This window comes from Oryzias latipes, chromosome 18, assembly GCF_002234675.1.
Source record: "Oryzias latipes chromosome 18, ASM223467v1".
Classification (NCBI taxonomy): domain Eukaryota; kingdom Metazoa; phylum Chordata; class Actinopteri; order Beloniformes; family Adrianichthyidae; genus Oryzias; species Oryzias latipes.
This window is the reverse complement of record NC_019876.2, coordinates 19,472,986-19,545,074: the sequence shown is the minus strand read 5'-3', so window position 1 is coordinate 19,545,074 and position 72,089 is coordinate 19,472,986. Positions and strand designations below refer to the sequence as shown.

General features: G+C 40.3%; 2 protein-coding genes and 2 long non-coding RNA genes across 4 annotated transcripts in view; 3 read left to right on the top strand and 1 right to left on the bottom strand.

Annotated features, from left to right (window-relative positions):
* The window catches only part of LOC101155642 (calpain-1 catalytic subunit), a 78,983-nt gene extending 54,800 nt beyond the window's left edge, over positions 1 to 24,183 (bottom strand). The window contains exons 1-2 of the mRNA XM_023949080.1: positions 24,061 to 24,183; positions 647 to 1,094 (exon numbers count right to left, since the gene is read on the bottom strand). Coding sequence (XP_023804848.1) covers positions 647 to 901 — 255 coding nt within the window. The 5' untranslated portion in view covers positions 902 to 1,094; positions 24,061 to 24,183. The remainder of the gene's footprint in view (positions 1 to 646; positions 1,095 to 24,060) is intronic.
* A 3,636-nt stretch (positions 24,184 to 27,819) lies between these two features.
* On the top strand, positions 27,820 to 34,698 carry LOC111946327. Its single transcript, XR_002872006.1, has 2 exons — positions 27,820 to 27,966; positions 34,604 to 34,698. It is a non-coding gene; the product is annotated as an uncharacterized LOC111946327 (long non-coding RNA).
* Positions 34,699 to 38,186: 3,488 nt separating this feature from the next.
* sf3b2 (splicing factor 3b subunit 2) lies at positions 38,187 to 51,237 on the top strand. The gene is made up of 21 exons (XM_004079869.2): positions 38,187 to 38,390; positions 38,828 to 38,874; positions 39,475 to 39,705; positions 39,964 to 39,999; positions 40,121 to 40,193; positions 40,373 to 40,473; positions 40,651 to 40,759; positions 41,092 to 41,177; positions 41,313 to 41,525; positions 41,603 to 41,728; positions 41,809 to 41,889; positions 41,968 to 42,195; positions 42,292 to 42,441; positions 42,539 to 42,628; positions 44,218 to 44,325; positions 44,455 to 44,562; positions 47,300 to 47,442; positions 47,843 to 47,944; positions 49,848 to 49,947; positions 50,383 to 50,574; positions 50,891 to 51,237. The coding sequence occupies exons 1-21, from the start codon at positions 38,267 to 38,269 to the stop codon at positions 50,960 to 50,962; spliced, it is 2,520 nt and encodes an 839-aa protein (XP_004079917.1). The 5' UTR covers positions 38,187 to 38,266; the 3' UTR covers positions 50,963 to 51,237.
* A 5,627-nt stretch (positions 51,238 to 56,864) lies between these two features.
* LOC111949321 lies at positions 56,865 to 57,252 on the top strand. Its single transcript, XR_002875334.1, has 2 exons — positions 56,865 to 56,913; positions 56,999 to 57,252. It is a non-coding gene; the product is annotated as an uncharacterized LOC111949321 (long non-coding RNA).
* Positions 57,253 to 72,089: the final 14,837 nt, after the last annotated feature.

The following is a 72,089-nucleotide window of genomic DNA, read 5'->3' as shown; positions in this document are numbered from 1 at the left end:
TGGGGCTCATTGTTGTGCCGTACATCCAACAACATCACCTCATGTTGCAGCACGATAATGCACGGCCCCATGTTGCAAGGATCTGTATATAATTCTTGGAACCTGAAAACATCCCTGGTTGTCTGAGTCCCCTGACCCCCTCAATAAAACAAAACTGAAGATTTCAGAGTGGCCTTTTCTTGTGGCCAGTCTAAGGCACACCTGTGCAATAATCATGCTGTCCAATCAGCATATTAATATGGCACACCTGTGAGGTGGGATGTATTGTCTTGGCAAAGGAGAAGTGCTCACTATCACAGATTTAGACAGATTTGTGAACAATTTTTCAGAGAACTGATTATTTTGTGTGTGTGGAAAATGTTTCACATCTTTGAGTTCATACCATACAAAATGGGAGCAATAACAAAAGTGTTGCGTTTATATTTTTGGTCAGTGTAGTTTACTCTAAAAGGCTTAAAATAACCCAAAACAACATTTTCAACAGAGTGGGTCTTTAAACAAGAGAAATCCAAGGGATTTATTAAGACTAACGGGATCAAAGTTTTTTTTCTGCGGCTTGAATTAAGTTTAAATAAAAGTGAGAAGAGCTACTCTCATAGAATATTCTAAATGTATGAGTTTTTCAAGTTCACTGCGCTTTTCTCACCGTGGGTCTCATCCAACGGACGCCGTAGGTCTTGGATGATCTTGGACCAAGCTCATTAAATCCCAGAGATGATGCAGCACATGGGAACAGGTTGTCCTCAAAAAGCTTCCCACTACGTAGACACTGGGCTTTCAGGGACTCATAATCCTGTCCCAGGAATTTGACTGCATTGTGGTTCTGTCCTAGACCATCTTCGCGATCCCACTGGCTCCTCAGCTTGGCAGCCATCCCAGAGGCATAGATGCTTGGCTCCATTTCTGTGATCTTGCGCAACAAGAGCTTTAAAAACTAATTCCTGCAAAACTTGATCAAATTATGGATGTTTCCCTGCAAAGAAAGATGTCGTCCTCAAAAAAAAAAAAAAGGTAGATAAAGATAAATGAAGATTTTTTCTCAGATCCCCAAATTGAAGGTTGTTAGGTTTCCTTAGCCCAGTAGCTGGAAAATCCTGAAAGAAAAAGATAAAAAAAAAATAAACAAATCTGCAGAAATACGAATCCAAGATGAGTTCTTCCACTATGTTCGCATCCCAGTCAAATGTAATTGTCCAATAATACAAATGGCTTGGATTTTTCAGTGCTTTTCCAGCTGCTCAAAGCATTATTCATTCATTCCTCATTCATGCTTGGTGATGGTGGGCTGCTTTTGTGGCCACGGCAGCCGGTGCGCGCCTATGGCCATGTGGCCTTCCTGTGTTCTTTTCAGGTACATGCATGCATTCTTAAGTTGAATATCAGTTTCCCCTGTGCAACAAACAGTGTGGCTAAATGTTCAAAAAATTTGTTTGAGCGGGTTTCTCTCATGACAATTCTGAATTGCGTGCAGTGGATGGGTTGCACACATAGACAGATTTTGCATTTTAGAATGAATCAAAATGCCCAATGAAGGCAGCACGTCTGCAGGAACAAGCAAAAGCTTTCCGACTCTTTAATTAGGCAAAGCTGTGGAGGCCCAAGTGTAAACTGTCACATATTACCAAATCTTTTGATAGAACCAGAGCCACGAAGAGAGTTCACCTCAGATTATCAGTTTTTGCCGTTTTTACCTAAACCTTTCCTATTGCTTTAACTCTGCTGAGCACACGCTCATGTTTAACAATCCCCCCTTTTACCCTCTTCCACTTCCTCTGTTGTCCAACATCTAAACTCCTCCTGATTAAAGACTTAAGGCCCTTACACATCGGGACGAATCTCGCGCGCGATATTCGCCGACGTTTAACGCCTCGTGACTAAACAAAGGGCATCAATGTTAGTGCGCACACAGACGCGAAAAACGCCACGCGTAAAAGCGTCATTTTTTAAAAAACGCCTCGGGTTCGTTTTTTTGGTTTGACGCGCTGCGTCAAAAACTATACGACCAATGAGAACACGTGTCTGGAGCTTCTGAAGTTGCAGTAAAACACAACTTGGGGGCGCTCAAACACAAAACTGTCTTGCTGAGCACACATACCAGCGAAGAAGATAGACGCCAAGTAGCGTCTACACTGCCGCGAAGAAATAAGACGAAGAAGATGCACTCACTGACGGACATTCTAAAATATCCCCGAAGACGCTCATGATACATTTTCAGCTGTTGTACCAGTCGATAAACTCCCCATGTTCTTCTCTTCTCGTAACTATGGGATGTACCCAAAATCGACGTCTTTTCCGGCGTCTTTCATCATTCAACAGAACAATAATTTCTTCATCGCTGGAACTGGAGCTGGAGCTACTGGTGCTGGAAATATTCATGTTTTCTTTGTTTGATTCTGACAAGCGTGTAAATACTTGCTCTCTTCTGAGTGAAAAGCGACTTCAAGAAGCGTAAAGTTGCGCAGCACCACCTTGTGTACAGGAGTATTTCTGTTTTACATTAAGCGCCATCTAATGTCAGGGAATGAAATTGCATGTTTGCTCGGCTCATCGTCAGCAAAAATCGCCTGGGTGTGAACACAAAAAACGTATTGAAAAACGCTGGCGAATAACGGCTGGCGAATATTCGTCCCGGTGTGTACGGGCCTTTAGTGTGGTGCAAAAGTTTCCATTGCCTACTGAGAGTAGCAGCCATTAAGAACAACCCATGTGTTTCTGGGAGTTTTTTTCTGCTCCAGCAGGTTTGAGGGTGTGGTTTCATTAAGTATTAAAACTTGTTTAGAAATGACTTGGATTTAAAGAACAGATTAATAACGTCGATTTAGAAAATGCAATAGACATTATATATATATATACATATATATACATATACATATATATATGTGTATATATGTATATGTGTGTATATATATATATATATATATATATATATATATATATATATATATATAAGACAAGACGGAAATGGACTAGATGTGAGAACAAGGTTCTGTTAGGATGCTACTACTCAAGTAATCCCACCCAGAGGGGTTACATGCAGAGAATGTGGAATGAATGGATGCTTCGAAACCCACAATCAGGGCTAACTGCCAAACAACTGGTAGCCCAGTGTTCTAACATCCACAAACGGCAACTCCTATCACAACTTGAGATTGAAGCAATACAATACAATGCCACGGGAGAGCCAGAACAACAGGTCAGAGAGGAGGTTATACCACACTCCCACCCTGAGATTGGGTACACAGCCCCAACAACCACAATTACCCTGAGCGAAGCAGCAACTGACCTGAAAGACAAGATCATGTCTACAATGAACACTAGGCAACCCCGACACCAGCTACAACGGTTAAGTGATGTACCGCCTGAAAGTCTACTGGAAACTGTGAATGAAGCATTGAGGGAAATTCCTACCACAACCATCACAGAAACCAATGAACTGCTTTACACTTCAGTAGCAGTGATCCTTGAGATGCTTGGCTATAAGAGCAACCATGGAAGAAAACAGTACCCACCATGGAAGCAACGGTTAGAGGCCAAAATCAAGGCAACTCGGAAGGATGTGAGTAAGCTGACAGAGGCTCAAAGAGGTACAATGAGAAAGCAAGTACCTAAGAGATACAGCCAGATGTCCATACCTGAAGCACTGGAAACTGCCAAACAAAGGATCCTAGCCTTGAGCAGCCGCCTAAAGAGGTACACAAGAGACAATGAAGCCAGACGAATAAACAGGCTCTTCGCAACTCAACCTGCAATAGTGTACGCTCAGTGGCAGGGTCAAAACAGCCGAGCAGACCCACCAAGGCTAGAAACTGAACAGTACTGGAAAAGTATATGGGAGAAAGAGACAGCACATAACAGCAATGCCCAGTGGCTGGTCTCTCTGAGAAAAGAACATAGCAACCTCCCTGAACAGAATCCAGTAACCATCACAGTGGCAGACATCCAAGAAAGAGTCTCAGGTATGAAGAACTGGACAGCACCGGGCCCTGACATGATACATGCCTACTGGCTAAAGAAGCTTACCGCACTCCACGAGCGCCTGGCAGCACAAATGAACCAGCTGCTAAGAGATGGGACTCACCCCGAATGGCTAACGGAAGGGCGAATGATCCTGATCCAGAAGGATCCCTCAAAGGGTGCAATCCCATCCAACTACCAGCCAATAACCTGTCTGTCCACAACATGGAAGCTCATGTCAGGCATCATTGCAACCAAGATAAACAGGCACATGGATCAATTCATGAGTAACACACAGAAGGGCATTGGTAGAGACTCCAGAGGAGCCAAACACCAACTCCTGGTCAACAGAACAGTCGCCCAACACTGCAATTCACAACACACCAACCTGTGCACAGCCTGGATTGATTACAAGAAGGCCTATGACTCAATGCCACACACATGGATCACTGAATGCTTTGAGCTGTACAACATCAACAGGACTCTAAGAGCCTTCATAGGAAACTCAATGAAGCTGTGGAAAACCACCCTTGAAGCCAATGGGAAGCCACTTGCACAAGTGTCCATCAAATGTGGGATATACCAAGGTGATGCTCTGTCCCCACTGCTGTTCTGCATAGGTCTGAACCCCCTCAGCCAAATAATCAACAATACTGGCTATGGATACCGACTCAGAAATGGGGCCAACATCAGTCACCTCCTCTACATGGATGACATCAAGCTATATGCTAAGAGCGAGCGTGACATTGACTCCCTGATCCACACCACCAGGATCTACAGCACTGACATTGGGATGTCATTCGGGCTCGAGAAATGCAGCCGGATGGTGACAAAGAGAGGCAAGGTAGTCCACACAGGAGGGGTCTCACTCCCAGAAGGAACAATAGCAGACATCGAAGACAGTTACAAGTACCTTGGAATTCCACAGGCAAATGGCAACCTGGAGCAGGCAACAAGGAAAGCTGCAACAGCTAAATACCTCCAACGAGTAAGGCAAGTCCTGAGAAGCCAGCTCAATGGCAAAAATAAGACCCGGGCAATAGACAACTACGCACTGCCAGTTATCAGATACCCTGCAGGAATAATAAGATGGCCAAAGGAAGAGATACAGACCACGGATGTTAAAACACGAAAGCTCCTCACCATGCATGGAGGGTTCCATCCCAAATCCAGCACCCTGAGACTGTATGCTACCCGCAAGGAAGGAGGCCGAGGACTAGTGAGCGTAGAAGCCACTATCCAGGATGAAACATCCAAGATGCATGAGTACATCAAACTTAAGGCCCCAAATGACAGTGTGCTCAGTGAATGTCTCAGGCAATGGAGAGCAGAGGATACAGTGCTGGAGGACAGATCCTCATGGGAGGACAAACCCCTGCTTGGGATGTACCACCGGACCATAACTGAAGTGGCTGATATCAAGAAGTCCTACCAATGGCTAGAAAGGGCTGGCCTACAGGACAGCACTGAAGCGCTCATCCTTGCAGCTCAGGAACAAGCCCTGAGCACCAGAGCAATAGAGGCTCAGATCTACCACACCAGAAAAGACCCATGGTGTAGGCTGTGCAAAGAGGCCCCTGAAACAATCCAGCACATAACTGCAGGATGTAAGATGCTGGCAGGTAAAGCATACATGGAGCGCCACAATCAAGTGGCTGGAATAATATACAGGAACATGTGTGCAGAATATGAACTGGAAACCCCAAGGTCAAAATGGGAAACACCTCCGAAGGTGGTAGAGAATGAGAGGGCAAGGATCCTGTGGGACTTCCAGATCCAGACTGATAGGATGGTAATGGCGAACCAACCAGACATTGTAGTGGTGGATAAAGAACAGAGGAAAGCCGTTGTGGTGGATGTGGCAGTACCAAGCGATGGGAACATCAGGAAGAAGGAACATGAGAAACTGGAGAAATACCAGGGACTCAGAGAAGAACTGGAGAAAGCATGGAAAGTGAAGGTGACAGTGGTGCCTGTGGTAATTGGAGCACTCGGGGCAGTAACCCTCAAGCTGGAGGAGTGGCTACAACAGATACCTGGAAAGACCTCAGACCTCTCAGTCCAGAAAAGCGCAGTGCTAGGAACAGCTAAGATACTGCGCAGGACCCTCAAGCTCCCAGGCCTCTGGTAGAGGACCCGAGCTTGGAGGAGAAAACCACCCGCGGAGGGTGAGAGGGGCTTTTTTTTTTTTTTTATAATATATATATATATATTAGGCCTGCACAATATACCGCAAATTTATCGTTATCGCAATATCCAGCTCTGCAATAGGTATATCGCAAAAGACTGCGAATATCGCAATAAATCGTAAACCCAAAATGTGTTAAAACAATCTTATGGCAGCTTGAAGCTTTTAATGAATCAAATAAATCCCTTCATGCTTTGACCAATCAGATGGACGCCTTCCCATTGTTTACCAATCAGATGGAGGCCTATTATGTTAGATGTTTTTCACCTATGTCAATGAGGGTCATTTCGAGTGTAATTTTAAACTGTTTCTAATGAAATGGGAATGATGTTTTTGGCATTTTTCTATTTTTTATATACCGCAAATTATATCGTTATCGCAATATTAATCTCTAATATAGCATATCGCAAGTTTTCCTCATATCGTGCAGCCCTAATATATATATATATATATATATATATATATATATAAGATCAAGGCAAAGGAATAAAACATTCAGGAGAAACAAGAATACACAGCTTTTGTTGATTTTTTTCTCCTACTGGACTTATTTAGCACCCGAGCCGGTGATTTTTCAAAATAAAAGATTTCTCAAAATAAAAGATAGTTCAGACTAATAATAAAATGATTACAGTATTGAATATTTCTTCAGCGGACCGGCTTTCCATTCATTTTCTCAACCCGCTATATCCTCGCTATAACCTGCGTGCCGCTCTTTTATCCGGAGCGCCCCGACTATCGTGTTAAACTGCTGCTATGATGACCATATTTTGCGCTCCCTGTGTAGAACACACTGTAGGAGCGCGGGGGAAAACAACTAACAGCTGCAGGGGATATGAAAAGGTAGAGAGGCGGGGGAGGGGCTTTGTCTTCAAACTCTGTCAGAGAGATGGAAACATGGGTATGAGGGGCCGTGTAAGACATTATTCAGAATTAGCATTCATAAACACATATGAAATCTCTCACACACACTAGTGAAATGCTTGTATACATACAACTGACAATATATTCATTCACATACACGTGTGAAATCTCTCACATACACATGTGAAAATGCTCACACACACATGTGAAAATGCTCTCACATACACTACTGAAAATGCTCTCACACACACATGTGAAAATGCTCTCACATACACTACTGAAAATGCTCTCACACACACATGTGAAAATGCTCTCACATACACTATCGAAAATGCTCTTACACACAGTACTGAAAATGCTCTCACATACACTGCTGAAAATGCTCTCACATATACATGTGAAAATGCTCTCACACACACATGTGAAAATGCTCTCACACACACATGTGAAAATGCTCTCACACACACTACTGAAAATGCTCTCACACATACTACCAAAATACTCACACACATACTACTGAAATTTTCAATAGAAACGACGGAAGGCATTTCAGTAGAGACAGTTTTTTTTTAACTTTATTGTTAGAAACGAAGTTGGTCGACGGAAGGCATTTCAGTGGAAACGAACCTGTGTCCGAATTCCCGCCCTAATCCCTAACTACAAAAACCCTAGATAGTGCAGCACTATATAGTTCTCTATATAGTTCTCTGAATTTTAAAAGCAATTTGGACACCCATGATCACTCCTTTTTTCTTTCGGGTGTTGTTCATAAGGTGCTTGACACGAAAACAAATTGGCGCATTACCGCTTCCACCTGGTCTGGAGGCGAACTACTCCTATTTAACGCAGAGAATGACACCTATTTGTCAGAGTGAAAACACAATAAATATGGACATTTTACAAAGACTGCTGTGTTCTGATCATGGAAAACGTGGATGATTTTTAAATAATTAAAATACAAACACTTTGGTGTTGATTTAATGTATTTGTTCATAAATAAACCCCCAAGTTATTTGTTCATGCCAATATTTATTTTTTGTTTTTGTGCCGCTGAACGATTAACCGGCTCTTGCGAGGAGGCATTTTTTTCTGTAGTTTTCTTACACCTTACTAAAAATGGCTTTGAATATAAATCTGTCCGTGTTCATGGCAATAATTCAACCGTTTTTCGTGAGATCATTTTGTATCGTCCCCCGCCCCGCAGGAAATAAAACAGGTATTGGTATTGATATTATTAAAGAGATTCATGTCCCTCCTCCAGCCTCATCTTTTCATGCATTCCTCCTTTGTGTAATGTGCAACTTAATTATTAAATATATTTTCACAAATCCTGTTCGGTTAAAAGTGTGCGTGTGTGCGCGTGCAGACAGACGGCCTGAAGCGCGCTAAACCAGCTGGTAAAGATGCAGGTCAAAGTAAAAAAAACCTTGTAATGGTTCAACAGAGCTGAAAATCTATGAATTAATTTTTTCCTGATGGAAAAATACTTTTTTTTTTAGCTTCAGCCATTTCCCGTTTTTGCTGTTTTGAGCCTCAGTTGGGCATCGGCACGCAGATCTGAACACCATGCGTGTCTCACGATGAAGCTCGTTTGAGGTCCTTTTCTGCTTTATCAATTGACATCATGTCCCTGCCAGGAAACCTGCACCTTCCTTCCTCATCCAGCGCAGTGTTGCCAGATAGAGTCACAGCTCTTTCATTCTTCTGCTGCCCCAACTATCGTGCGTGCTCTCTGTAGAATACACTGGGAGCGCGGGGAAAAACAGCTCTCAGCTGCAGAGGATATGAACAGGTGAACAGGTAGAGAGGAGAAGCTGGTAAAGAGGCGGGGGAGGGGCTTTGGCTTCAAACTCTGTCAGAGAGATGAAAACGCGGGCGGGAGTTGAAGCAGAGACTTTCCCTGGGATGATTTTATGAACTCAAACATGGAAACATGATTACGAAGTAGAACTCTTCAAAATAATAAATTGCACACATCGCTCCATGCAGCGATCAGACCATAACCTCTAGCTGGTAGCTCCGCCCACACGTGACCGCGGTATCAGGCTATAAAGAACACAATTTCTAAGAGGGGGGCGGGGTCAACTGCTGGACTGCGGACCCGGCGGGACCCAATCCCAATGCAGCCCTCTCCATAGATCCACTCTGGTTTTTCGTAGAGACTTCTGGGAAATTTCTAGTGCAGGCTGCCGATACACATCACCATAGCAACGCTTTTGAATGCCGTTAAATTTCGCGATAATCAGCCAACTTCCGTTTCTACTGAAATGTTTCTATCGAAATTTTCAGTAGTATGTGTGAGAGGATTTTGGTAGTGTGTGTGAAAGCATTTTCACATGTGTATGTGAGAGCATTTTCACATGTGTATGTGAGAGCATTTTCACATGTGTGTGTGAGAGCATTTTCAGTAGTGTGTGTGAGAGCATTTTCACATGTGTATGTGAGAGCATTTTCAGTACTGTGTGTGAGAGCATTTTCACATGTATATGTGAGAGCATTTTCAGCAGTGTATGTGAGAGCATTTTCAGTAGTGTATGTGAGAGCATTTTCAGTACTGTTTGTAAGAGCATTTTCGATAGTGTATGTGAGAGCATTTTCACATGTGTGTGTGAGAGCATTTTCAGTAGTGTATGTGAGAGCATTTTCAGTAGTGTGTGTGAGAGCATTTTCAGTAGTGTGTGTGAGAGCATTTTCGATAGTGTGTGTGAGAGCATTTTCACATGTGTATGTGAGAGATTTCACATGTGTATGTGAATGAATATATTTTCAGTTGTATGTATACAAGCATTTCACTAGTGTGTGTGAGAGATTTCATATGTGTTTATGAATGCTAATTCTGAATAATGTCCTACACGGCACCTCATACATGGGCGTCAGATTAAGACGCAGCTTTCAAAGCTGCTTTTGAAGCAGAGACTCTCTCTGGGATGATTTTATTAACTCAAACATGGAAACATGATTACCATGCAGAACTCTTCAAAATAATAAACCTGTTCCCTATAGCTTTACACTACGTTCTGTGTCATTATGGGAGTTTGAAAAGGGAATTGTGTTCATGCCTGTATTTATATTCACACATGTATATTTATTTTGGTTTAGATGCTTAATCAGGAAAATAGGTTCCAACATTTTTATTCCAGGCTTTGGTTGTATCTTTATGCGTGCCTTATTATATCCACTTAAATTTTTTATTTATTTGGGTGGAATTTTTTTGTTCTGCTCCGCTTAGCAGATGAGCTGGTACACCCTGAGCACTTTAGTGCAAACTTTGCATGTAGTGGGAATGTGGATGTGAGCTCCACTACTTTGTTCTGTTTGTTCTGGGGAGATTGGCACTCATTTGGGGATTTTACATTATTGTCTTTTCGGGTTGTGCCGATGGACGATGGTGGGTGACTGACATCACGATGGGGAGCCACCATCGTGATGCCACGCCCCCGCCACGCTGCGAGTCGACACCATAAGCCGCGGTTACATGTGCAAAATAACTTGATCGGATCAATGGTCAGATTTGAATCCAACCGTGTAGATGGGCCCAGAAAAAAGTTTTCAGTTTATAAAAAAAACGTTCACATGGGTCACACTTTCGGTCGGAATAAATCATTCGCACATGCGCAGTAGTATACCGGTAAAGAACATTAGTTACGCCCAGCGGCTACATACATAGATACGTCACCTTGGTAATATACGAGATTATCTCCTAAATGTGCTTTTATTAATGTTACGGTTATTATGAAGCCCCTGTTCGCTCATCCTTTTAATTTTAATCCGTGTGGTCAGTGGTTTTTCTGTTGAAGAACGGAGCCGGAAAGTATCCTGTGTTAACTTATTAGCAGTATTCTAACACGGGCTAACAACATTAGCTTGGGTGAACATAAATCCATGCGGGATAGGCTGCATCTTGGCTGCACGTAAATATGTGGGAACAACATCAGCCTTTATTTTCTCGGGACACGACAAAACAACACAAAAATCCAGGTGATTGTTTGAATGGTTTCTAAGGACTGAGCGACATTTCTGCCACCCTCCGCCCTAAAGCCGCTGTATGACCTGACGGTCCGACCGAGCTTTGCCCGGGACACACACTTTTACCGGGACACCCGGTTTGAGTTCGGTAGCTCGTTCACGTAGAGCTGTGAGACGGATCACAGTCCTTAGTCTCCCACACATAACAAAGCATCTTCCCCTCAAACTCAAAGTTATGAGTCCGTCTGCTCAGCTCAGACGCGGTCGCTCTCTCCACCGGTCCACCTGACTGACTAATTAAGCGCAGGAGCAGAGTACTTCTTTTCTATTATGTTTGTTTTTGTTTTGTTAAAGTCACTTCCCTCAGTTTATACTGGATCATCGCAGATGATTCATTAGTTGGGAAATAAAATAAATAAAGTAAAATAACGAATAATAATTGTATAATAACGATAAATTACACGCCCTCCCCCCCGTCAATACCATCATCCATCCCGATGGTTGACTGCAAACATCGTCAACTGCCAATTTAGGGGACATCACCCAACCCCATTGTCTTTTACTTTACACTTTTATTGCTTCTTTTTTTCATTTTTTTTCTTACTTTGTACTCCATGACAGAGACACATCTATCTCCTTGTTTATTGCTTTATGAGAAGACCTAAACTGGGTTTCCCAGATCCAACTCGTTTTATTAGCTGGAATGTAAAGGGTTTACAGCATCCTATAAAATGCAGTAGAGTTTTTTTCTCACCTGAAAACTTTCAAACCAGATATCATATTTCTGCAGGAAACCCATTTACACTTAAACGAACATTCAAAATTGAAACAAGACTGGATAGGTCAAACCTACCATTCTAACTATGAAAATCGCTCTAGAGGTACAGTCATACTAATCAGAAAAGTTGTGCCATTTACGCAGACAAAAACTGTATCTGACACCAAAGGTAGATATGTCATAGTTGAGGGGAAATTGTTTGGGATGGAGGTGATCCTAGCTTACGTTTATGGCCCAAACTGGGATGATCCACAGTTTTCTATAATTTTTTTTCACTAACCTCCCTGTGTCAACCACACACCATTTAATACTGGGTGGAGATTTTAATTTTGTTTTGAAGCCAGATGTTGACAGATCAAGTCCAAAGTTCCCATCTAAATTATCCAAATCTGCAAACTCAATTATATCTTTTATGGATTTCTACAAACTATTTCATCCCTGGAGACAAACCAATAAAACTACCCGACAATATTCATTCTTTTCGCCTGTCCACCAGTCATATTCTAGAATAGACTTCTTTCTAATTGATCAAAGGTTCCTTTCTTTAATAACTAATTGTCAATATCATAGTATATAGTGATCTCTGATCAGTCCCTTGTTCAGTCTGACCTAATCTTCCCAGAAAACATGGCAGTTCGACGCACATGGCGTTTGGATCCAATGTTATTGTCTAATAAACCCCTTCCAAAGATATATATCAGACCAAATTGATTTTTTCCTTCAGAATAATACCACACCTGGCATTTCGGTTACTACTATCTGGGAGGCACTTAAAGCTTATCTCAGGGGACAAATTATCTCTTTTGCGGCTCATGAGAAAAAAAAAAAAGCATTGTCGTCGCCTTGCAGAATCTAGCCACAGGGGTTGCAAGCCAGTAACTTCTGTGCCGGTCCCAAGCCCGGATAAATAGAGAGGGTTGCGTCAGGAAGGGCATCCGGCGTAAAAATTGCCAAAATAACCATGCGAATCATCCACAACACTTTAGACATACCGGATCGGTCGAGGCCCGGGTTAACAACGACCGCCACCGATGCTGTTAACCTACAGGGTGTCGGTGGAAATTTGACTACTGTTGGTCGAAGAAAGAGGGGAGGCAGAAGGGTCCGTGGCCAGAGAGAGAAGGGAAAGGGCAGGAACATAGGTTTGAGAATAGGGACTCTTAACGTTGGCACAATGACAGGGAAAGGCAGAGAGCTGGCAGACATGATGGAGAGAAGGAAGGTAGATGTACTGTGTGTGCAGGAGACAAGGTGGAAGGGCAGCAAGGCACGTAGTATTGGAGGAGGATACAAACTGTTCTATCATGGTGTTGATAGGAAGAGAAACGGGGTAGGAGTGATTCTGAAGGGGGAGTTTGTAAACAGTGTTCTAGAGGTGAAAAGAGTCTCAGACAGGATGATGAGCCTAAAGTTAGAAATTGAAGGGGTGATGGTGAATGTAGTCAGTGGGTATGCGCCACAGGTTGGCTGTGAGTTAGAAGTGAAGGAGAGATTCTGGAGTGAGTTGGATGAGGTCATAGAGAGTATCCCCAGAGGAGAGAGAGTTGTTATTGGAGCAGACTTTAATGGACATGTTGGTGAGGGCAACAGAGGTGATGAGGAGGTGATGGGCAGGTTTGGTGTGAAGGAAAGGAATCTGGAGGGACAGATGGTGGTGGACTTTGCGAAGAGGATGGAAATGGCGGTAGTCAACACTTACTTCCAGAAGAGAGAGGAACATAGAGTGACATACAGAAGTGGAGGTAGGAGTACTCAGGTGGACTACATCCTATGCAGACGAGGTCATTTGAGAGAGGTTAATGACTGCAAAGTGGTGGTAGGAGAGAGTGTAGCCAGACAGCACCGCATGGTGGTGTGTAAGATGACTCTGGAGGTCAGGAAGAAGAAGAGAGGGAAAACAGAAAAGAAGACCAAGTGGTGGAAGCTACAGAATGAAGAAACTTGTGAGGAATTTAGGCAGAAGTTGAGGCAGGTCCTGGGTGGTCAGGATGAGCTTCCAGATGACTGGGAAACTACAGCAGAAATTATCAGGGAAACGGGTAGGAAGGTGCTAGGTGTGTCATCTGGAAAGAGGAAAGACGGTAAAGACACTTGGTGGTGGAATGAGGAAGTACAGGACTGCGTCCAGAGGAAGAGGTTGGCTAAAAGGAAGTGGGATGTAGAAAGGACTGAGGAAGGTAGACAGGAGTACAAGGAAGCGCAGCGTAAAGTGAAGAGAGAGGTGGCAAAGGCCAAACAGAAAGCTTACGATGAGCTATATGACAGGTTAGACACAAAGGAAGGAGAAAAGGACTTGTACAGGCTAGCCAGACAGAGAGACAGAGATGGGAAGGACGTGCAACAGATAAGGGTGATTAAGGACAGAGATGGAAAGGTGCTAACAACTCAGGAGAGTGTACAAAAAAGATGGAAGGAGTATTTTGAGGAGCTGATGAACGTGGAAAATGACAGGGAAAGAAGGGAGGAAGATGTGGTTGTTGTGGAGCAGGAAGTAGCAGAGATTGGAAAGGATGAGGTTAGGAAGGCTCTGAAAAGGATGAAGAGCGGAAAGGCTGTTGGTCCTGATGACCTACCTGTGGAGGTATGGAAGTGCTTAGGAGAGACAGCAGTGGAATTTCTAACGAGGTTGTTCAATAGGATTTTAGAGAGTGAGAAGATGCCTGAGGAATGGAGGAGAAGCGTTCTGGTTCCGATCTTTAAGAACAAGGGTGACACGCAGAACTGCAGCAACTATAGAGGAATAAAGTTGATGAGCCACACAATGAAGCTGTGGGAAAGAGTAGTGGAAGCCAGGCTTAGGAAAGAGGTGGAGATTTGTGAGCAGCAGTACGGTTTCATGCCCCGTAAGAGCACCACTGATGCCATTTTTGCTTTGAGAATGTTGATGGAAAAGTACAGAGAAGGTCAGAAGGAGCTGCATTGTGTGTTCGTAGATTTAGAGAAGGCGTATGACAGGGTGCCGAGGGAGGAGCTGTGGTACTGTATGAGGTCGTCTGGAGTGGCAGAGAAGTATGTCAGAGTAGTTCAGGACATGTATGAGAGAAGTATGACGGTGGTGAGATGTGCTGTGGGTCAGACAGAGGAGTTCAAGGTGGAGGTGGGACTACACCAAGGATCAGCTTTGAGTCCTTTTTTGTTTGCTATGCTGATGGACAGGCTGACAGACGAGGTAAGACAGGAATCTCCCTGGACAATGATGTTTGCGGATGACATTGTAATTTGCAGTGAGAGTAGAGATCAGGTGGAGGAACAGCTAGAGAGGTGGAGGTTTGCTCTGGAAAGAAGAGGCATGAAGGTCAGTCGTAGTAAGACAGAATACATGTGTCTGAACGAGAGGGATCAAGGTAGAAGCGTTAGGTTACAAGGGGCTGAGGTGAAGAAGGTGCAGGAGTTTAAGTACTTGGGGTCAACAGTTCAGTGTGATGGGGAGTGTGGAAAAGAGGTGAAGAGGCGAGTGCAGGCAGGTTGGAGCGGGTGGAGGAAAGTGTCAGGAGTGTTGTGTGACAGAAGAGTGTCAGCAAGACTCAAAGGAAAGGTGTATAAGACAGTGGTGAGACCAGCTCTGCTCTATGGGTTAGAGACGGAAGAAGTGAGACAGAGACAAGAGGCTGAGATGGAGGTAGCGGAGATGAAGATGTTGAGGTTCTCCTTAGGAGTGACCAGGTTAGACAGGATAAGGAACGAGTACATCAGAGGGACGGCTCATGTTGCCTGTGTTAGCGACAAAGTCAGAGAAGCCAGACTGAGATGGTTTGGACATGTTCAGAGGAGGGATAGTGGATATATTGGTAGAAGGATGTTGGAGGTGGAGCTGCCTGGCAGGAGGGCAAGAGGACGGCCAAAGAGGAGATACATGGATGTCTTAACAGAGGACATGAAGTTGGCTAATGTTAGGGTAGAAGATGTCCATGATAGAGTGAGGTGGAAAAGGATGATTCGCTGTGGCGACCCCTGATGGGAAAAGCCGAAAGAGAAAAAAAGAAGATTGTCGTCGCCTTGCAGACTTGTCCCAACAAATTAAAGTAATAAACCAGAAGTATGCCAATTCCCCAAGCCCCCGTTTATATAAATATAGACTACTACTACAGTCAGAGTTTAATAATATTTCTGTTGAACAAACTGAGAGGTTACTACTTAAAACAAAACAAACCTATTATGAGCACAGTGAGAAGGTTGGTCAACTGCTATCCCATCAACTTAGACCAGGGGTATTCAATTAAAATTCAAAAAGGTCCAGTTACTAAAATTTTCTCCTAGCAAAGGTCTGGATCTTATGTTGTCACTTAACATAATGTACCCTCATGTTAATAAAATCAATAACGCACATACATTTCTATATAATTTATTGTTACATTTCAAGTGTTTTCAAAGTAAAATGCTTTTAACATACCGAAAAGTCTGAACTTGTATGGCACTTGAATGGAAAACAATACTGTAGTTGTCTTTACTACATGTCAAGTAACAGACACTGAAATTATTCTGAATAAAATAAATAAAAAGTGCAAACACAGGTTTGAGCAGCCTGAACTTAGGGGCCTATTTCAAGTAATGTAAAACATTCAAAATCTTTTGAATAAAATAAAAGTGCTTTTAATCTTCAAGAAAAAAAATAAACAAAAGACATTTGAGCTGCCACCTTTTTAAAACATGAACTACATTTTAAATAAAATAACACAGGAAACTTTTCAAGTAAAATAGAACAGGGCAGAATTTACTGAATAAAAAAAGTCCAGAACTTTGAGCAGCTCCCTTTTTCATCTCTCCTTTCAACTTTTCCTTACTCCCTTTCAATCTTTCTTTCCTTGTGAGAGAAATGGGCATGTAACTGTCCTGCCAGCAGTTTCAATCTTGGCTTAAATGGGGTTAGTGCAAGTCTCATGCTCATGTGAAGATGCTCATTGGTGAGCCTAGAATGGTACTTTGTTTTATTAATGTTCATTGACGAGAAAGCTGTCTCTCAGCTGTAAGTTGATCCAAACATGGTTAAGGTGTGTAGTGCTACTTTGGTTAGACCAGGGAACATCGTTTCTGGCACAATCTATACCCAGAAAGTAGCAGAGTCAGTTGTTTCAAAATGCTTTCTTAGAGCAACATCTGCTTGCAAATCAGTGAGCTCTAACTGCAAAGATCCAGGATGTGCCCACTTGAAGGTCCGTGTCACCTCCTTTGAAAATCCTCTGATTTCTCTGATAAGGAATGGATTCTCAATTAGCAGGAGGAGCTGGTGTCCAAGGTTGAAGCAGTCAAATCGTTGACAGAATTTTCCAATCAGCTTGCCTATGAAGCCGACATAAGGGGAAATGTCTCTCTCACCCTGAATTTGTTTGTGGGAAATGCTCACAATCTGCTTGGAGATCTTCTTTGAAAATGTCCAGCTTAATCTGGAATGAGTGGACAGTTTTCATCAAATCGCAGATAGAATCTTTCTGACCCTGCAGCTTTAAATTGAGCTCATTAAGGTGTCCTGTGATGTCCACCAAAAAAGCCACCACATCCATCTTGTGCTTTTCTTGCAAAAAGTTTGCAAACTGTGTTGCTTTTTGACTCTTGAGCTGCTGTAAGAAAGCAGCCATTTCCTTTCGGATGGACCAGAAGCCTTCCAGTGCATTGCCTTTACTCAGCCATCTCACGTTGTTGTGGAGTAGTAGGTCATTCGCATCTGCATCCATTTCCTTAAAAATTCTCTCAGCACTCGATGCTGATGGGATGAGGATGCCCTAAGTAAGTTTATAAGTTTCATCATGGTATTCATTACTTCAGCAATTCTTCAGACAGAATGGCACAGAGAACAGTCTGATGTATGATACAGTGGTAGGCTATGAGATCAGGGTTGTCTTGTTTCATCCGTGCAACAGCCCCCTTCTCTCTCCCAACCATGGCAGGTGCACCATCTGTGGTGACTGACACTACTTGCTTCAGATTACTCTTTTCTTTTTGTGAGCATCTCCTTTATCCCCTCATATATATCCTCTCCTCTTGTGTGTGTCTCAAGTGGTGTTGAACCTAACATGTCCTCACACATCTCTTTCTTCTCTTTGTGAGGAAATCTCACATACACCAAAAGCTGGGCATTATCGGTTACATCTGTGGACTCATCAATGGCTAAGAATATGCATACTGCGTTCTGAACAGCTGCATCAAGCTGTGCCAGTACATCTTCTGCTAATAGTTCAGTTTTTCTAGTTGTTGTAGCTGACAATGGGATTGTTTTTTTTTTTTTACACGTCATCTTTTAGTTTACTGTCAAGTAAAGTTTCTGCAGCCGCATTTAAGCACTCCTTTACAACTGTCACATCGCTGAATGCTTTCTTGTGTTGTGCCAAAATCCACGCGATCTTTAACGAACACTCATTTGCACGTTGCTGCCCGGTAAATGCATGCGTGATGACACGAGTAGACCTGTCATACTGTGTTTTCAATTCGATGATTTTACTTGCCCTCACTGCGGACTTCTGCGGGTACATTTCCTCAAACGACCCGTGTTTGGTCTCATAGTGACGCTTAACGTTGCCACTTTTGATTAACGCCACATTTTCACAGCATATGAGATACAAAGGTTTAGAACTGGCTGCAGGCAGAATAAACATGTATTTGTCCGTCCATTCATCTTTAAAAGTTCGGTTTTCAGCATCTACTTTTATCATTTTTGAGCAAGCCATTTTCTCTCATCTCCTCTCTATCTCTCTCTCACACTCGCTGTTGGTGAAAGGTAAACAATCGATTTGATTGGCTTGGCTATTGATGACGCTCCTGTCATAATTACTAGATTATCTGCGCATGAACAAATGATTTATATTTTTATTAATATCAAAGATTTTAACGGGTCCGGGCAGACTCGTCACTCGGTCCGGACTCGGACCGCAGTCCGCCATTTGACGATGCCCGACTTAGACGATCCTCTGCAAGCCGCACTATAAGTGAGATCTGTACGGGACAGGGACAAAGGTTCAATCCGCTCATGACCATAAATAACTAGTTTTAAAAATTCTACTCGAGCCTTTATACTTCCCAAGTTTCTTCTAGCCCCTACGAGATCCAGACTTTTTTTGACCCTCTTACAATCCCACAGATAAGCCCTGAGGACAGAGCCAGATTGGACTCTAAATTTTCAAGTGAAGAGATTGCACAAGCAATACAATCTATGCAAAATGGTAAAACACCAGGCCCAGATGGGCTACCAGCAGAGTTTTACAAAACATTTTCCTTTAAATTGTCCCCTTTATGTAAACTTTTTGAGGAAATCCACACGGTTAAAACATTTCCGCAAACTATGAACCAGGCAAGGATCACCGTTCTTCCCAAAAAAGGAAAAGATCCATGCGAGTGTAGCTCATATCGGGCCATCAGTCTACTATGCTGCGATTATAAAATTTTTACTACAGTATTAGCTCGTCGCTTTGAATCGGTAATCCCTAAAATAATAAATCCAGATCAATCAGGCTTTATACCCGGTAGGCAATCATTCTATAACATGCGCTGCCCGGTAAATGTGCTGCACACTTCCCATTCCGTGCACCAGCCAGAAGTTGTCATCTCTCTAGATGCGGATAAAGCATTTGATCGAGTAGAATGGGAATTTTTATTCATCACTCTAGAGAAGTTTGGATTTGGTCATAATGTAATTTCCTGGATAAAAACAATTTATTCTACACCCATGGCTTCAGTAGGTACTAATGCTACATCGTCTGACCATTTCCAGCTGTATCGTGGAACTAGATAGGGCTGCTGTTTATCCCCATTTCTTTCAAATTTGGTGATAGAACCTCTGGCCATTGCCCTACGAATGGATGACAGGATCAGTGGAGTCCTCAGACATAATGAAATTCATAAAGTCTCCTTGTACCCAAATGATCTTTTAGTATATTTAACCAATCCCACGCAATCCATCCCAGCATTCTTTAACACACTAAACTTGTATAGTAAAATATCGGGTTACACAATAAATGTTTCCAAAAGGAATCTCTTTCCAATCAACGAATCGGCAGCAGCAATAGATTATACCCCCTTTCCTTTTAAAAGAGTTGAAGAATTTACTTATCTTGGTGTTAAAACACACAATTATAAAGATCTCTACCATTTCAACTTAAAGATTTTGTCAGAAGAAATAAAGGAAAATCTGACGAATTGGTCTTTATTACCAATCTCTTTAGCCGTGAGAGTTAATATAGTTAAAATGTCTGTCCTCCCCCGTTTTTTATATTTTTTCCAAATGATCCCTTTCTTTTTACCAAAGACAATGTTTAGAGAAATAGATAATATGATCTCATCTTTCATATGGTGCAGAAAAGTTCCAAGACTGAAAAACATGTTTCTCGAAATACCAAGACCAGCCGGAGGTCTAGGCTTACCTAATTTTATATCTTCTACTGGGCGGCAAACATTAGTAAGCTACCATATTGGATTTTGGGTAGTAGGGCTAAGCGCGTCAGCAGTTCGTCTGGTTTCAATTGTGAGTTCTCCAATCCCTATAATTTCACATCCCCAGATTCTTAATCCAGTTTTAAAATATTACCTAAAAATATGGTTTCAGTTTAGAAAGCACTTTGGCTTTACTTGTCTTTCCCGTTTTTCTCCCTTAGTTAATAATCCCCTTTTCCCACCATCTCATATCGATGTTCATTCCAGATGTGGCACAAAAATGGGCTGGTATTTTTGAAGGACCTTTTTCCAAAAGAAATCTAATGTCCTTTGAATCACTACATGAAAAATACAATATTCCCAGATCCCACTTTTTCAGATTCCTCCAACTCAGAAGTTTTGTTAATAAATATTTTGATCACTCAGAAGCTTGCCACATTGACACCATTGAAGAGTTACTTGCTTTAAACCCTCATACAAAGGGCAACATATCTAAAATTTACAACAGGATCCAGGGTATTAAACCACTTTCATGGACCAAGGCTGGCATGGGAAAAAGATCTTGAGGTTACATTTTCAGAAAAATCCTGGCAACTCTGCTTGGAACGGATTCACACCTGTTCCATTTGTATGAGACACTGTCTTATTCAATTTAGAGTGTTACACCGCCTTCACTATTCGAATGAAAAACTTTCTAGGATCTACCCTAATGTTAGTCCTTCATGTCTAAAGGCCCGTACACACCGGGACGAATATTCGCCAGGCGTTATTCGCCAGCGTTTTTCGCCACGTCTTTTGTGTTCACACCCAGGCGATTTTCGCTGACGATGAGCCGAGCGAACATGCAATTTCATTCCCTGACATTAGATGGCGCTTAATGTAAACAGAAATACTCCTGTACACAAGGTGGCGCTGCGCAACTTTACGCTTCTTAAAGTCGCTTTTCACTCAGAAGAAGAGAGCAAGTATTTACGCGCTTGTCAGAATCATACAAAGAAAACATGAATATTTCAAGCATCAGTAGCTCCAACTGGTACTTGGTAAGGGGATATTTAAGAATGTCCGTCATTATTTCTTCGCGGCAGTGTAGACGCTACTTGGCGTCTATCTTCTTCTCTGGTATGTGTGCTCAGCAAGGCAGTTTTGTGTTTGAGCGCCCCCAAGTTGTGTTTTACTGTAACTTCAGAAGCTCCAGACACGTGTGCAAAAGCGCAATTCTCATTGGTCGAATAGATTTCGACGCGACGCGTCGAAAAAAAAAAAACAAACCCGAGGCGTTTTTTTTTTTTTGACGCTTTGGCGCGTGGCGTTTTTTCGCGTCGGTGTGCACACTCACATTGGTGCCCTTTGTTTAGTCACGAGGCGTTAAACGTCGGCGAAAATCGTAGGCGAAATTTGTCCCGGTGTGAACAGGCCTTAAGGTGCAAACAAAGTCCAGCCTCTCTAGGACATATGTTCTGAAACTGTATCTCACTAAGGAGTTTCTGGACAAATATTTTTGAGGTCCTCTCGCTGATTTGTGAGACGAAGGTTCCACCCTCCCCACTCACTTCTGTTTTTGGGGTTGCTCCCTGAGGTCAATGTCTGTAAATTCAAAGGGAGGGCAGTTGCCTTTGCAACAACAAAAGTCCGTAGGACTATCCTCCTGCAGTGGAAATCAGATAAACCTCCTTCATTTAATGGCTGGATTAGAGAAATGCTCTCTGTGTTGCAACTGGAAAAACTGAGATACCGCAGGGAGAACAGCTGTGAAAAGTTTCTAGAAATTTGGACACCCTTTACTGTACAAATTATGTTAAAAATGTGAGTCTAAAATGAAGCCTCTTTGCTGTTTTAGCAAAATAACCTAAATATGAATATGTAGATGTATGCGTACATAAGTGTGTGTATCTGGATGTGTCCATAAGTGTTTCATGTGTCTATAAGTGTTTGCACGTGTACTTGTGTTTCTACAGATAGGAGAAATAGAGAAAAACATTTGAAAACTTCTGTCATGGATGTACATTTTTCTTTCCATTTTTCCTTTATTAATTATTATTTATTTTCTTTTAAATTTATTCATTATTATTATTATGTGTTGGGGTGGGAGGGTTACTGTGAAGGTTCATGTGTTTAAGTTTGTATTATAAAATTTCTGAAAATAAAGTTAAAAAAATGTTATAATAATAAACCTGTAGCAATCAGACGATGACTTTAGCTGGTAGCTGCTCCCACACGCGGCCGCAGTGTCAAGCTTTAAAGAACACAATTTCTAAGAGGCGGGGCGGCACACCCCCAACAACAGGTTAGGTGACAGAGCCCGCTCCATTAAGCGTCTCTGCCTGGTGCATTCACGGAGCTTTAGTACGTAGAACTCCAACAGCCACACAGCCTAACGTAGTCCACTATTATATATTCATGGGGGGGGGGGGTGCAGAACCGACCCCAAAACCGCCCAGAAAACCGTCCAATCTGGCAACACTGGTGAGGAAACTGAAGAGGAGCCATCAACTTCAAAGAAACAAAGCTGCCATTTACAGAAAATTCAAAGTTTTCCTCAAAATCCAGATTTATCTAGAACAGAGGTGGGCACTGAGGGCCGCATTCCTGTATGTTTTCCAGCATACCCTGCTCTGGCATGTTTCAATTGGCTGGACACACCTGAACCAGGTAATCAGCCTTGAGTAGGGCAAGATTATTGGCTGGACACACTTAACCAGGTAATCAGCCATGAGTAGGGCAAGACTATCTGGAAATCATGCAGACACACCGGCCCTCGAGGCCTGGAATTGCCCACCCCTGATCTAGAAGGTTGTTCCAACATACCAGAAGCTGCTTGCTCTGCCTAAAATGACTTGAATGTTTCACACACGCAAATAAATATATATTACAAAATATACATATACAAATATATATACAAATATTTGTATATACAAATGTATATACAAATATATATACAAATATATACAAAATATTTATTTTGCTTTATTTATCAATTACACCTAAAAAGGTGGACTAAAGTTAGCATCCATATGGTAGCATCCACTTTGACGTTAAAGGGAAAATCTTCATCACAAAGTTTAAGTTTAAACCAATCGCAAACATTTTACAGAGAATAAAGATTCAATCAAATAAAATTGCTGATTTATAGAAACTTGTAAAAGGGAGGTTTATGAATTTTCCTTCATCAAAGTTTAAAGAGGCGGGCATCTGTTAAGAAACGTTAGCACAGAAAATGCTTTTCTGTGTTAAAAAAAATACACAATGAATCAGGATTTATGTAAAAACAAAATGGGATAAATCCATTTGCCTTGAAAGATGATCTGAACTGAGTTGAGTTCTCAGTGTTATAATGGTATTCTATAAAATAAAATAAAAACTAACGTCGCTTTTATTGAATGTTTACAAATCAGAAACAACTTTTACACAAATCAACAATTTTCCTTCACCGAATCATTTCCTCATCATCTGCAAAATTATGAAAAAAAAATCTATTAAATGCTTTCACACTTTATTTAAACTACATTTCTTGAAGTAACGATGCAAACGGGATAACTAAACAGATTGTACGCACAAACTTTGCTTTCCGTCAATTATCTCCCAATTCATTCCGCAGGCCAAACGTTAATCGGACTTGTGTTTCACACAGATAACAGCCAGTCCATAGAAGGTGTGGCTCCCCCAATGTGCCAATGTCACACTAAAACTTCCTCAAGATGATCCGAGCCAACAGCTGGACTAGCGTTACGCTTTAACCAGAAATCTCCAAAGACACAAAAGATGTAAATACGTCTAAAGGACAACACGGAAACTACAAAAGTTTGGAAGCGAAAGTCTGCGCAAGTTTCAGAATCAAAAAGTACGCAAACTAAGCAGGAACAGCCAGGGTGTCGGGTATTTTCGGATTTAGACCCTATTTTTTTTTACCCAAAACACAAACTGTACTTTTAAATCAAATTAAATGCATACTTGCCTTTTGTTTCGTAATGCAATGATTGACAGTCAGTTGGCGTCTAAAGCTCCTGTTGTCCTTTGCGTGCTTTTTTGCCGTTCGCTGCTGCTCACTGATTTAGAAACACCCTGCTACCTCTGAGCAACTGGCTCTGCGCATGTGCACCACCACCCTGGTAACAGAAACGGAGGAGGGCCTTAACTCTGCACCAGTCAATAAAGGAATGTAGGAACAAGGCTGTAGACTGATATTTTGGAAGTCTGGGTTGAAAAATTGTTACTGTCCACTTCTTTTCTTCAACTTTTTCTCTATTTTACAAATTTCTATCTTTAATAAACTCAAGAACCTTTATGCTTCAAACTAAAAACTTTAAATTTAAAGCACAATTTCTATTTCAAGTTTGGAGTAGACAGCCAGAATAGCATATGTTATCTGACTTATTAATACTAACCTGGCCATTTTCAAGTTAGTCAATTTATTTTTAACTGGTAACACTTTTGTAAAACTCATTAGATCAATTAGGGATCTAATGTTAAAGATGAAAAACAAAAATGTTCAGCTGAAATTCAATACAAATTCATGAATAATTATTGTAATTTTTACCCTTGCAGTGAAATACATCACTTGATTGACATGCAGAACAACCAATCAAACATCCTCTAATCTGATCACTGCAAATACGTGTTTAACTACACTGAGTGCAGTCTGTCTTCCATCAGTATAGCAAGTGTAAAGAATCATAAATCGCCATGAAAAGCAGTGTAAAGAATGCAGTACAGCCAGAAAACAGCGTCTTGGACGCACGGTTTGTACGCTCTAAAACACGTTTTTTTTGCACCCATCTTGGGACAAAATGGCATTCTTTATCCCTTTTTTCTGGCAATTCATGATACTTTTTGTTGTGGCGTTGCTGGCGTTTTGTCGTGTCATAAACAGGCGGGAAAATGCCTCAATGCAGGGGAGTCAAACTCATTTTGGTTCGGGGGCCACCCATCTGATCTCAAGTGTACGACGAAGTTTTAAGGCCACAAAAAAGAAAAGTTAAATTACATGATTTAAAGTTCTGAATTTCATACAGGTCATACAGGTTAAACTATGAGATCTTAAATCGTAAATTTATGAGAAAAAAATACTGTAAATGTAAGAGGTTTTTTTTTTTGGTAGCCCTAAAAATCTGTCATACAAGTGGGCCGGACCAGTAACACAAAAGCAAATTAACCTCTGGTCAGCCTGTTATCTGTAGCTTTGTTTTGTTTTTGTTTAGTTTTTTGCTCAGTTGAAAAAAATTCCAACATAGTAGCCTAATCACATATTATTACACATTCATTAACAGAGACCAATGGATCTAAAATAAAATGCATTTCACTTTAAAAAAAAATTGGTCTACTCAATTTTGTACAGACTAAATATTTTACATCTGACTCTGAATCCGACAACTCAAAAGGGTGCTATGGGAAAAATGAAACAGCCTGTTTTAAAATGTAATTGTGCAAATTAAGGAAAAATTAAACTAAATTAAACTTGCAAAAATTTGTGAACATAACAAGAATTTGGAGTTAACCTTCAAACCTCACCCGGCCATTAATATCTGGATTCAGATCCTGTGCAGCAACACATTTCCCTGTAATTCAAGTGTGCAAAACACAAAGAAATATCCAAGAATCTTTTCCTGAGTGGCTGCCTGAATTTTGTGGCAATACCTGCCTTCTTCCTGACTTTTGATGGGGCGCCATCAGTGACCAGACTGACATCACGTGACCAGTGGACTCCAACATTGTCTGGAACTATACACCTTCATTTGGCCGTCCAAGTCTACTCAGAGATGTTGTATCTGTAATCGTGATCCTTGACAGACTTATGTTGGCAAAGGTTGACTGCTTTTTTGGGCACAAGACTTCTGCAGCCTTCAGTATTTTTTTATAAGTTTACCATCCTAAAATGGTTTGGATGTTTGCAGCAACTTGTTTGCCATAGGGGAGCTGTCACTGCTCCACCACTGGCAGCCAACTGTTGCTGAAGTGAAAAATATCAAAGTAAATAAATAAATGTCAGTTGGATCAGAATATCCAACTTTCTTCCTTTTTTTTAATGTTCTTTCTTTTTGTTTTTCTTTTTAACTATTGCTACGGTCGGCCACCAGTTAGCCTACCTTAGCTCATAGTTAGTTTTCTTGATTTTGTTTTTTGTTTCATCCATTTTCTTACCCCCGTGTATCCCTTTTGGGGTCACAGTGCTGCTGGAGCTTGTCCCGGCTACTCTTGGTCAAAAGAAGGGTACACCTGGCCAGCAAAGCGGGGATCCCCCACCCAATTTCACTGGCGCTCCCAGCCCTTGAGGTTGGGTGGCAGCAGAAAAGAATTGAGTTTGCGAGAACTGCTGTTCTCACATCAAAACATGCGGCAGTACATCGCTGGTATAATCTTTTTTAATATTATTTAATATTATTTTTTCAAATGTAAAATTTTATTTTCAAATTTTCAATTATTCCTTTGAGTTAACAATGTGTACTTTCGAGTTTTAAACTATTTTAAACTTTCTTTTCAAATTAACAATCTGGTTTTTCATTTATTTTAAGATGATCCTAATTTGGCCCCATAGTATCTCTTCAAATTTGTTTTAAAAAGAAAAATAAATATTTTTATATTCTAGTCGCTAAAAGCTTAATTGTAATACAGCTGGTTTTTGTTTTTGTTATTTATTGAACATTTTATCTTTGTAATAGCATTTAGATATACATATCATGCACATTTGATTTGGTGTCTGGGGTCTCTCAAATTCATTTACAGTCAAGTAGGCTTATTTTTATGGAAGCTACAGGTTGGTTTGTTTGCAATGAGACAAGAAAAACAATCAATGATTCCTTGAAAGTTTTATGAAAACTAGTGTGATTGACATTTCAAGATAAAACCTAATGCAATGGTAAAAATGAAACATGCAGCAAAATGAATTTTTATTGCTGGACCCCTAATAATAAGCATCTGCTTCGGGGATGTCCATTTTTTCCACGTTCTGTATTGTGAGGGGATTTGTTACTTTTGATACACTGTGGAAAAATAAACTAAACTAAACTAAACTATATTTGAAAAAGTAATTGAAAAAAGAACAATGCAGGGAAGATTGTTCAGGAGGAAGATTGTAAGTCAGGATGAAGATGAATGAACTGAAATTAGTAGAAATGAGGAAAACAAGAAAGGAGGTGCAAATATTTTTTCCACAAAGCCCTGTCTACATTTTTATTTACAGTCAAGATTTATGCTTAGATGTATTCATATATTAGTGTTGTAACAATGCATTTTAACAAGGATCAGATTAATATCATGGTTTGTGGTCACTGATCCGATTCATAGTCGATATTTGTTAATTTTGAACGATCCAATAGAGTGGCCTAAATTCCATCCAGGACATCTTTACGCAAAACTTCAACCAGTGTGACTCAGAAGCTTCCTTGTCCTTCTTGCAAGATAATCAAGTGTAAATATTAAATATGTGTACAAACAAACAAATTAACGACAAATCACATTTTAGTTTCCTAAAGTTCAGCCCACTGTTGTTTTTGGATGTTTGCAAAGTATTAAGCTCTATCAACATTTTTTCTAATTTAACTTAACAGTGCTCAATATTTTAAAGCTTATTTGTATATAGAACTCAAAAATTTTAAGAGCCCTGAAGCAGCGTCATGACGTCATCGCGTACTGGTGGGAGGGTCTTTAGTTTTTTTTGTCAACGTTAGCTCAGGAGGCCATGTTGGATTTGCTGAATGCGAGCATGCGACGTTTGAAATTGAAAGTCGAGCATTTTATTTTTCTGCAATGCGTTGTGATTTCGTCCCGCTTCAAGATGCCCCAACCTCGATTTTTTTTTCCATCAGCCTCATCGCTGATGTTTTCCTCAGTGGCGCCGTCTTGTCTTCAGCCCTGATTTAATTTGGTAAGTATCGTTCACTGTTTTATTTTGAATGAAATGCTTTAAAAATGCTCTTATTACTTAAATATGTGGTTTACTGTTGTTTAATAAACATACGTGGGTTACGACCGTTCTAGAGCTTAATGGGACAAATGTACATTAGTTCGTCATGATATAGACGTATGGCGAGCCAAACCCAAAATGCATTTCTGCCTGTAAGTTATGACAGTGATGAGTTTTTTTCAGAGGTAAATGATCTGTTATTCTGTAATCACACTAAACGTGATCTGCGTGTGAAATTCGCGTTGGAGGCTTCTGTTTGTGGCTAAAGTTTGCTGCTGGACATTTGTCCAAAAATGTCACTCAAACGTCAAAGCCTCTAACGGTTGTGTGGGAGGAGCTACCGCCAACAGTTTTAAGCCTGGTTGCTACATGGAAGCATAGACCTAGATTCCTTTTTTTGCAACAAGGTTAGAGAATTAATAAAAGAAGTTGATGCTTTGGACATGTCACCTGTGAGTAAATGGGAATGGTTTAAGTTTAAAATTAGAAGTCTTGCAATTGAATTTAGTAAAAGTGCTTTAAAATTGAAACGTCTAAAACAACAAAATATTTTAAGAAATATTAATGACCTATGTAAAAGGATGGATTTGTCGACAGAGGAATTATTAGAATTAAGTAAATTACAAAGCGAATTAGACATTTTGTATATTGAAAAAGCTAAAGGTGCATTTGTAAGATCCCGAGCTCGCTGGATTGAAGAGGGAGAAAAAAATACCACATATTTTTTTAATCTTGAAAAACAAAGGCAATTAAAAAAGCAAATTAACAAATTATCAGTAAATAATTTGGTTTATGAAGACCAAGGGGAGATTAACAAAGAAATACACACATTTTACTCCAATTTATATAAGTCCTATCATTCCGAAGCTGACTGTGAAATTTTATTCGAAAGCATTGAAGGATTGAACCAAAACATTGATTTAGAATTTAAACATTTTATGGAAAACGATTTAGACATTGAGGAAATGGATGCTGCTGTACTAAAGATGTCCTCTGGGAAATCTCCTGGATGGTTTAACAGCAGAATTTTTTAAATTCTTTTGGTCTGATATTAGACGTTTGTTACATGAAGCTTTTCTGGAATGTATCTCAGCAGGGAGCCTTTCTAACACAATGAGACAGGGGTTAATCACTTTAATCCCCAAACCTAACAAAAACACTTTATATTTGGATAATTGGAGACCAATTACTTTGTTATGCAATGACTATAAAATTTTAGCTCATGTTTTTGCAGAGCGTCTAAACAGAGGACTGAAGGATGTAGTGGATGAGTGTCAGTCAGCATTTATTAAAGGAAGAAATATTCATAATCACATTAGGTTGGTGGTAGATTTGTTGGATTATTGTGACTTTGTTGACCCAGATAGTTTGATATTATTTCTAGATTTTTATAAAGCATTTGACACATTGGAACATTCTTTTTTAATTAAAGCCCTGAAATCTTTAGGATTTGGTGATAAATTTTGTAATATTATAAAATGTTTTATAATGATATTTATAGTTCAGTTTCCTTAAATCCAGGAATTACTCCCCGATTTGTAATTAAAAGGGGTATCCGACAAGGTTGCCCCATCTCACCCAAACTGTTTATATTAGCTACTCAGTTATTAACCATTCTCATAAAACATAGTCATGATATTCAAGGTATTTCTATTTTTGAAAAGCAATACAAAATTAGTCAGTTTGCAGACGATACTGCTTTACTTCTAAAAAACGATGCAGAGGTTGTTAAAGCTCTAAGCAGGATTCAGTTATTTTCCAAAGCATCAGGATTGAAGTTAAATATTTCCAAATGTGAAATTCTCCCCATTCACTCATGTCAGCACCAAGATATTGAAGCCATTAGGGTTGTTCATGAAGTGAAATATCTGGGTGTATTATTGTCTAAAAACACAATAAGGAGGGAAGAAGTCAGCATTACAAACCGATTGTTTGATATAAAGAAAAGTTTGAGTCGTTGGTTGACAAGAGATTGAGCTATCTTTGGGAGAAATCTGTTAACCAAAGCAGAATGCGTCTCTAAGATTATTTATCCCTGCTATTCTTTATACATATCCCCTCCAAACATCAAGAAAGTTAACTCTATTATTTTTCAATTCATATGGAAAAACAAAACGCATTATATCAAACGTTCCCAACTGGTCAAAAGTTATGATAATGGTGGCATCAATGCTCTAGATTTTGAAGCTATGGTCGGTACTTTCAGAATTAATTTTTTAAAAGCTCTTCTGGTTGATAGTAACTCCATGTGGTTTCATATTCCAAGATCCATATTTAAACATTTAGGAGGCATAGACTTCCTTTTGAAATGTGATTTTGAAGTAAACAAGATTCCAATCATTTTGTCCAACTTCCATAAACAGGTTCTTCAGTTTTGGAAAATGATATTTAATCACAATTTTCCCCCTCATGGATCAACATTATGGAATAACAGAACAGTATTAGTTGCTAGGAAATCTATATTCAAACAGGATTGGTTTGACAGGAACATTCTTTTTGTTACAGATTCAACTGACAGTGAAGGTAATTTATTGACTTTTTCTTCGTTTATAGATAAATACAGTCTCACCTGCAGCCTTAAAGAATTTAAAAAAGTATGTCGAGCTATTCCTGCTGCTTTGATTCATTTAATAAAGAACACTGTTTTTACTCCTCATAGAACAATTATCTCATTACCAAAATTACAAATAAATGGATGTAATTTCTTAGATTTTAAACTAAATAACAATCTTTTGAACAACTGTTTAAAAGATAAAATTTATCATGTCCATAATCGAGCCTCTTTTAGATCATTCTCTTATTCCAACAGCCAATCTCTGTTAGTTAAAGCACACTCAAAGTACATTAAATGGCCTGTTCTGCCCAAAATAAAAGAAACTCATTTCAAAATAATAAATAAATATTATCCTGTCTCCGATTTTCTTCAAAGCAGATTTAAATTTGATGTGGAATCTTGCATTTTTTGTAACTCCAATGAGGAAACGCTGGAACATTTGTTTTTTTCATGCGATTACTCCAAGGAGTTCTGGACTCAAATAAGGAATTGGATTAATTTAAAACTGAACATTCCCCCTTTTGGTATTTCTGATGTCCTGCTGTTTATGGAAAATATTGATGATTCTTTCTCAAATATCATTAATATCATCTTACTTTTAGGAAAATACCACATCCACTGTTGCAAGTGGAGAGGTTCCAAGCCCTCCTTCCCAGGTTTTATAAACGATTTTAAATTATATTATTCCTCACTGAAAAGATTACAATCCTCAGTAGGTGTTAAAAAAATATCTAAACAAATTTCCTTGTGGCTTTTATTCTAGTTTCCGTCCTGTGTTATCATTTGGCTCCTGTTATTTTTTATTTTATTTTTTGTAAGTGTTTTTAACACTATATGTTTATGACTGAGAGTATTTTCTACCCCCTTAGTGTTTTTGTATTTTGTGGTGTGTTCATCCTCTGCGGGAGTTTGTATTTTTGTCTTTGAAAAGTTCAATAAAAAAAAAAAAAAAAAAAGCATAGACCTTTTCCGCATTTTTCGACCGGAAATACATCAATGACGTGTAAAACAACTTCCTGTTGGCATATCGGCACATATGAAGAATGGCAGAGTCGAAGAGTTGCAGTTTCTGTTGTGTTCCAGGCTGTTCGTCTTCCAACCAAAAACAGCCCGGCCTCTCATTTCATTATTTTCCTGTGGATCCAAACCTGAAACCCAAATGGATCCAGGCGATCCGAAGAGAGGAAGGGCATAGTTTAACGTAAACACAGGTAGCACCCTCTGCTGCCGGCACTTCGCTCCGGATGTGGTGCGGCTGCGTCGTTCGTCGCCTGAAGAGTGGGGTCGTCCCGAGTATTTTCCCTTGGAAAAACTTTACTGCTCCTTTGAGAAGGTAGTCAGTATATAACAGAACCTCAAACGTCAGGCTATGCAGCTATGCTGTGAAGATAGCGACATGGTGGCTAAGCTAAGGCAGTAAATGGATCAGGACTACGTGACACACCCACCCGCAGGTAAGGTTGTTCATAATGTGTTTAGTTAACGTTAGTCAACTATGTGTACCGTTATTGGATAAATGCATTTCTACCTGAACAAATGAATGTTTATAATAAAAGCTGTTCATGCTCTCACCTATTTTAATTACATGTATTTAATTAATTTTGGGTATTTTGTCATTAACAAAAATAAATGAAATGTATTTGTAATTAAATACTTAACATACTTTTCAAAACATGATTACTGTGTTGTGTTGAAAGGTAGAATAAATATGTTTAGACTGATTTTTAATTTCTTTATCTTTCCAGGTGCTCTGGATGAGGCTTTGGATTACATCCATGACTTAGAAGCCAAGTTCCTTTTCTGGAGCCAGGAGACGATGTCATGGCGGACAAAGAGTTCCTCATTGAAGACCTCCTTACTGACAATGGATCTAAGATCATGATTCCACCTTTTAAGCTTTCAGCTCTATCAGCAAGGAGGAAACAGAACAAACCACAGCCATTACCTGCCTCAGAATTATGGTGGAAAGAGTGATCAGTAGGATAAAGTCCTTTCACATCGGGGACTCTCCCGTGCCGCTCACACTGATGGGCAGTGTGAATCAGATCTGGTTTAACTGCTGTGTTTTGGCAAATTGTCAAGGACTTTTTTGTGTTGAAGAGTGAATTAATGTTTGGTATGTAAATAATGTATAATGTGCAAATAGTATGGAAAAATTTAGTGTTTCCACATATTCTTAAAATCTAATTAAAAATAATTGTTATTCGTAATATTTTTCTGTTGAAATGTGACTTTGACTGAACAAAAAAATTAGATGAACAAATAAAACAATTTTGGTCAAAGTTGTGCTCCATTTAATTTTTTGGTATGCGTAACAACAACTGATTAATCACAACACAAATAACATCAAACATTTACAATAAAAAATAACATTACAGATCAACAGTAAGACAGAAGGCTAATTTAAGGTATGCATTCATGCATTTGCTATAATATATATCCAAGTTCTCTTTCATTCCATCTCAGAAACCCCATCCAACACAGCCATGAGAGGTTGGGGCTGCACCTGGCATAATCTGCTTCCAGATGCCATCATAGATGGATCTGGCTGTGGTCCTACACAAGAGAAACACAACACACAAAAGTTAGACATAAGTGCATAACTACATTTAAATTTAATTAATTATATCTGCTGCAACCATAATTTGGTTAGTCATAACATCAAAAATAAAACTTAACTTGCTCTCACAAAGCAACAAAAAGTTAAATTAATCACCTGTATATGCCTTGTACAGTGTGGAGCTCAGACCGTCCCTGCCAACTGTTTTGGGCCTTTGCACCACCAGCTCACTAACCGGCTCAGGATGGATTCCCTTATAAGTAAAAGGCAGAAAGCAATTACAGTCTGTAGTCACTACTGGGGGTGTTTTTATAATAATTTACAGTTGTTATGGATACACATCTGTTTTTAAATCATAATGATAATTTGATCACAAACCCATCTGTATTCTTGGTCTGTGCCATCTTTGCAAGCCACTTGTGCAGGCCAGGGGGGGGGGGTTGGAGCAGCCTGCAGACCCAGCGTTGAATAATGTGCGCTCTGGAACAGGATGGCAAAAGGATGTCATTGCAGAATCCTTTATCAGCCGCACAACTGCAGGAGAAAGCTTTCAGGTTGGCACTTTCTGCATCCAGTGATATCAAGACACAATAAATTAAATAGGTTACAATTAAGTCATAGTTATGTTGCTACATCAATGTTCATAATAACATTAAACTATAACTGTCAGTAGGGTGACCAGATTTGAGTTAGTAAAAAAGAGGAGTGAAGTGAGTTTGTGAGATATTTCATCGAGAGTAATTGGTGTGCAGAGCTGCGTACATAAAAGCAAATATTGCATTTCATCTATGTTCAATGTTATTTTATTATATAAGTATCAAAAAAGAGGACATGTCCAGGAAAAAAGGGAGGTCTGGTCACCCTACTTTCAGAAAAATAATACTAATAGTAAGTGGTGAAAGTGCCGCAACTGCAGCAAAAAGAATGAACACGCATACGGGCAACTTAATATTTCTTATTTACAGCTTCACCAAATTTTGGGTTGTTATGTTAATCTCATACCTTTTCACTTAAACATACACACAACATATTCACTGCGATGTGTTACACCTTATATTACAAATAACACCAGGATTTACAGTTGACGTAAACAAACACACAGAGTTACCGGTGATGCGGCTATGGCTAAGCTAGCTGAAGCTTACCTTGGTAATGGTGGATAAACTCTTCGTGGACGAATTTATATCCCTTGTCCAATTTGTTTCCTTTAGTGGACGAATGCATCTTCACACTCTTCATCACATCGGCGCAGATGAACTTCAGAACACAACTCAGGCTCTTCGAAAACACTCTAGGCTCTGCCATTCTCCGCCAGCGAAGCACAAACCGGAACTAAGTTTACACGTTGCTGACGTGTTTCCGGTTTTTGCGAAAAAGGTCTATTGGGTTGTGAATGCAGCTTTAAGCTTTTATAAATCACTGATCTCCATTATAAAAAAGTTTTTGTAAAAATAAATAAATCAACGTGTTCGTGTTGTGTTCAGGTACCGAACTACAGAGTGTTCAGTGTTTCACCTCCAGGTAGACGCCAAGGCCAGCGAGGTAACTTGTCTCCTGATCAGTTATTTGCCTAGAGCTATTTAAAAAAAAAAAAATGCATTAATTTGTGTAGTGCAATAAATGTTTTTTGATCAGAATATAATTGAAACATTTTTTTAACATTGAAAAATCTCATTTGGACTTTTTCAGATACTGAACTTCAGAGAGTTCACCAGAAAGTCACCATTTCACCAGAAAAGAGCTGTCAGTGGGTGAGTTTTATACTTATTTAATATATTCATCCTGAACTGTTACCATTATTAGATTTATACGGCAGCATGGAAACATTTATGGCCATTTTAACCAGCCAAAGGTCCAAATAGAGTTGAAATTATTTACAATTTAACTAAACATATTTAGATTGTAGGCTGAAGGTGGCACAATGGAATAGAGGTGCAAGTTGTGTTCTGTTACTTTGGCACTATGCAGTACTACATATAATACTGCAGTACTACATAGCCAATATTCCAAAGTGTTTCCACTGCCATGTATATGGAGACACTTTGGAATATTATCCTGTCTCTATGACAATATATTACAATAATACAATAATGTTGCATTAGCACCATTCCATCATTTGAAACCATGAAATCTCATCTGTCAAGATCTGAAATGGATTTATGTAGAGTAGATGCAGTCAGAGGAAATTGTGCAGTTTTTACATGTTTGTGCAACTTAAAGCTACCTTTTTCTGAGACTAAGTCCACCAAAACAGACAGGAACTGGCCAGCTTGGTTAGGATTTATGACCTCCAGGTGAATTTCTAATGTGCATAATTCAAAAACGGATAACAAATCATTTGTAAACAGCTGTAAGAAGCCATGGTGTAACTTGCCTTAAAAATGACTTTGGGTCTTTGACCTGAAGTGGATCATGCCATAAACACTCCATGGTCCTCTTACTAGAAATAGCCATCTAGAAAAGGTATCATTTTATTATTTCTTAAAGTTCCTTAAGTAAATATTGGAAGTGTTTGCTCTGCATTTGCTTCAATGGTAATGGATATTTCTTTTTATTCTTTTAGGACCAGCATGATGTGAACATGAGACGGGCACTTGTCCTCCTTGCACTTCCTGTTTATCTGCATGAAGATGCCTCCAACTTCTTCAAGACCTGTACTGTAAGTGTACACAACTCCCTGTCAATGCTTTTCTCTAATCCTTTAATATTGATTGAGATTTTATTGAGTGACATTATAAATAGGCAATTGTTTGTAGTTTGTAAACTGCGTGATATTTTTAAATGGTTTTAAAAATTAGACGGAAGATGAAAGGCGAACATCAGGGACTCCTGATTGGAGGGAGCGGGAACCTTTTCGTTTACCTTTTCTGCTCCTGATCCATCATTATTTGAATAAAGAAAAATGAAGCTTTAGTCTTAAGTTATTTTATAAATGTCCTCCATTTTCAGAAAAATGCTAAAGAACTTTTTAAAAACACAATTTAAATTGGAGTTGGTCCTTAAAGCATCACAGCCAGTTGATTAAAAGCTAACAGAATGTTAGCATGAAAAGATTCACATTGACAGGTGGCAGGAATGTCAGTTTTGGACATTAGTGTGATGAATATCTTTGAGGGTCTGAACTCATCTGTGTTTTTGTTTTGTATTTTCCAGAATACCAGACCTCACAGACACTGCTGTGGGTATCTTCTCAGTTGTCGTGGTGACGCTCCTGATGCTGCCGTCAGTGGTCCCACAGATCTGGCTGACTAATCTCTTCTACTCTTCGGGTACATCTATGCTCTGGACCTACAGAACCCCAAAAAACTCGCCTTCATATTTATTCAGAATGCTGTCTTCAGCCTTGAGGACGGCAAACCACTGAAAGGACATTTATTGACGCTGAAGAATGTTTCGTTGAGTGAGTCTTCCAGAATGGACTATTTGTTGGTTTAAGTGTTATGCAACTGTTTTTGTTGTGATCATTTGCTTTTTCTGCCGTACAATACAAAACCAACACTTTTTGTCAATAAGTTGTGTGGCACCCTTATAATGCAGTTTTATTTCACTGATTGTTTCTTCATCCTCTTGATTTTTGTGATTCTTTTTTTAAAAGAGCAATTAAAAATAGTGTATTAAGCAAACACTATTGTGTGGCTTTCATGTTTGTTGGTTTTCATCAATGTTCGCTTTTAAAATGTTGTAATGGGGCAGTATCAATACATCTGTTTAGAATACATTTCAAGTCCATACATTTTAAGGTGAAGAATTTTAAATATTTTCAATGCTACACATTAAATGAGTTAAAAAATTTATAAAACATTTGAGTGAATTTTACATATTTTATGAGTTGAGTAATATTATAAAAAATATAGTTAGTTGAAGTGTTTTTTTTAGTTGGAAAATATTAAAAACTTTGAGTAAATAATCTCTCTTTTATAAGTTGAGGAATCTTAATATTTTTAATATGAAATAATACAAATTTAAGCCAACTGACAATATAAATTTTAATTAATGTTAACTTAAAAGTTTTAATAATATAACTTAAAAACTATTGCGTAATCTGTTACACAATAATTTTTAAGTTCAGTCAACTCATTAGGGTTTACAGCGATGCATTGGACTGGAATAATGGACTATAATAATCTCCCATTAGTGGGAACAATCACCTAAACACTGACCACTTCTTGGTTTCAATAGTACAATTCCCATCAGCCCTTGTCCTCAAACCAGAATGTTCCCAAGCTGCTTCCGTTTATTACTCACCTGTCTCTCATCTGCAATCACACAACCTCTATATCACTTGTCAAACTTAAGGCCCGCGAGCCAAATACAATACTTGGTGTGTATTCATATCTAAGGGGAATTGGAGTAGAAATATCGGATTGGGCAACTGTACATTAGGACTTAAACACTGTCAATATAACCTAACCTGACAGAATAAAATTTAAAAGGATTTATGCTAGAGTAACAAGCAAACATGTTTTCTGTGCAACTGTGTCACTTTAACAAGTTATAATAAATAAATGAGTTATTTAACATTAAGGAATAATTACGTTTATTTTTCATTATATTTAGTTACCTTTGAGGAGAACCACTATGCTGATGTGGCCCTCGGTGAAAATGAGTTGGACACCCCTGCTATATATACAGAAAACTAGCTCACATTACAAAAAGTTGTGGCACATATTTACCTTTATACTTGTAACTTCTGTTAATTTCAATTCTTAACAACCCAAAATCAATTTAACAAATTATACAGCATCACGTATTTGAGCCCTGCCCTGTCATGGATTTGATTTTGTTCTAGTACAAAGAAAATGCGAATATACTTCAATGTCTTTAGTAGTAGTATATTAGTAGTTGTTGTTGTCATTCATTGTAGTAGCAGTAGTAGTAGCAGCAATGGGACAACGTTTTTACATTATTTACACAAATATATCAATTTGTTTACAAAAAAAACGTTTTCAAAAATCATATTTCAACCAGTTAACGGGCCAACACTGACACCCAGAGACGTCCGTAGGAAAATTAAAGGAAAATTTACAACTTCATATCCCTAAGACCATTGCGTTTCTCCCATAATGCCTTGCTTTTTTTTCTTGTTCTCGTTTCTGTCTCTCGCGAGTTTATCTCTTTTTTCCACCGCCGTTGATCGACTGCTCAACATGGCTTCTGACGGACCGCCGGGCACGGACCCGAATGATTTAGGTAGTGTAATCGCAGCATTAAACACATGGAGCGTCCCAGAGCTTCAGGGGAAGCTGGTGGAGCTAGGAGCTCCAACAATGGGTAAGAAAAGCTCCCATATAGTGCAAAAATCAAAGCGCGTTGTTTTGAAGCTAGCTTACGGCTAGCATTAGCTTGGAGCACATAGTCGTTGAACCTCCGTCATAAAGCGCTCCAACAACAGGCCCGCAGAATGGTTTGACTCCGTTTAGTATTTTCATATGCATATTTTAAAAGCCGTTTTTGTCTAATATTTTACAGTTGGAATACCAAACGTAACAATTGATTGCTTTTGATGATTTCTTACAAAAACTAGCTAAGTTTTTGCTGATGATGATGATCGACAGTTCCATTGTTGTGAACTGCTTAGGATTTGCTAATAATGTGATCAATAATTGGTATTTTACGTCATATGGTACTCTGATTACGTTAATAAATAACTCCAAACCGATGAATTATTATTAAAATAAAATACAATGGTCGTGCTTCTCTTAATTTAGGCTCTAGAGAGGAACTCATTGACAGACTGAAGGGCTACATGATGCAGGTAAGCTCATCCTCGAAATCAACATCACACCCACACAAATGCAACTTCCCATTCTTAATTCATTTTTTTTCTTGTTGATTTTAAAAACTATTATTCAAATGGATAATAATAAAATGTTTTTGAGGGTTTTATACCAATAGTTTGGGTAATCTCTCTTGTAGCCCTTCACATTGAGCCATTAAAACGGTGTGGAACGTTTTTTAAATTTTACGATGTCTATCTGGATTTATGTATGTTTAATTTTGTAAAATGTTTTAGTATGCTGTATAGGGATAATAGTTCAATTGCAAAAATCTCAAGTTAATATGGCAACAAACAACTAAGGGAAATCATTTCATTAGTAGCCTAACAAAGAATAATTGGTTGGCTAATGAAGGCTATTGAGTGGACTTAGTTTTGACTGTTTTTAACTTATCTGCATTGTTCAACTTCTGAATTTATAAATCAGACTGTAGACATGTGATGTTTAGCTAATTTTTAATGTGTCAGGTGGAAAAGCAAAAATAAATGGCCCAAAATAAAAATAAAAAAGATTAATTTCATATCAGTCAGCCTCCTATCTATTGCTCTTTTCACAATATTTTCATTTCTTTTTTTCAGGTGCCGAGCATTCCTCCCATGCCCCCGATGCCCATGCCACCTATGCCCCCAGGGATGGGAATGATCCCAGCAATGAACATGATACCCCCTGGAGCTCCTCCCTCTGGCATGCACATGACAATGGATCATCCAAACATGCCACCTCCTGGTCTCACACAGGACGATCAGCTTAAAATGGTTCAGCAGAGAGCTGCCATTGTGTTACAACAGGAAGAAAGGGCCAAGCATCAGGTGGGATGGCAGAACTGGCCAACTGCTGCATTTGACACATTAATCGCTAATATTGTAGTACTCGGCAAAACAAAATTACTGGACTGTATTTAAACATTGTAAGTTTTACAAAGTAAATTAGGTAAAAACAACGATCATAGATACAATTTTTCAATGTATTTGGGTAAAGCCAACATTTTTTACTAGAGACCTTTAACAGAAAACACCTAAACAGTCACATTTGCTAAACATTGGCCTTTTTTTGTTTGGCTAAAACAGGGGGACGAAAATGAACTTCTGGAGCAGCAGCAACGGGTAAGGAATTGCAAACAACACATTTTGTTCAGCTGTCAATTAAAATAAGGAAGACATTTATTTTCTTTGTTTCTTATTGTGATTTTATATTGCTTGCATCTCTCATTCATTTCTTCCTTAGGCTGCCGTGCTGCTGGAACAAGAACGACATCATGAAATGGCAAAGATGCAGCCAGCTGTCTCTGCAGTAAGAGGTTTGTGGAATATCCTAAAACCTTTTACAAGTGATTCCATTCAAGATCAATGTCACAAAATGTTTGTCAAGGGAAGACGTCTCTGCTTCCTACAGTGTTGCAAGCTGACGTTAAACCAGCATTTAATAGTATATTTTTACATTATCAATCACAAATTTGTTTTTTTCACAAAACCAAAGTTTCAGTTTTGGATCCTCACGGGCCTTTACCTCCTGGTGTCACCTTGTTGCCATCTCATAAACAAAAGGTGCCACCCCCTCCAGGAGAAGATAACAGAGACGTACGTTTTTCCTGCACTTCTCTAATTTTTGTTTTAGACATAGGTTAACACTAATTCTGGTGTGATTTAAGCAAAGTTAGATTCTTTTGAAGTTTTTTTAAACTCTTTGAACTTTTTTGATTAAAATGCGACAACCTGCTGGTTTAGTGTTAAACTGCAATTCCTTTCTTCCTGCAGATCTGGCAGAATGAAGAGATTAGTGTTGGCGGGCCCAAGATCCCACAGGCTCTGGAGAAGATCCTTCAGCTGAAGGAGATCAGGCAGGAGCAGCTTGTCGATCCAGCAGGTTAGACTTACAAAATAAAATATCTCCAGATTCTTTACATTCACTGTTACTGTCGTAAGGTATGGCCCCTAAAACATTTTTATTTTAGGGTATAGCATGGATATGTGTTTTTTGGTTATTTAATTTAAAGTCTGATTTTTTTTTTTTTTTTGCTTTATTTTTTTCAACAGAACCTGATCTGCCTTAAGTGTGATTTTTTTTATTACTGATTATAAAACCAAAACAAAAAAGCATAGTTAAAACTTTAATCAAGATGGTTGAAGCTTGTCAGCAACTAGGAAGCACGTTTGGAGAAAGAATCACTGTTTTTACTTCCCTTTGCTTTGTTTTAGATGATGTTGAAGATATGGATGCAACAAATTCTTCTGCAGCAGTAATGTCTGAAGACGACGAAGATGGCCAGATGTCCAAAAAAGATGTAAGGGGGATCAAATTCAACAACTTTGGATGCCAATTTTCTTCGTTTTTGTATAGTGTTTAAAGTATATTTAGAATTGTGTTTGACAGAGGGTTTTAAAATTGAATGTTTTTTTTTTTTTTTTTTTTTTTTTAGAAAAATTGCAAGCGCAGGAACAGAAAAAAGAAGAGCAAGAAGAAGCGAGCGCAAGAGAAGAAGGAACAGGCTGAGCAGCAAATAAAGGAGAGCAGCACCAAGCAAAAGGACAAGGAGAAGGAGACAGAGGTGGAGATTGAGTACATCACAGAGGACCTGGAGATTTACGACCCCAACTATATCTTCTTCAAAAAGATTTTTGAGGCATTTAAGGTAGCTTAAGCATATTGTACACAGACAGAAGCTATGTTGGTGCTTTGCTTTGCATCTTTATTTTTTTTGTTTTAAAGTTAACTGATGATGTGAAAAAAGAGAAGGACAAAGAGCCAGAGAAAACTGAAAAGCTGGAACCAGTGGGTATGATGCGGAAGAAGGGGTTTGAGCTGGAGAGGAAGGACAGCGATGATAGCGATGAGGTATGCATCATTTCCTTTGGAAACTCAACTCGGAGATGAAAAACATTTCAAGATCAACACAAAATGTTTTGGGTGTACAGGAAGCCAAACAAGATGTTCCTAAACTGTCCAAAAAGAAGCTGCGGCGGATGAACCGGCTCACTGTAGCTGAACTCAAACAGGTACTGACCAATGTGGCTCTGTTGTCCCACAGAAGTGTTGTTCTTTACAATAATCTTTCTTTTCTTGACATTTTCCAGCTGGTGGCTCGTCCAGATGTTGTGGAGATGCACGATGTGACTGCACAGGAGCCCAAGCTGCTGGTTCACCTAAAGGCCACCAGGAACACAGTTCCTGTGCCTCGCCACTGGTGCTTCAAGAGGAAGTATCTGCAGGGCAAGAGAGGGATTGAGAAGCCTCCGTTTGAGCTGCCAGAGTTCATCCGGAGGACGGGAATCCAAGAGATGAGGGAGGCTCTGCAGGAGAAGGTACAGATGTAAATGTTAACATCTTTGGGAAGAGATTCTTGTGCTTTTTTTTTAAATGTATATAAATTATAATACTTTGCGATAATCTGTTTCTAGGAGGACGCTAAAACAATGAAGACCAAAATGAGGGAGAAGGTTCGTCCTAAAATGGGAAAGATTGACATCGACTACCAGAAGCTGCATGATGCTTTCTTCAAGTGGCAGATCAAACCTAAACTCACCATCCATGGTGACCTTTACTATGAGGTGCAGGATTCCCCTCACTTTCATTCATGTGTTTAATCTGGAGGAGTGCTTGCTTTTGGTTGGTTTACTCTGTGTCTGTTGTGTTGCTCTTCTGCAGGGCAAGGAGTTTGAAACTCGTCTGAAGGAGAAGAAGCCAGGAGACTTGTCTGATGAGCTGCGGATTGCTCTGGGAATGCCAGTAGGACCTGTAAGCTCCAATGACACTCAGTCAGATAACAGAATATTTGTTGTTTAAGCAGCATTAGAAAATCTGAAAATTGTCTGCAGACATGCAGCACAAGAATCCATGATGTTGGTTCAACCTGTCGTCATGAAACCAGAGCAGAAAGGGGTATCTGTCCAGTATTTTCTAGACCCTAAAGTGGAAACCAGTTCCTGAACAGGATACTTTTCTGATCCTGAATTTTAAAAAAAAAACTTTTGCCTGGGATTTCCTAATCAGATTTTTTTTGCAACAGATTTGGCAAATGAACGAATTTATGAAATAGATCCAGATTGTCCCTGATTTTTATTTTGATCAACTTTTTTAAATCATTTATCACTGCAACAGAGCACTTCTGTAGAATTAATTAAACATTCATGCAAAAATAGGACAAACTATTAACTAGAAAAAATAGCGTATCAACAATAAAATGTCGTGATCCATTAATAATATGCAGACTTGTACTATAGTATCTTTAGGAATAATAAGCTTGAAATATATAGCGCTGATCAAAATAAGATCTTAGGTCAGTGAATCCATCCAGTTCACTGCCATAAGTGAGTGCAATCTGTGGATCCTGTAAAGAGTTTTATTGATGACAAGTCCAGAAACAAATAGATTTACTTCAAACATTTTTGAACAGTATGTAGTAGTACATATGGAGCCCACAGACATTCAAAACTCTCATGTGTCACAGAGAAACATTAACAGCTCTGTTTTCTCTCAGCTGCTTGTTGTTATGCCTCCCACACTGAGCTTCTGGGAAAAAAAAAATCATCTATTTTCCTGGAAATGTTGTTTTTCAAATTGAAGATGTCACTCATGGAGCCTCCGTACTGGAAATGAATACAAGCCTCATTTGGCTGCATGCCCTAAAGCTCAGTTATTTTGTTGTTTTGAGTGAGATTTTTGTAACTGATTGGGGTCTCGTTTAGCAAAATGATGAACTTTTTTTTTTTTTTTTTTTTAGTATTTTGCCTTTTTACTGTCATTGTGGTTGTAAATACAGACTACTGGCTGATTTTCTTGCCTTTGAAAATTTGTCAAATTGTTTCCTGAAAGCTTATTAAGTCCATTGTAGCTGCAGGCAGAGGTGATCTCATTCAAACTGTCCTGTCAGCCTAAGGAGGAGACCCAGGTCATTCAAGGACATTGGAAATGCATTACTCACCAACATAAAGTATTTATTTATACTGACCATGCACTGCAGTTCCAATCATGTTGGTGTACTGTTTGTGGCTGGTGAAATATTTGAAGTCAAGGAGTACCCATACAGTTGTGTACATGTGTCCCACATCCTGCTTTTAGAAAGTGTTTCTAATATTTTGCCTTCATTCTCTTTTACGGTGCAAACAAAGGAGGATCTTTGAACATAATTTTGGGTCAAACCAAGGATTATGGAAAGAACTCTTCAACTAGAGCAGAAAATACCCTATATACTTTTTGAGTAAATGTTAAAAGGCATTTTGTATACTATATCAGTGGCAAAAAAGTCCATTCAGCAAAGCTGAACACCTTTGAAAGGTCAGAGTTCAATTCTGTTCCTGGATCTGAAATTTCCTCTTCTTTGCCAGAATGCCCACAAGGTGCCTCCTCCCTGGTTGATCGCCATGCAGAGGTACGGTCCCCCTCCATCCTACCCGAATCTCAAAATCCCAGGACTCAACTCGCCCATCCCAGAGGTAGAACGCTTTCTGCAGATTTAAAGAAAAGAATCTCTGCATATTTAACTATTTGGAGTTTTATTTTATTGGGCAATATTACTGCTTTGTAGTTTGAATCTGGGTTGCTTCTTTTTCTGTGCCTGTCAGAACTGTACCTTTGGTTATCATGCGGGTGGTTGGGGGAAGCCGCCCGTTGACGAAATGGGAAAGCCCCTCTATGGTGATGTGTTTGGAACCAACTCTGCAGACTTCCAGGTAAGAACTTTAACAAAGCTGTGTGGTTTTGTTTTATTTAGGACATTTTTAAAGAAATGATTAAGAGAACAGAGGTTTATAGAAAAAGAAAGCATTAAATGATTCAAATATATTTTATTCTTACATGTAAAATTGTCTAAAAAGCCCACTCAGATATAGCACTACTTGATCAATAGAAAACATAAACTGATGTTCAATTCAACAGTTGCTGCAACTTTCGCCATAGAAAAACATGGGGTATGCTTTTCTGCAATCTTAACTTCTATATACTTTATGCCATTAAAAAAAATCAAACATGTATCTGTTATTTTTGTAGACCTTTTAACTGTCTTTAAATAATTTTTCAAATATTTTATTGTTTTTAAAACGATTGAAGTAGTTTAAATTCCAAATATAATGGAAGTCGATGGGGAGTCTGCTTTTACTTCACTGTTTTTGAAATGTATCTCCTACAATTTTTTACCTACAGACGCCATTTAAACTTTATACAGGTATTACTTTTCTTTTGAATACTTCAAATAGTTTTTGAACTACAGCTTTTTTAAATTATACGAGTCTTGACCCCTCATCAGATTTTAACACTAGTATATACTGCGGAATGTTCGCAGACCTAGAGTGGGTGACATCATCGCTTTTTATTATGATATTTCAGCTATATGATGGCTTTTCTGGCCAATTTGACATATACTTATGTTTTTCCAGTTATTCTAGCATTTAGCTGAAGTTCTGGCATTATGCTAGCTGTTTTGGCTAAGTTTTAAGCTAATTTGGCACTAAACTGTACTTCTAGGATTATGCTAGCACATTTCGCTAAATTGACATATATTGAGCTTTTTCAAGGATATTTTAGCATTCAACTAATGTTTAAGCAATAAGCTTACTGTTTTGGCTACAAAAGAATCTACTGGGATTTTTTAAAATTAATTTAGACTATAGCTGATATTTTATATTTTTCCTTTTTTCTGCTAATTTGTTATTAAACCATTATGTTTATACGATTCTAGCTCATGGCTAATTTGACATCTACTGAAGTTTTTAAAGCTTAGTAGGTATTAAGGTAATATTTTGCAATATGCCAGGTGTTTTAGATAAATTGGCATCTACTAAGGTTTTTCAAGCTATTTTAGCTAATTTTTTAGCAATATGCTAGTTGCCTTGACTAATTTGGCATCTATTGAGGTTTTTAAACTAATCTGGCATTTAGCTACAATTATACCTAATTTCTTAAGATAAATTTATATCTCTGAACAACTGTTTAGATACATCTTTGCAATTCTTCCTTTAGTAAGTTTTGGAGTTTTTAGATTTGTGTCCTGCCATTTATGGACAATATTGCTCTCTTCAAGTTTTTCTGCCATGTATGTCTTTTCTGCAATTAAACAAATGTGTTCCATTTCAATTGTAAGGCTATTTGCAGGTTTACACTTATAGCTCCAAAAACGTCTGCAAACTTTATATAAAAAACTTCAGCAAATTATTCAACCTTTTTCCTTTCAATAAACATCAGCTTCTACAACTAAAAGTTTTGCAATCAAGCAAAAGCAACTATCAAGCAATTACACAATCAAACATGTTTCTGCAGGAAATGCAACTTTTCTAGTTGTAAAACACATTGATTTTTCTTTGTTTTCATCCTGTTGGTTGACTATTTATAGGCAGTTGAGTTGTTATTGAGATGGTGATCCGATTCACAGGTCAAACCACAATTCTTAGTATTCACTATATTTTTTCTGAATGGTGGATACATGTTTGAAAACTAAAATACGTATTTAATCAGCATTGTTTATACATTTTATTTAGAGCAACAGATCAGAATAAAAAAACATGACAAATAAATAGACAGATTTTTAAAGAAAGAAATGTTATTTGTCACTTTTAACAATGTCACACTCAAAAGTTTTTCTGTCAACTTCCTAGTTAACTTCAGCAGTAAACAAAACAAACATCATTGTTGCTTTGAATCATTTAACAATAAATCCTGAAAATGTTCTCCACAGTTTTTCCATCCTCAAACTTTAGCTGACTACAGTTCCAGTAGATAAACGACAAGATAATAAATTAAGACGCGGCAGGACCTCAAAAAATATTTAACAACCAGAAAACTCAGTCTTTTAATCTTAACGGAAAACCGTGATTCCAACAGACATGTTTCGTAAACAGACATCGTTAGTAGAAATACAATAAAACTCCAACACGTTTTGCAGATGCGTTCATTTACGACTTCTCCACAATGCTAGCGTATGATGTAACATAATTGGTCACCAGATTTTTGTAATATTCTTAAATATTCATTTTGTGTTTTATTTAAATTGGCAATTAAATTCAAAACAAAATCCGTTTTTAGATGAAATGTGAAATTAATTAAAAAATTAAAATAAATGAATCTATGCATATTCAGTAAACTGAACTTCATTCTCTTTTTATTTCATCTACAAAAAACACTTGATAAGTTAACTTTGGAAATGAAACCTTTCACCAACACTTTGAAGATTTATTTACTTCCAGTTACAGTAGCGCATTCGGTTTGTTTAGTTTATGAACTGAAAATCCTCTGTTATTCTGCCCTTTACAGTGTAAAATGTTTTTTTTACCACACTCTACTATATTTGGAAAGATTGCAAATCAGCGATCTTGAACATTAAAAAAATATTTGTACTTGATTTTTCTGGAATAGTTTGTGAATTTCCAAATAACACTTGTTACAGCCCTTGTTTACTGGACTAATGTTTGTGTCCAGGCTAAGGCTGAGGAAGAAGAGGTAGACCATACCCCATGGGGAGAGTTGGAGCCTTCAGATGAGGAATCTTCAGAGGAAGAAGAGGAGGAGGAGAGCGATGAAGAGAAGCCAGATGAAACTGGATTCTTCACACCAGCAGACAGGTCCTTGATGAGAAAACTAAAATGTTCAGCTAAACTTAAAGATTTTCTCCTTTTCTATCCATTTGTTTGAGGATCGGTGGCAGAAGGGCTCAAAATAGAAAAGCTTATTCTTGTATTTCTTTGTTGTGAGAGATGTCAAGTAAAAATTAAACATCTGAATGCTTTTTTAGGGCCTTTTGATGTTCAAATCCTCTATTCTCAACAAGAGGACCAGTTGAAAAACATTTAGTCACTGTCCTAATTTAACGAATATTAACATAACCTAAAAACATTGTTTTCAGGCCAAGTTTATCACTGAAGACTGTTTATTTTTCATTTTGGGATGTTGATTCACACATGGGATGAAACCTTGCTATAAAGAAAGCCTTCAACTGAACTGACGCCTTGTTATGTATTGCAGTGGACTCATCACTCCTGGAGGCTTCTCGTCTGTACCAGCCGGCATGGAGACTCCAGAGCTGATTGAGCTGAGGAAGAAGAAGATCGAGGAGGCCATGGATGGGTATGTGGGGTTTCTGCTGTCACAAACATGCTGCTGCTGCCTTCAATTCTTTCAGTGCTGAAGGCCACTTCCAGTTACTATATTAGCTCTTAAAGCCTGCTCAGTGCTGGTTTTGTACAAAAACAGAGTCCCCAGCAGTTCAACAATAATCTAGGGTTAGGTTTGCAAAATATGATAAATACGGTATTATCTTCAAACTGCTTCTGTTAATATTTTTTGTCAGAATTCAAATAGTTTTGTTAGAGCTCTTGTTAAGGACTATGAATACATTTGTGGGGGGTACATGATGTGACAAATCAGTTTCCCACGGTACACCAGTCTAAGGAGGTTGGGAGCCACTCCGTTACACAAGTGAATCCTCTTCTAAATATGTCAACGGCCATGGCAGTGTGGCTGCGTCTCGCCCCCGAAAACAAGCCACGTTCTAACTATTGCAAAGATGGATGTGCAAATTGTGCATTTACAAGGAAAATGTTTAGCCGATCTGCACCGCAGACTCATCCTGGAAGGGGCTGTTCCTCACTTTAATACATCATAATGTGAGGACCCACTTGTTTTCATGGATTAGGTGGGGCCGGTGCCCAGAGAGCAGTTTTACAGGAACGGTCCGAGATGCATGAATGTATCAAAATATAGTTTTTTTTTTTTATTGTATTGTTCGTGAAGAAGTCTTCATTTTTAATCAATTTAAATGTTGTACCAAACATTTTTTCTAAATGTTTTTAATTAATTTTACATTTTATCTCAATTAGCCTTTTGTTTCCTTGTATTTCACTTAAAGCAATGACCAGATTTCCTTAGATCTCAGATTGCTGGCTCATTTAAGAACATAGAATTATCCATTTTGATAATTTCATTGTTGGAAAATGCAGGAATACTTTTATTTGCTCAAAATGAACTCTTCTGATTTTTTTTTTTCTTCACAACCCCCCCCCCCCCCCCCCCCCCCCCCCCCCCCACTTAAGGAAAGCAATCAGTACAAACGCCGGTGCCTTGTGCAAAGAATTCGGCTACAGTTGGCGGGTTTTTAGCTATGTATTTTTTGGTCACTGCAGTTTTGTTCGCCTCGAAGAGACTGGCATTTTTGGATGTCTTCGTTTCAGGTGTTGGAATAGGTTTGTGGTGCTGCTGCCTTTGACTGCAATGGGCTTTAGCCAAATGTTGCAGCGTGGGGTCTCTTCTTCTACGTCTGTGGCAGTAAACCCATACCAATTCCAAACAGATGATTTTATTCCTTTCTTGGGAAAAAACTTCCCACTCTCACCGGTAGCCATGCTGTCGCTTGCTGTTTCATCTGTGCTATGATGTTGTTTGTCGTTTGCCATACTGCGAAAAAAGTGGCGAATTGCATTCTCTAGTCTAAATGTAAATAACATCTTTCCAGTTTTGCTTTATTATTTATCTTGTCCCCTCCCTCTCTTTGTCTCTCTCTCTATGTGTGTGTGTGAAGTTAGATATTTCCTTTGTTTTCAGTTAAGTTTTCATCATCCTCAGTGTTAAAAAGACATTTTTGCTCCTTAATCACATACTCTAGTCGTTTGAAATAAATTCAGGTTAAGTGACGTGACTGCAGTACGGGCATAAAATTCCAGTTGCACGTGATGTCACCAGCAGGTGTCACATTCTGCAGCGACTGGGGCGAAGATGATGAGCGCTAGTGCCTTGGCAGAAATTTGAAGATGCATTAAAGTATTGCTCACATCCATTGCCATGTTTTTGAATGACTTATCACGTGACTTGGTTTGTGTTTATTTGCATAATTAGGATTTAATAGAAACGATGTAATTGTGAAATTGTGTATTTCTACATTTCTGTCATTTTTTTGCATATGTGTAATGGAAAGGCAGCTATTGAAATATGTCACTGTGAGTATAAACACTTTCAAATGTTTTTGATTTTCTAGGAATGAGACTCCTCAGCTTTTTACGGTTCTCCCAGAGAGAAGAACTGGGCCTGTCGGTGCAGCCATGATGGCCTCCACTCACATCTACGACATGTCCACGGTAAGACCGCATGTGTTTGTGACTATGTGTTTTCACAATGTTCTTGTGGCATTCCTCTTATGATGTAGGACATACATAAGAAGAAATAAGCATTACAAATGAGTATTACTTTATTTTTGACGATCTGTGGCATAGACAATACACTGGGTGGGCCAAAAGCCCCCTGCTCCGAGCTCCCAGCAACAGGAAGGGGAAAGCGGGGACGGGGTTGCTTGCACCAATGGTCCCGCCCACAACTCGGTGGCGAATTTTTAATGAACTCCTGCCAATCTACTTTAATTATGCCCTAGCAAACAACACAGGCTTATTTATTTTGGCTAAAAACTGCATAATCATAATTGAAAGACCACAGGGAACACTTTTTATGGATCAAAAGATGATCTAACAAACTCCATCATAATAATGTTTATTCTTCCCCTTTTCTGCTGCTTACAGGCCATGGTAAGCCGAAAGACAGGTGGAGGACAGGAGTCGCAGGGCGTGGAGGTGGCCCTGGCTCCTGAGGAGTTGGAGCTTGACCCAATGGCCATGACGCAGAAGTATGAGGAGCATGTTAGAGAACAGCAGGCCCAGGTGGAGAAGGAGGACTTCAGCGACATGGTGGCTGAGCACGCTGCTAAACAGAAGGTACGGATCTGATTATATTTCAGATGGAAATGTAGAGTAATAAACATTCAGCTTTTGATTCTCCATAAAAAGAGTGGACAGAAATTATTGGAGTCTTGTTCAACTTAATAATCCTCTAATTCAAATTTGGATGATTTGATGTTGTAGGCTTCATTGGCTCTTCATAAAAACATTAGTAAAGCTCATTAGCTTACATATTTGGACCATTTTGGTGCAAACATGCAATCCTGCATTAAAGAAAACATAAAGGCTTTCCCTGGAGTTGTAATCTGAAAATGAATTCACTTTCACTTCCGTCTTTTTTGTTTCCAAACAGCAAAAAAAGAGGAAGGCCCAGCCACAGGACACACGAGGAGGTGCCAAGAAATACAAAGAGTTCAAGTTCTAGAGAAAAACCAAAATAAATTGCAAGAAGTATGGCTGCAGCAGGAAGAGGAAGAGACCTGCCCCAAATTCACTTTGAGAGGATCTAGACTTCAAAACCAATCATATCCTAGACCAGTAACTTCAGGTCCTTTTCCTTTTTTTATGTTTCAACAATGTTGTCTCTGCATCTCATGTACTGTATGCGTCATGAGTGCTAACTGTATTTCCTCTGTTAAACTTGGCTATGTTCCACCATGTTTTATTTTCATTTTTTTGTAAATAAAATTGATAAACTCATTTTTGCTCCTTTGCCTCCATGTTTTTTAATTAACCTCATGCACATTTACTTTGTTGACATTCACATACTACTAGGTAATATTCCAAATCTGAGTGGGGTGATCCGCGTGCAGCACACTGACAGATGACACAGACTGCAGCTGTCTGCCTGATATTTGTCAAATGTCTTTGCTAAAACTCTGGAAAAGCTCCTGGAGTTGACCCCCCTCACTGCTGCCTGTCGATAACATTCAAGAGCGCCGCAGTCTGGGAAGGACAGTGACCTACATAGCTGCTGCAGCCGCTTCATGCTACATTGGTCACTGGTAAATATTCATTTGCAGAGGGAAAAGTTTGCATCCTCACCTTTTAATGTGCAAAGAAAGAAACTGCATTACCTTTTCTACCAGGACTGCAGCAGCTCAACATGACAGCTGCAGAGATAAGACCAATGTTTGTGGTTTTTATGCTGACACTGTATACGGGTATCTAAAAATGTTCATTCGCTCCTGTTTGTTTCCATAAACCAAGAACTAAACATGTAAAGTGGTTTGGTCTGGAGGAAAGAATTCAGTCCAAATAACTTGTTGTAGTGCCATTTGATAACTTTGCAGATATCAGGGCGCTGTTTATAAAGGAACTGGGGATTATGCTGCCATTAATCATTCTAATCTGGTTGTCAGTTGTGAGCACTTAAAATTGGTGAGAAAAGTCGTATATAAATATGATTAAAAGATGTATAGACAGATATCCATTAAGTGCCCCAAAATGGACAATTATATTTTATCTCTTTGACAAAAAAATTCAATTCCCCTTTGTGTCATTAAGTGTCATGAAAAGTAATAATCTGTTAATAAACATGTAACTGTAGCTAATCTAAGGTAAGAACATCAAACTTGCATATTTTGCTTATTGCCATGAAAAATAACGAGGATTAATTAAAATAAAAACTCCATATTGAATTTGTGTGATGTTGCTGTGAGCCCTGATCATAGCTGTGATAATCTGCTGGATTGATGGCAGGCAGTCACGTGTGGCGTCTGTGCAATTGTCATTAGGTCACCATCTTTTTCATAGTCAGATTCTGAGCCCTTTAATCAGAGCCCCGGTTCCCTAACTGAGGGAAACACTGCAAACACTTCACCTATTCCAAGTTTCAACAGCAGGCAGCCACAACCTGGGAGAAGCAGATTTGGAGTCAGATTGGGTGGAGCATCGGTAATGACTTCCAGATTGTAAATGGTAAATGGCGTATACTTATATAGCGCCTTTCTTCCTACAAGGACAAAGCGCTTTACAGTCACAGACCCATTCACCCAGTCACACACACATTCACACACTGGTGGCCGCTCCGCTGCCAAACACAGGCGCCCGCCTACCACCAGAGGCAAGGTGGGGTTCAGTGTCTTGTGGTCACGAGGTTAACAGAAGTGAAAAAAAAAACATTTGTGGAAGCTTTATTCATTTCTGGTGTTTCTGGCTACCTGTGGCTACAGCTGAAATGCAAATGCCATGGAAAAAAAACATGTAGTTCAAGCAGTGGAACCAACCAGTTTTGCGTCTTCTTCCAGTGTTTGTATGACTACAATGAATAGAATTAACAAATTTAAAAGAGTGAATGATCTGGACTTAGAAGAGAATATCATGTAACACAGAGGGTTCACTGCCAAACTACTGAATTATTATGGCCCGCAGCACTCACAGAGTGCAAGGACCATATTGTAACTGCTACGAGGGTCGAACACTCAAAAAGGTCCAAAACGTCAAAAAAACGCGTCAAAACGCCAAAAAATGGGGTCAAAAGTCGCCCAAAGCACACAACGACACGACAATTGTGTAACGCAACAAAAATAGACACACACACACACAACACCCCCACACAAACGACAAAATTGTAGTCGCAAAAATGACGACAAAAACCCAAAAAAGCCCCAAAAAGCCCTCAAAAGACTGGTTTAAAGCCAAAAAGACATGCCCAGCCTATAGTAAAAGACAGGCCGCATTGAAATACATAGGCCACCTGACTGCAAAAACTTCTATATTGTTTCTGCTTCGTTTCATTTTTATTCTTACGTTTCTTCTTTCTTACTGCGTCTTTGAGCTCAAATTTGACCCCCGCCACATACTCGAAAACTCACCAAAATTGGCACACCACTGGGATAAATTCAAAATGAATTTTCGGCGAAGTTAACGCCCCCCCCCCCCAAACCCGATGACATCACAGTCGGCAAAACCGTAAAAAAAATGAATGGGGCCAAAATCTCAAATGGAGCCGATTTTTTTTTCTTCAAGATACAGGTACGAAACCAAAACACACGTGTTGAAGATATCCCAAAGAAGTTTTGAAATCATTATGGGATGGCCACACGACATACGGCTTGGCGGCCATTTTGTGGCGAACACAGAGAAATGGCGATTTTCGTGTTTTTTGACAATATGGGAAAACGATACTTTTGTTTGAGCGATTTTCACGAAATCGGACACACATGCCACTAGCACGATTCTACAATAACCAAAGAAGTTTCGTTGACCTTTGACCTTGGCAAGGGGCGGCCATCTTGAATTTTCATAAAAAAGCACTTTCAGTAACGGATACAAACGAAAACTCGTCCTAGGGATTTTTTCCGATCTTTTTGAAACTTCTCGGGCATCAATGGCAAGCTCCAAAATGTTGGAATTAGAAGTTGTAGAATTTGAAACGCGTGCGCGTGGCGAATTCGCACCCGTCGCCATTTTAGCTAGCTCGCACATATTTTATCGGAATGTCGTGAAAATGAAATATACGATTCCCTGGCCACACTGAACAAAACGATGTCAGATACGACAAAATCGATAAAGGAATGTGGCCGTGGTAAACAAAAAACGATCGCAAAAAAAATTGCCAACTCAGCAAAAAAAAAAAAAAAAATCGGATTTTTTTTTTAAGAATCGGCTAGCGAAAACCAAGATAACTTTGTCGGGTATATCCAAACAAAGTTTTGAAATCATTACGTGATGGCGACACGACCTACGGTTTGGTGGCCATTTTGTGCCAAAATCTGCCATTTTGAGTTTTTCTCGTTTTTACACAATATGGAAAAATGAACTTTTTTTCGAGCGATTTTCACGAAATTTGACGCGCATGTCCCTAGCGTAAGTCTACAATCACTTCTGGAGTTTCATTGATCTTTGACCTCGGGAAAAGGCAGCCATCTTGAATTTTCTATAAAAAACACCTTTACCACCAGATTCAAACGTAAACTTGTCATTGGAATTTTCATCTATTGTCTCGAAACTTTTTGGGCATCAATGGCAAGCTACTGTGGAAAAAATGTTGGAATTAGAAGTTGTAGATTTTAAATGGCGTGCGCGTGGCAAACTAGCAAAGTGGCGCACTGTTATAACTCCTATGTTTTTCAAAGGACTACTGTGAAATTTGAATGCATGCAATAATGCCTGAAACTGCATACATTGAAAAACACTGGATATGGACATATAAGGAATGAGGGCGTGGTTAGCATAAAACCACTGTTGCTAAGGACGACAAAAAGTTTACTTTTACCGATTTGTCCGAAACTGACGTCAATCTGATCGACCTCCCGAGGGGACCAAAACATAAAATGGTTGCTATGGAGATAAAATCAACAGAAAAGCCGCCATTTTGAAAAAAGTGGTTTTTTTTTACTAACTTATGACGTATAGCTCTCACCAATGGAGGAATGTGTTTTTCTGAGTCAGTTGATGATGCTGCTCGCTATGCTAGCACTTTAAGCCACATTAGCATAGCTAGCATAGTTAGCATAATTAGCATTTCAGGAAATGTGTTTTTCTGAGTCAGTTGATGATGCTGATCGCTATGCTAGCACTTTTAGCTATGTTAGCATAGCTAGCATAGTTAGCATAGTTAGCATTTTTAATAATGTGTTTTCCTGAATCAGTTGATCATGCTGATCGCAATGCTAGCACTTTTAGCCAAATCAGCATAGCTAGCATAGTTAGCATAATTAGCAAATGCTGTTTTGACTAGCCTTTATCAAAAGTGGGCAGTGAGGGCGGTGAGGGAGGCGGTGGTGCGTCGAGTTGGGCGTGTAAGGCGGGTTGCGTCTGCGGGCCATACAACGCCGCTTGCGGCTTTAATTTTTTTTTAGTTCACATCTTGATTTGAGTTCCAATTCAATGCATTTTAATATAAATACATTGCAAAGCTTTCAATACCAAATTAAAGTCCAGCTCCGATCATCTTTTGAACTGTTAAAAAATCATTCCCAGTGGGTTTTTTAATTGTCATTATGCCGCTTTTAGACAAAATCAATAAACCTGTTATTTTCTTGGACACGGTTTCTGCAAAAATTCACCTCTGAGTTATGGGTCAAATTGGTGCAGAGCACACCGCACCCTGTTTCCCATCATCCCTTTGTTTACACTCTCTCCCTCTAGCTTACAGCCCCCTCACTACCCCAACCTCCCATTAGCAGTGCAACAAAAATGGTGAGCGATATGGGAGCTATCCAGCCATATAATTTTGAGCCAGATGTCAGCTCAGATGAGCAAAGGGAGACGTACGTGGATATAGTCTTCTACAATTGGACGCATCAGAACTCTTGATTTACAACAATTTGAATAAAGAAATACGCAGAAATGAAATTTTAAACTTAATTTTTTTTAAAACGTCCTCCAATATCAAAAGAATGTAATAAGAATGTTGTTACATTTTTTAAAAGTGTTTAGACCAACAAGTAGTGATTAAAAAGATTATTTTCAATAATAAAATTAGAATACTTGCATGAAAGACATTCAGAAAAGCTTTTTATTTTCTCTAAACCTTAGCAATCAAAATTGATTTGAATTTGATCTGATCTGATCTGATCTGATTTGATTTGATGTTGCAATTTCTGCGAAAAGCATGATCTAATATTGAGACCCTGTCCTGGATTCAATACTCTATACAACATCTGTTTGGTCCATGATGTGCTGTCACAAACTGTAATGTCACTGATGGGGTCTGTGCTACACAGCCTCATGCAAAAACATAAATTATTCATTCAGTTGATTGTGGACTGAAGGTTTATCACATGTCATTAACAGCTAAGATGTGCCAGTAATGTTTAGCTGATATACACTACACAAAATGGCAAATGAATGCATGAAAAATTTACAAAAAGTACATTAAATTTAAGTAAATGTCAGAGAAAAAGACTAACTTGCTGGTTAACTTTAGAATAATTTAAAGTGCATATTTTTGTCAGTTTGCTGTACTGCTGAAAACATTGAAAGCTGGGAAGGTTGCCACCCATTTGCCTTATAAATGGGGTTGGAACCATCAGTTGTGTTGTGCAGAAGTCAGGTGGATCCACAGCTGATAGTCCTACTGAATAGACTGTTAGAATTTGTTTTATGGCAAGAAAAAAGCAACTAAGTACAGAAAAACGAGTGACCATCATTACTTTAAGAAATGAAGGTCAGTCTGTCCGAAAATTTGTGAAAACTTTAAAAGTGTCCACAATTCAGAATAGAAAATTTATGTCCCTCTCAACGTTATCCTCAACCTATGGAATTATTATAAACAAATTTGATATGGTGCCTCTGTCGGACTCCTCCCCCTCTCCTCTCCGCTTGGCTCCTGATTCATCCCAGCTACGACCACTTACCTCATCACCTCATCCGCCTACTTAAGGAGTTCCAGGATCATCAGTCTTCGCCAGTCCGTTGCCCCTGATGGTGCATATTGGCCTTCACCTCTAGTTCACGTTTGCTTCCTAGTTTCTAGCCACCTGTTAATGAATGTTGCTTTACCTGTCTGCAGGAAACCCCAGTCACGAGTGGTCGCCTGAACCTGTTGCACTCTGGAACCTCCTCTGGTCTGCTTCCCCTGACCTCACCACGAGCCTCTGCCGAGCAAACACCCTCAAGAGACGGATCCACGCTGCCGACCCCGGACTCTGTGAGGACATCAACCAGTGACGCCACGGGCCGTAGTCTCTCTATCTCTGGACCTCCAGAAACTGTGCCTTACCTGACCAGCTACCTCATTAAATCCCCTTTCCTCTTGCCAAGTTACTTGAGCTTTGTGTCTTATTCCGGGTTCCAGCATCTGGGTCTCTGTCGTTCTGTAGCCATGACAGAACGGACTGGCCTTAACCCCGACCCAGCTGACCCGGAAGGGCTCAGATTAGCCGTTTCGCAGCAAGGCATTATGCTCGGACGTCAAGCCGATGCTTTATCCCAGATGGCAGCAGCCCAGCAGGACCTTTTTCATCGCCTGGACGGTTTGACACAGACTTTGCATGATTTAACCGGACATTTTTCTCATGTTTCTTCAGTTACTGCTCAAGCCTCGACTAGCTCAGCTCCTTCCACTTCCGGATTACCCTCCGCTCATGAAAACATCCGGCTGCAACCGGAACCATTCTCCGGTGACGTAGAGGCCTGTGGAGGATTCCTCCTCCAGTGCCAGCTGATCTATCAACAAGCTCCCCGTCATTACCAGTCGGATCACAGTAAGATATCTTTAATCGTCAACTCATTACGCAATAAAGCCCTCCAGTGGGCCCAGGCTTACCTCTCCGCCAATCCCATAAGCCATATCACGTATGAACGTTTCCTCAGAGAGTTCCAGTTAATCTTTGACCAACCACGCAAACAAGAAGAAGCTACCCGAAGGTTACTGGCACTCAGGCAACGTAATCGCTCGGTTAGCGATCATGTTGTGGATTTCCGTATCCTGGCGGTCGAGGCAGGCTGGCCCGACTTAGCTTTGAAAGGAATATTCTACCAGTCATTGAATGAACAAATCAAGGATCATCTGTGTTCTCAACCGGGGGCTCAGTCGTTTGAGGAACTGGTTTCTGCGGCACTCCGCTCCGACGTTCGCTTACGAGAGCGTCAAAGAGAGCGAGCGCCGGATTACCAGCGTGCAGCTTCCATGATGTCCTCTGTCCCACACACAGTCCCCGTCACGTCTCCCAACTCCCTCATCTCTTCCAAACCACCGGAGGAGCCCATGCAGATTGGACACTCCAGATTGTCCGAAGAGGAGCGCCGCAGACGGCGCGAGGAGGGCGCCTGTTTCTATTGCGGAGCGAAGGGCCACATTGTCAACACCTGCCCGCTCCGTTTAAACACCCGAGCCCCTCGCTAGAAGACAGGCCGCGGGGGGTAACAAACATCTACCTGGCCGGTAATGATTTTTTATTTATCCCTGTCAAGTTAAGTTTAGACCTCCATGTGCAGGAATTACGAGCCCTGGTCGACTCCGGGGCCGAGCAGAGTCTGATCGACCAGTAGCTGGTTATTAATCTGTCGATCCCCACAGAACCCCTGGAAACACCCATCGAGGCTTCCGGATTGGGTGGTCAACCGTTATCCCGCATCACTCACCGCACCAAACCTGTTCTGCTCATTTCCTCCGGAAACCATCGTGAGTCTATACGTTTCCTCATCACTAAGTCCTCTCATACTCCCATAGTGCTCGGGTTTTCTTGGCTTAAATTGCATAATCCTCAGTTTGACTGGGCCCAGGGGACTATAATCAAATGGAGTCCATACTGTCTCGCTAACTGTCTTCTGTCAGCGCTCCCCTCTGTTACTTCTCCTAAAACTGAGTGTCTTAGTCAAGTAGATCTCTCTAACATACCTCACTGTTATCATGATTTGAAGGCTGTTTTTTGTAAAACTAAAGCTAGTGCGCTCCCCTCTCACAGACCTTATGATTGTGCCATAAACCTATTACCCGGCGCTCCTTTGCCCAAAGGCCATTTGTTTAACCTGTCCGGACCAGAAAAGGCAGCCATGGAAAACTACGTGCAGGAAGCCCTCTCCCTGGGTCACATTCGACCATCCTCCTCACCCGTGGGAGCTGGGTTTTTCTTTGTTCAGAAAAAAGACAAATCCCTCCGACCCTGTATTGATTATCGAGATCTTAATCAAATCACCATAAAGGACAAATACTCACTGCCATTAATCACCTCCATATTTGACTCGGTCCAGAAGGCTCGCATATTTACCAAGTTAGATCTCCGCAATGCTTACCATTTGGTCCGAGTTAAAGAAGGGGACGAATGGAAAACAGCCTTTAACACTCCGTTAGGGCATTACGAGTACTTAGTAATGCCTTTTGGCCTCACCAACGCCCCGGCAGTTTTTCAAAGGCTCGTCAATGATGTCCTTCGAGATTTCATCAATCGCTTTGTTTTCGTTTATCTTGATGACATTTTGGTTTACTCCCACGATCTGGCCCAACACGAGCATCACGTCCGTCTGGTCTTGGAAAGACTTTTAGAAAATCAGCTTTTTGTTAAGCATGAAAAATGTGAATTTCACTCTACCTCCGTGCAGTTTCTCGGTTACATCATCGAAGCCGGCTGCATACGCCCAGATCCGTCCAAGATTGAAGCGGTTACCAACTGGGAACCTCCTAGCAGCCGCAAAAAGCTCCAACAATTTCTCGGCTTTGCTAACTTTTACAGACGTTTCATCCGCAACTACAGTAGTATAGCCGCTCCCCTTACACAGCTCACCTCCATAAAACATCCCTTTGTCTGGTCCACCAACGCTCAACAGGCTTTCGACAAATTAAAGCAACTTTTTGTCTCAGCCCCTATCTTAATCCAACCGGACCCCTCACGTCAATTTATTGTTGAGGTGGATGCCTCTGACTCAGGGGTAGGCGCAGTCCTCTCTCAGAAGGAGGAGAGTTCTGGAAAATTGAAACCCTGTGCGTTCTTTTCACGTAAACTGTCCCCCTCTGAGCAGAATTATGATGTTGGAAACCGTGAACTTCTAGCCATCAAACTGGCCCTGGAGGAGTGGCGTCACTGGTTAGAGGGAGCCGAGCAACCATTCATCGTCTGGACGGATCATAAAAACCTGGCTTACCTCCGCTCCGCCAAACGACTCAACTCCAGGCAAGCTCGTTGGTGTCTCTTCTTTGACCGTTTTCAATTCATTATAACCTACAGACTGGGCTCTCGCAACATCAAACCCGACGCCCTCTCCAGGAAATACAGTCTGTCCGAAAACATCCCGTCGTCCATCCTCCCTTCATCCTGCATCATTGGAAGTGTCACTTGGGATATAGAGACCAAGGTTCTTCAAGCCCTTGCGGGTAACTCTGACCATCCACCCGTTCCTAGGGGTACACTGTTTGTACCCACTCATCTCCGCCCTGACGTCATCACCTGGGGTCACACTTCCCGTCTGGCATGCCATGGGGGGGTTCACCGTACCCTCCATTTAATTCGCAGGAGATTTTTTTGGCCTTCTATGGGAAAGGACGTTCGGGAGTACATCTCAGCCTGCACCACCTGCGCCCGGTCTAAGACCTCATCCTCTGCTCCTGCGGGGTTGCTCCATCCTCTCCCTACGCCTAACCGTCCCTGGTCCCACTTGGCTATGGACTTCGTTACCGGGTTACCCCCATCGGCAGGTAACACAGTCATTCTCACTGTCATAGACCGATTTTCCAAGATGGCCCACTTCATTCCACTCCCTAAACTGCCCACTGCCACCGAAACTGCTGATATCATGACCAACCAGGTTTTTCGTCACCACGGCATCCCTGTGGACATTGTGTCTGACCGTGGCCCTCAGTTCATTTCTCAGGTCTGGAAGGCCTTCTGCACAGCCTTGGGGGCCACGGCCAGCCTCACATCCGGTTACCATCCCCAGTCCAACGGCCAAGCGGAGAGAGCGAACCAGGAACTGGAGGCAGCTCTCCGCTGCCTGGCGGCACAGAACCAACGGGACTGGTCCCAACATCTCGTGTGGATTGAGTATGCCCACAATACTCACCCCTCCGCTGCTACTGGGCTCTCTCCCTTTGAGGCCGCGCTCGGGTACTCACCACCTCTGTTTCCGTCTCAGGAACTGGATTTGGCAGTGCCTTCTGTGCAACATCACGTCCAGCGTTGCCAACGCATCTGGGCTCAGACTAAGGCTGCTCTCCTCCGCACCAAGGAGAGCAACTGCCGCATCGCCAATCGTCGCAGGGTGGTGGGACCCGAGTACCAACCTGGCCAAAGGGTTTGGCTTTCCACGCGCAATATTCCCATCCAAGCTACCTCCAAGAAACTGGCACCACGATTCATCGGACCCTATGTCATCGAGAAACTTATCAACCCCACCTGCGTCCGACTCCGTCTTCCTAAAGCTCTGAAGGTACACCCATCGTTCCATGTCTCTCAGATCAAGCCAGTTCTGGACAGTCCTCTGTGCCCGCCGTCCGCTTCCCCACCACCCGCCCGGCTCATCGACGGCGCTCCGGCTTATGATGTCAACCGGATTCTGGACATCCGTCGTCGGGGTCGCGGCTTCCAGTACCTGGTCGACTGGGTGGGCTACGGTCCGGAGGAGCGCTCCTGGATCTCCCGCTCGCTGATTTTGGACCCCTCGCTCATAGAGGACTTCTTCCGTGCCCACCCGGATCGCCGCCCTTGACCGCCTGGAGGCGGTCGTTGAGGGGGGGGTACTGATATGGTGCCTCTGTCGGACTCCTCCCCCTCTCCTCTCCGCTTGGCTCCTGATTCATCCCAGCTGCGACCACTTACCTCATCACCTCATCCGCCTACTTAAGGAGTTCCAGGATCATCAGTCTTCGCCAGTCCGTTGCCCCCGATGGTGCATATTGGCCTTCACCTCTAGTTCACGTTTGCTTCCTAGTTTCTAGCCACCTGTTAATGAATGTTGCTTTACCTGTCTGCAGGAAACCCCAGTCACGAGTGGTCGCCTGAACCTGTTGCACTCTGGAACCTCCTCTGGTCTGCTTCCCCTGACCTCACCACGAGCCTCTGCCGAGCAAACACCCTCAAGAGACGGATCCACGCTGCCGACCCCGGACTCTGTGAGGACATCAACCAGTGACGCCACGGGCCGTAGTCTCTCTATCTCTGGACCTCCAGAAACTGTGCCTTACCTGACCAGCTACCTCATTAAATCCCCTTTCCTCTTGCCAAGTTACCTGAGCTCTGTGTCTCATTCCGGGTTCCAGCATCTGGGTCTCTGTCGTTCTGTAGCCATGACAAAATTTCTAGAATATCAGCAGCTTAAATCAACTATAAGCACTAAATACTGCCTGACCCAAATAGACCTAGACCCTCCCCTTACAGTAACACATTTCATGGACCTTAAAAATCCCAAACTCACCTCCAAAATTTATAAGATGCTTTCATAGACGACTATTTGCATGCCCTGTGGGTCTGTCCACCTGTCCAATCATTCTGGCGTAAGGTTTGTGAGGATTTATCAATCTGGTTTAATCATAAGATTCCTGCTTGCCCCAAATTCTGCTTATTAGGTGACCTGAATAACATCAACATGGAATCTAACAAGGCTTATATGGTTCTCACCGCTGTATGTATCGCAAAGAAAACTATCCTCCTAAACTGGAAATCTAAAAATAATCTTAGCATCAACCACTACTGAAACCTCATGTCAGAGCATATTAGTTCAGAGATAATGTCCTCCACAAAAAACCCGTCGGCTTCAGACTCTCCCTGGCTCCAGCTGGTTAGTCACATCACCTAGTGGGGGTGGGATGGTGATAGGTTGAGCCGGGTCCTGGCTGGTTGGGTGGGCCGGGGCGGGTTTGGGGGGGTGGGCTCTGCCGGGCCTGTCGTTCTCCCGGCTCGGGGCTCTGGTTGCCTGGGTGGGGTGGTGGTGGGGGCGCTCACTCTGCCGGCAACTTGGCAGGGGTTCCTGGGCGGGTGCCTTCTGGGCGCAGGGTAGGCAGTGCGGCTGACCGGGAACGGCGGCCGGGTGCCGTGCTGGGTGGCTGGTCGCCGTGGCGGGGGCTGGGGGGGGGGCTTGGGGCTCTGGGGCCTGGGGTCGTCTGCCCGTGGCCGGTGTTTCGCCCGTGGCCGGTAGTTGGCGCGTGGCCTGGCCCCCCGGGGGTCGACGCCGCAGTCACAGCAGGGGTTAATGGGTTCACTTGGGTGGGTTTATTTCATTATTATTATTATTATTATTATTATTATTATTATTATTATTATTATTATATTAATTATTTTATTATTATTATTAATATTATTATTTTATTATTTATTTATTTTTGGGGGGGGGCCTGGGGGGGCAGTGTGCTAGTCCTTAGGGGGGCCAGGGTATGAATGGTGGGGCTGGACCCCCTGCCCCCCCGTTCTGGCACCGGGACCCTTCCTTGCTGGCTGTCTCTCGGCGCCGCGAGGGTCTGGCCTCCAACTGCGGCTGGCTTGCCGTTTCTGGCTGCCCGGCCGCTCTGGGAGGGGGGGGCGCCTACCGCGGCCGGCTGGGGGGCCGGTCGCTCGGGGGAGCCTTCTCCCCCGGTTGTGCCCATCCGCCCGCTCCTCCCCGCTCTCACCCAAACAAATATTGCACACAGGCACATAGGGCCCCGGGATCTGGATGGGAGGGGTATGCTGGCGGGGCTCACTGGGGATGCCCCTCTCTGGGTTCTCGTTGGCACCCGCCCTCCTCCCCGCTTTTTACTTGCATATTAGACACTCTGATTCATCTAGGGCCTTGTGGAGAGGGTCTGGTGGAGGGGGGCACGGTGAAACATCCGTGCTCACCTTTCGCTGGCCCCCCCCACAATTTTAACTTCCTCTTTAGACACATACACTGCATGCTAGCAGCACACACACAGCAAATACACACCACTCACAGAGGGACTCCGGAGTGGGGGGCTTTGCGGCTTGGCAGCGGTGGAGCCCCCCACACTGGTGACCTCCTATTTTACCTGCAGCACACACACAGCACTCCCACACCTCCATACATGGGTGGGGTCAGGGGGGGGCGGCCGGTCTTCACCCGCCTGGTCCTCTCAGGGCTTTCTGTGCCTGGCTGGTGGGGTGGGCGGTCCCCTCCTCCTCCCCTCCCGGGCTGCCTGGGTCTGGATGCTGGGGGGGCTTCTGGCCTGGGGGGCTCTCCTCCCCTTTCCTGGTCTGGCTGGTCTGGCTGGGTAGGTTCTGGCTCCCTTTATGAACACACGGTTCACGTCGGCAGCATGCATGTATCTCCACCCCCACGTGCACGTGCACACTGCCACACTCCCTGTCTGCTTTATCCCTCCTCCTTACCTACAGTGTATTGATGGACAGATTTTTTTTCGCTCATCTTAGTGTCAGATTTTCACCTTTGATGTAACATTCGTCTTTCCAGCAGATCTGGTATAATTGTTACAGCTTAAATTAATAACTTAGTCAAATCAGTGCTTGTATCCCCCACCTTTTCACCTTTCTTCCTTTTACTCTCTTCCACCCTCCCCTCACATTCTTCCCCTCTCCCTCCCCACACACACTAAATGTAACAAATAAATAAAAAATAATACGACAAAAAGGGGTTTACACAAATCTACACTCTAGTTTCTTGAAGCTATATAACCTCTTTTTGTGATAGTAAAACCTGTCCAACACAAAAAGCCTTCAGCTCTAATCTGTTTGCTCAGCTGTTGGACAGAACAAGTTAAGAAAAAAAAAAAAAAAAAAAAAAAAAAAGTGTCCACAATTGCAGTCACAAAAACATCAAGCGCTACAAAGAAACTGGTTCACACGAATAGATTATTTCCTAATTTCATCTGAATTGATGTCCAAAATCCAAAAGTGTGCATATGACAATATTGTAATTTTGGATCCTGCTCCATGTTGCTTATTATACAGGGATGAAAAAATATCCAGCGACCCTCCTAGATAGCGATTCCAACACAAATGCCTGCAGGAGGGAGAGTTTGTTAAAAACATTGGAAAAAAAAATAGATGACTTTTTCTACTTCAACACAGATCACACTTCAGCCTGTACTAGATGGGATGCCTTTAAGGCATTTCTTAGAGGAAAAATAATTAGTTACAAAAGCTATAAAAATAAGAAAGACAAACAAAATCTTGCACAACTAGAGAACAAAATAAAAAACGTACAACAAAAAATCCATGAAAATTGGGATCCGGAAGCAAAAGAAGAGTTATTACTCCTAAGAGCAGAATATGACAAACAGTCCAGTAAAAGGGCTGTGTCTTCTAAGGTTAAAACAAACATTTTATGAACAAGGTGACAAGGCTTGAAAATTATTAGCATGTTAAATAAAACAACTGAAAACTAAAACCTCTATCACATGTATCACAAAAAATGAACAAAACTTAGTCAATCCAAAAGATATCAACAACGCCTTTAGAAAGTACACTGAAAAAACGGGAAAAGTGGGGTTGTTCAATTTACAAATAGTAAACATGTTTGTTTAATATGAACAAATTATGTTTACCTTCGAAACATAATATAATCTTGAAAATCACACAATTTCTTGCTGTGTTACTTTTATATATTTAAATGATGTTGACAAAACATGAAATAGTTATGCTTGATCCTTTGCCCCTTAATTTTGGATAAGTAAACCCCATCGGTGAAGAAGAATTCCAGGAGGGGAAACTTTGCAGTCAGCCATTTTAGAGAAGCTACAAGCACCTGCTCTGGCTGGAGGAACTTAAAAAAGGTAAGTTAATTTACTCTAACAAATTAATTTAAGAAAGTGGAAGGCGTAAATGTATCATTAGTGTTATTTTTTTCCACGGGGAAGAGCTTTGTAATCCACTTTTGTCGTAGTTATCAAAGTTAAGGCTCTGGGCGCCACTTTTGTCCCTGCCGTCCGAGGGCTGCGGCCGGCAGGGGTAGGTGTGTGTGCGCGGTAAATTGTACTTTCACGTCGCAGGCAGATTCAACTGTAAACGCGGTGATTTCAAATGATGTACGGGGAAGAGTTGTGAGTAGTTATGCCGTAGGAATTCGCTTTTGACAGAGGGGCAGTGGGCGCTTGCGGGCACGGCGTTTTTTTTTTCCTCAGGCAGAAACTCTGCCAGGGGGATTTTCATCGTCACTAAGTGGATTTCTTTTTTGCTATATTCTGCGTTGTGGAGACCGAAATTGAAGGAAAATGTGAGAAGCTATCATTACTATTGTCATTATTTCGTTTTTCCATACCGTTCCACCATGAGCTAGTTAAGGACAGCATTATTTGACCAGCAAACAGCACCGCACTTCTGTCTCAGTCAGCTGTCAATCATTCTCCGTGCGCGTCTCGTGCACAGAATGCGTTCGGCGTGTCCAGTTTACATAAATCTTTGGTTTCAATCAGAGCTTTGTTTTCATTCTATGATGCTGAACATATTTTTATTTTAGCTTTTAGAGTTTAATGGAGTGAAAATATTCATGTCCTTTTGGAACAAGTGATGTGTAGTAAAAAGTTTACAGCCTTATTTTAATAATGTCTGTAATCCTACTTCACATTCCTCCCATTTGTGATAAATTCATATGGGAATCCTTTATGGGTGGGGGGGATTATCTACTCCCGATCTGCTAGTTTAGTTTTGCAGTTTCCATTTCAAAATTCGCGGGTTCTCACAAGCGTGGTTTGAATCCTGTGGGGGGAGGAGGTGTCTAATGTTCTTTTTGGTCTAATTTCTTCTGAATATTTTTGCAGCTATTGATTTCAAACCAATGCATGTTTAGTTATTAAAATGATACAACAAAGTTGTGGAAGTGTCACTCTATATATATTTGAAATTTAACTAATAAACCTCTGTCCTGATTACAGAGCTCATCACACAACACTTCCAACTGCTCCTCCCTGATCATGCTGGGGTCCATGCTCCAGTCTTCACTGAGTCAGGTGGGTCACCATGCATTTACTATATATTATTGGAATTATTGTCTCCTGGATTGTCATAGAATCGGGAGGTAATCAAGATTGCCAGCCCCACTCTTTACACGCACCTTTTATGCAAAGAGATACATACATAATAAATAATGGAATTGATGGTTGATCAGTTATCCCACTACCTCTGTTAACATGACACTAAGGATATAATGATTTTGTTAACACAGTAACTATAACATTTATTGATGAGCCAAGGGTAAGAATTGTATTTTTCCAAAGTTTTCATGTGAATTTAAAATTTTTTGACTCTTTGTATTTCAGACTGCTGAACTTCTCGCCAATATATGCAAGTTCAGGGGTTTATTCAAAGTACAGGTGAGTTGTGTAATCTAGACGCTTTAACTAAACTTCAAATGTGAACTGTGCACACAAATATCTTCTGTGTTCTTTAGAATGAAGACCATGCAGCAATCCAGGAGGCAATCGAGGACACCACGGTGGGAATTTCCCTCCTAATGGAAACTGGCAGTGGTGAGGAAGAGGACATTCTCGTGGTCCACATCTCCCAGGCTGTGGTGGTCGACCCACCAAGTGTCTGAGTGGCAGTTGCCAAGGCTTTTTTGGCCTTATTTACAGCACAAATCTGATTACCATCCTCATCTCAGAAACACCTTGTCATGGGGCCGTGACTTTGCTCCTGCTATGATCTCCTGGAGGCCCTTCCCTTCTTGAGCTCTCCCGCTGGTCACAGGTGTTCTGTATTATGTTGATTGGTTTGTCTATTTATGCAGTGTCTGATCGTGTTTCTGTGTCGGAGCGTCTTTGTTCTACGCTCTGGTGTTATGGTTCTCTGGCATTAAAGCCCCTTCGAGTGAACTATTGGATTTGGGTCGTTCTTCCTGCTCTTGGGTTCTCTCCCTTGGACATTCCGTCACACACCTTTGAGGTGATCCAAAAAAAACTGTATTAGAGTTGTAAGGCAAAGTGGTGTCTAAGGTTTCAGGCTTAAAGATCCGACTCTTTGAATAAAATGACCTTTAAATAGTTTAACTTTTTCCTAAGAAGGGATTCCAGCTGTTTGCTTTGGCTCTGCTATCTTCTGTTTAATAAAAATAGCAAGCCCAATTTATTTTGATTTGTCATTTTTTGCTACACTGTAAACATATTTTTCAAGTTTAGATTATAAAAAAGTTAAATCTGAAATTTGTGTTCAGTGTCATATGTTCATTGGATTGTCATAATGCACAAGAAAGTATTTGCTTTAAATAATAATCTGCAATTGCAATTTTATTTTTCAATTTAAATTTTATTAAAACAATTTATAAATTAAATGAACTATGTAGGTAATTTCAAACAAATAATAGTGTTTTAAATGTTTGAAAAAATTATGGTAAATGACATAATAAAATCTTGTTTGTTAATGTAAAATTATTAGGTGCAGAAACAAAGAAGCATTCATTACGGTAGAACATGATTTTATTATGTGCAATAATTATATTGGTTCAACATGATTTTTTTGCGTGCAACCGATGTCCATGATTTTTTATGTCAATCCAACAGGTCTTTTTTTTCAGTGTATTACCAGAAACTATATGACACTCAAGGGAACTGCAATCCTACTGATATTAATAGTTTCCTAAACAGGCTGAATATTCCCGTTATCTCAACTGAAAATAAGATAAGTTAAATTTAAAGTTTAATAACGTAGAAGTCACACAAACTATTGAAAATATGAAATCAGGAAAAAGGCCAGGTACAGATGGTATTCTGATTGAAATACATAAAAAATTTAAGGACAAATTGGTTACACCCTTACTGTAAATGTTTACTGAGTCCTTTGAAAAAAAATGTCTTCCTCTCTCCATGAATCAAGCCCTAATCAACAAGGAAATTTTCCCATCATGGGACTAATAAAGGAATATCTTATTTTAATTACATTACTGCCAAAACCAGGTAAACCACCTAACAAATGCGAGAATATAAGGCCTATTAGTTTACTAAATTCTGATCTTAAAATTATTTGCAAATTGTTAGCAAGGTGGCTTCAAAATGTTCTGCCACATATAATAAATAGAGATCAGAATGGCTTTGTTGCTGGATGACTAGGATCTCATAATGTGAGAAGAGTTTTAAATATCATTCATCATAAGAAAGAAAACAGGGATACTGACAAAAGTCTCATTAGATGCAGAAAAAGCATTCAATAGGGTAGAGTGGCCCTATCTTTTCAGCATCTTGGAAAGATTTGGATGTGGATCCAACTTTATAAAATGGATCAAGATGTATAAAGACCTGACAGCCGAAATGTTCACACATGGAAATTTCTCTAAGCCAATTAGAATTAAGAGAGGATGTCGGCAAGGATGTCCTCTCTCTCCTTTGCTTTTTACTTTAGCAATAGAACCATTTGCAGCAGCGATTCGCGCACATGCACAGATAACTGGAATCACAATAGGACCCACTGAACACAAAATTTCTTTGTTTGCAGACGATGTTATTTTATTTTTAAGTTACCTTACTTCATCAATCCCAGCATTGCTGGAAGTGACTCAAATATTTGGAAATATTTCAGGATATAAAGTGAATAATGTAAAATCCTCAATTTTAATGCTAAATTCAATGGAAAGGCAAAACCCCACTTCCAAAACATCTCACTTTAAAGTAGTAGAACATTTTGAATACTTGGGAGTGGTAATTGTACCAAAGCTGGAACAAGTTGTCCAACGTAACTATGATTACTTAAAAGAAAAAATCAAAGATTCAATAGACCGATGGATGAAGCTGCCCATAACTATAATGGGAAGAATAAATATCCTAAAAATGAACGTATTGCCAAAACTGCTATACTTGTTCCAAAATATCCTCATGGATCCCCCTCTAGAGTTATTCGCTTGGTTAAAGAAAATTACTGTAGCCTTTTTATGGACCACAGAAAACCTAAACTCCGACTTACTTTGCTAAACTTACCATTTGATGTGTGTGTGTGGGGGGGCTAAAATTCCTGAATTTTAAGTATTACTTTTGGGCTACACATATGCGCTCCATTATGTTTTACTTCTCTAACGTGAATAATCCACATTGGGTAGAAATCGAATCCCAAAATTTAAAAATACATTTACCGTCATTCTTATACTCTGATAAAATAAGAAAGTTATAAAGACAAATCAAAAATCCTTTCTTGAAACACATGATAAAGGTCTGGTACGAGGTCAAATTTTTTTTATAAGAAGTAAATCCTTTATCACAATTTAGTCCAATCTGGGGTAACAAGCTCTTTTTGCCAGGAAGAATGGATACAATGTTTAAAACGTGGGCATCCAAAGGACTTAGAACAATTAGAGATTTGTACCCATCTCAGTCAGATACCTTTATGTGCTTTGAGGAACTAAAATCTATGTACAACCTGGATAACAACACTACTTTAAATATCTACAGTTAAGTTTTGTGAATGCAAACCAAAAGAATCCTAAAAAAATTCCTCTTTCACAGCTGGAAACCCAGATGATAAAAAACAAATTAAGAAAAGACATAATTTTGGACCTCTATAACTCATTGATATCTAATACATCAGAGAATTCAATTGATAAATTAAAATCATGGAATGATGACTTATCACTAAATATTAATGAAAATGATTCGACAAGGCATGCTGTAAGATTCCTTCTATGTCTTTTAACAGTCGACTGAGAATACTACAATTTAAATGGTTAATGCGTTTATATACTACACCAGTGCAACTACATAAGTATAATAAGAACATACCAGATGTTTGTGCAGAATGTGGATTTAAAGGCACTGCACCGCATTGCATGTGGTAGTGTCACCAAATACAAATCTTTTTGGAAGAAGTTAAAATTACAATAGAAAAAATAATCTTCAAACATTGAGCCTTACCCTATTTCTTTTGACTATATATCCAGTGAAACATAATTTTAGTAATACAGAGAGTACATTTATTGATCCAAACAAAAGATTAGCTTCTTAACGGCTAAAAGGTGTATTGCACAAGCTTGGAAAAATATGAACAGACCTAGCATAAATCAGTGGCTAAAACAAATGTATTGCCTTCCCTTGGAAAGAATAATGTATATTCATAAAGGTAAACAATACCTATTTGAGGAAATTTGGGGACCCATTATCAATTATATTCAAAAATTAGACCTAACAGATGATTTTTCAAATTTCTTATTTCAACTGCATGGAATTTTGCAACCTCAGTTTAAAAGCTTTTGTTAAGGAGTGCTGTGGCGATATCATGTAAGTGAAGCAATGTTCATTGTTAAGTTTTGTTTTATGTAATTATTATTTTAACATTTGTTTGAGTGCAGATACTTGTTTTGAGTAAAATGTCAGACAATACAGCTTTTTTCTTTTCTTTCCTTCTTGCTTTTTGTAAGGAAAATGTAACTAGTATTATTGAAGTTGCTGTGTTGTCATGACAAATTCTTTAAATAAAAAGTTGTGGGGGAAAAAGAAAAAAAAGAAAAAAGAAACTGGCTCACATGGGGACCGCCCCAGGAAAGGAAGACCAAGAGCCACCTCTGCTGCGGAGGATAAGTTCATCCGAGTCACCAACCTCAGAAATGGCAGGTTGACAGCAGCTCAGAGTAGAGAGCAGGTCAATGGCACACAGAGTTCAAGCAGCAGACACATCTCTACAACAACTGTTAAAAGGAGACTGTGTGAATCAGGCCTTCATGGTAGAATATCTGCTAGGAAACCACTGCTAAAGAAAGGCAGCAAGCAGAAGAGGACGGATGGACTCTATATGCCTGGTTCCCACCCTGAAGCATGGAGGAGGAGGTGTTATGGTGTGGGGGTGTTTTGCTGGTGACACTTTTGGGGATTTATTCAAACTTGAAGGCATACTGAACCAGCATGGCTACCACAGCATCTTGCAGCAGTATGCTATTCCATCCAGTTTGCGTTTATTTGGACCATTTATTTTTCAACAGGACAATGACCCTCAAACACACCTCCAGGCTGTGTAAGGGCTATTTGACCAAAAAGAAGAGTGATGGGGCGCTCCGCCAAATGACCTGGCCTCAACAGTCACCGAACCTGAACCCAATCGAGATGGTTTGGGGTGAGCTGGACCACAGAGTGAAGGCAAAAGGGCCAACAAGTGCTAAGCATCTCTGGGAACTCCTTCAAGACTGTTGGAAGACCATTTCAGGTGACTACGTCTTGAAGTTCATCAAGAGAATGCTGAGAGTGTGCAAAAGAGTAATCAAATCAAAAGGTAAATCAGTAATCAAAGCAAAAGGTGGCTAATTTGAAGAAC

What these genes read in the sequence shown, in the direction of transcription:
- sf3b2 (XM_004079869.2), top strand. Translation starts at nt 38,267, where the DNA reads ATGGCTTCTGACGGACCGCCGGGCACGGACCCGAATGATTTAGGTAGT. An exon ending in AGCTGTCTCTGCAGTAAGAG is followed by an intron (nt 40,194 to 40,372) that starts GTTTGTGGAATA and finishes ACAAAACCAAAG; the next exon opens with TTTCAGTTTTGGATCCTCAC. An exon ending in GCAGCTTGTCGATCCAGCAG is followed by an intron (nt 40,760 to 41,091) that starts GTTAGACTTACA and finishes GCTTTGTTTTAG; the next exon opens with ATGATGTTGAAGATATGGAT.